Genomic DNA, 72,089 nt, shown 5'->3' with positions numbered 1-72,089 from the left:
TGCTGGAGGATCTGATGCCCTCTTCTGTCTTTGCATACATGTTGTACACAGAAAAAAAAAACACCTATAAACACAGAATAAGAATAAATAAAAAATTCAAAGTAAAAAAAATAATAATCATACAAGTTTTCATGTGTGGTTTAGTGAATTTTTTCAAATGTTTGTTAACAGTTGACTTTTATACCTTTTCTGTCTCCAGGCTTTTACTCATCACACACATAGATATGACTCATATACATGCACATATATTTATCTATATTTCAGTGATTAGAATTATTTGTTTTGATATGTCATATTTTTAAGCAAATCAGTTCCATGACCATATTCTTTCTAAGCATGGATGTAACTCAGAGTGTACTTCAGGTCCTTGTAATTACATTTTATGTTTTAGACATTTCCAGGGTCTGCTTACATCCTACCTCTGTAAGAGGTAGATTCAGGTCAAGAAAAGAATGGGCCTTTTATTTTTAATAGTCCAAGTTACCTTTATGATATTTTAATCTACCTTTGCTTCTATAAGACATGAAGAGAGTATAATTCTGCTCACAAGGGAGAATGGTGTATCTTTTGCCCTTGGTAACCAGACTATTCAAAGGCACGGAGGCTACTGGCCTAGATAGACAAATGTAGCTGGTTACCTCCTTGACTGTACTTCGTAGTGTTATTACTGGAACAGTGCACTATTATATAATCTCCAAATGACCTCTTCAGAAATTCTCTCCTTCATACTTAAGAATATCAGAGGTCATTGTGGTGAGGTTTACAGAACAACTATTCCTTACAGGTTCACTACAAAGACCCAGATATAAGACATAAGCAAGTGATGTGAATAAAGCAAGAATCTGTGGGGAAAATAAAAAGTTTTATTACGCACCAAAAAAGAACTAAGGAGATTCTAGCACTGTTGTTTTTTATTAGAATTTGTAACCATTTCCAAAACAAGTCGTCCTAGACAGTTAGCATATGACAAAGACTAACCTTGCAGAAGGCCTTTTGTAGAATACCTATTTCTTCTTTACCCTTGTTTATATTAATCAATGCTGCACAATACTTCTTTTTCAGCTTGGCTAAACAGTTCATGATGAAAAGGCTTTGCAATGGAAGTCTGGTGGTATCAGTTTAATCCCTGGAAGCCAAGTCAAGGTGGAAGGAGAGAGTTGACTCCAGAAAGTTATCCTCTGACCTCCACACATATTCTCTCCCACCCACATATACACAAGTATATAGACATTAAAATAAAAAATAATTTCTTTTCTCTTTATTTGTATGTGCTAATAGCAGCAGGATAGAGAGACCTCTGGAGAAATCTATTTCATTGCTTCTCTCAATAACTGAGTTAAGTTTAGATGAAATTAAACTATAATTAAAAGTATGTAATTAATTGATGGGGATATGTGTATTAGTTTAGTTAACAAATATTGAGCAATAAGTCTGCAGGATGGCATCTGTATTGTGTGTGAAAACATATTAGAGTTCTACTTTTTCTTAAGATATAGAATGTCTGGTGGCTGATTATGGAATGGATCCCCTGGTGGGGCAGTCTCCGGATGGTCCATCCCTTCATCTCAGCTCCACCAAACGCAGACACTATTGCATATGCCAGCAAGATTTTGCTGAAAGGACCCTGATATAGCTGTCTCTGGTGAGGCTATGCCAGTGTCTGACAAATAGAAAGGTGGATGCTCACAGTCAGCTATTGGATAGAACACAGGGCCCCAATGGAGGAGATGAGAAAGTACCCAAGGAGCTGAAGGGGTCTGCGACCCTATAGGTGGAACTACAATATGAACTAACCAGTACCCCTCAGAGCTAGTGTCTCTAGGTGCATATGTAGCAGAAGATGGACTAGTCGGGCATCATTGGGAAGAGAGGCCCCTTGGTCTTGCAAACTTTATATGCCTCAGAACAGGGGAACACCAGGGCCAAGAAGTGGGATTGGGTGGGTAGGGGAACAGGGTGTGGGGAGGGTATAGGGGACTTTTGGGATAGCATTTGAAATGTAAATGAAGATAATACCTAATTAAAAATGGAAAAAGAGAGAGAGAGACTTGTGGTTAATTTTTAAATGATGAAGCATGGAGATTTCCAGATCTACTCCTGTTTGTCTTGACTGATTTTGCAATCTCTTAAAACTGAAGACAGAAAAGAGAAACTGAATTGCACAGCTTCCTCCATTGGGTGGTGAGGGTCAGACAATTGAATCAAGTCTTCCTCCCAGTTAGTGAGTCTGGAAGACATGCCATCACTAGTAGAAGAGAAAACAAATAATTTTATAATTTCTTTCAAGAGACAGGTGCATAAGACTTCCCTGAGTCTATAGAACTGCAAAATGACCTCCAGTACGCCAAATCTCCATCAGAAGCTGTTGAGATAGATTTAAACTTCACTCCAGCAAGGTGAACACTATCCCTTTTAGCATAAGAATGCAGAAAATCCCTGTAATTCAGAAGGTGTCCCATCTGATGGCATCTTGCTGTATATGGAAATCGGGAAGTTTGCCCAGTGTATTAGTTAGTGAGGGTTCTCTAGAGTCACAGAACTTATGGAATGTCTCTCAATATTGAGAAAATTTATTGTGATGACTTACAGTTTGTATGGTCTGTAGTCCAACTAGCCCAACAATGGTCAGCTGTGAATGTGAAGTCTAAGAATCCAGTAGTTGCTCAGTCCCACGAGGCTAGTTGTTTCAAATGATCTTTTGTAGATGTAGGTTCTAACAAATGTGCTGACAAGTAAATGAAATCTTCCTTTTTCTAATAACCTTATGTAGGTCTCTAGCAGAAGGTGTGGCCCAGATTAAAGGTGTGTAACATCACACCTAGATCTGGTACTTGCTTTGCCCCAGGCTGACATTGGACTCAAAGATCTCTTTGCCTCAGTCTCCTGAGATTAGAGGCCTGCGCTACCTTTTCTGGGCCTAAACTTTTCATGTCCACTATGCCTCATGACTTCCATGCAAAGATCCAGGTCAGAAACTTGTGTCTTCCAGCCTCAAGATCTGTACAGTTGAGCTCTCCAATTCTGGATTGTAGTTCATTCCAGATATAGTCAAGTTGACAACCAGGAATAGCCATTACACCTTTTGACATGGGTATTCACTGAATGCAGCACTTTAGACCTGGTTTCTATGACCAGTCCCTTATTTTCCAGTTTTCACCAAAAAGAATCAATGTATTTTCTGACCATTTATTATTGACTTACTGGTATCAAACAATATTAAGCTTTTCAAATTCCTCACAGCATACAATCTCATTAAGAAAACATAACACAAATACTGATAAATGTCAAAGATTAGGAGTTTTGAACAGGAAATCTCACAAGGATGGAAGTGAGATTTAGTGCACTGAAGATGTAAAGGATCTGTTCCCAACTTTGCTCTTCTGCTCAAAATTAACAGCAGGTCTATCTGTTGCTTCCCCTAGCTAAGTTTTTCATTGTGAGCCACCCTGGACAGCAAGCAGGTCTAACTTATTTTGTAGAGAGAAACTCCAAACCCAAATCTTCTTCCTCCCAAGTACCTTGAACATCTCCATGTATTCTAGGGCCCATCGTCATCCCACTACCACCAGCTGCAGCCCATTTTATGGACGAAATAGCACATTTACTTTGCTGGCTTCTGTCTCTGCATACCCACCTTAACCATGTTATCCATACTGGAAATGTTTCGTAAAGGATTAAAACCATGTTATTGCCCCTATTTGTTTCTAAATGCCTCACATCCCATCGTTGTTGAGGATGCCCATTTGAAATATCTGTGTTGGTCTTTGAAAGCATGAGCACAGAGCTTTGTTGGACAGCTGTATAAGATTGGCCGCTTCAGTATTCCCTCATGGTTAGAGAAGAGGTACATGAGACTCTGCTCTTTCCTGAGGATCTGCTGACTGTTAATGGTTGCTGTGGAAGGGGATAAAATTGTTTTCAATGATATAATACTGAAAAACCAGTTGTGAAAAAGGAATTCAGAGGGGAAGGAAGAGGGATAAGAGAGAGTACATGGGTGAATTTAATTATAATACATTACATACATGAATGGAAATATCAAATACAATCTGTGATCCTGGTTCATGTTTCCAAGTTTTGCTAGATTGCATATATGGGACTGATATTTCTGCCTGTTCATTCTGTAGTCCTAGATTTTTCCTCAAGCTTAGATTATTGCATCATAACTTATGATCTCACCAGCTTATGATCTCCATTCTCCAAGTTAAAGAATAAAGGGGAAGTAGGAAACAGTATGATCAAGATTGAATTATTGTGATGAGGTGATAGAAGGGTCTGAATTAATTTATAGAGACTGTTTAATATGTATTTTTCAGGGAGAACATAACAATATAAATAATTCTAATTTCTTAAAAGTATCTTAGGTGTGCATGGATATGATGTGTATGTATATGGTATACTATCTCTGTGTGTTCCTGTGTGTTCATGTGTGTGTTCATGTGTGTTCATGTGTGTGTTCATGTGTGTGTGAGTGTTCTTATGTAAATGTTATAGTGCCTCTGTAAAGGTCAGAGGACAGTATAGAGTTTAAATTCTCACATTCTACCTCGTTTGAAGCAGGGTTTCTGTTTACCCTGCTAGATGGTCTGTGAACTTGATGGAATTGCACTGTCTTCCCTTCTCATCTCACAGTGGGTTTGCTGGATTAGAGACATGCACTGCCACATCAGGTTTCACCTCAGTTCTGGGATCTGAACTCCAGTCCTCATTTGCAGAGCATGTGTTTACCCTGTGACTCAGTGCCTAGACCAGTGATTTTTCTTTAAAGCACAGGGAAATCCATAATTCTAGGCATATTTGTAGACATCCATAGCCATTTCTGTTATAATAGGCCAATTGTGAGTAAGAGATTACTTCAGGGCTGGAGAAATGTCTCAGCAGCTAAGTCTGTTTTCTGCTTTTTCAGAGGACCAGTGTTTATTTCTCAGCCTCCCTTTTGGGCAGCTTATGACTGTTTGTACCTTCAGTACCAGAGAATCTAACGTCCTCTTCTGATCTTCATGGGTGCCCAACATACTCAGCACATATACACACATATACATAAACAAAACTTTATTTAAAAAGAAATTGTTTGAAGAAAATTATAAACGTCTAGATCTAAGATGGCATGAGTAATTTTCTAAGTCACAGCAGTTTTGGTATTATGATAATCTGATAATTATTTGTTATTAGATACACTTAAAGGAAAAAAACTACAAACTCAAGACCTACACGGTATCTCAGAAAATCTACACTGAACATCATGTGTTACAAGGAAAAGAAACTGAGCATCAGCTTTGGTCAGGAGCTGGGATCTTATGTACCATTTTTTTTTTTCTGAATACCCCAAGCTGTGTTCTTAGTCTCACCTTGGTTTTCATATCTATAAATTTTGGTTTAAAAGTCTGTCCTATGGAGCGATGACTCAATGGTTAAGATCATGGGATAATCTTGCAGAGGATCCTATTTCAGTTCCTAACACCCATGTCAGGTGTCTCATAGCTTCCTGTTCCCTGCATGAGATCTGATACCTTCTTCTGGTCCTGTGCGCACCCACACTTATATGCCTATACCCACATGTAGAAACACACACACACATACACAGACACACACATAATAAAAAAACCTTACACAAACTGTCGAAAAGGTAGCCTTGAGGAAAATGTAAATAAAATACCATTCGTCAAAAACTGACTATTTCAGCTCAGAGTTGGTGGTATCCACTTTTAACCTCAGCACTTGGAAGGCAGAAGCAGGAAGATCTTTGAGTTAAAGGCCAACCTGATCTATAAAGCAGATTCCAGGAGAGCCAAGGCTGTACAGAGAATCTCTGTCTCAAGAAAAAGTAATTATTTTTTCTATTTTTATGGTCACTGGAAAGGCATAATCTGACTGGAGTCAGGTTAGTATAATGTATTATTTTTGACATGTAAATGGTTGTTAAGTGTTTAGTTAATTTGTCTTTAACTAAAGAGGAGATTTAAAGATCACTTTTAATGCTAGAGTTCTGGACTTTGGCCAAGGTAATTCAGCTGCCAGCCTCAAAGTACCACAGCTAAGTGCCAGATACACTACAAATGAATGAATAGATTGTCTCTGCCAAACCAAGTCTTAAGGGTTTTATCATTCTTTCCCATATGTCCCCATCAAAGGTCATTTTTCATAAACCAGTTTTAATGGACGCTGTCAAAATTACAAGTATCAACTGTTTTCTGAGCCTGGGAGCTTGACCCAGAGAAAAGGAATTTACAGATGCAGAATATTTTCAAGGAATCCAGTAATCCATGCCTTGAAATCATAGGCAATAAAATGATATAAGTACAGGCAGAAATTTCCTTTTAAAGTTGGTAAGGCCAGGACTGCTGGTGTGTAGGAAGCAGCCTCACAGACAGCTAAAACCAGTAACACAGCCTCACAGCCAACATAAAACTAGTAACATCCCTTCTAGTATGATCTTTGAAATATTTGACCACCAACTATACCACAATGGATCAGAAAATGCCAACTGCATTCTTAACTCTCTTCACCCTGTGACCAAGCTGGAGAGAGAAAGAATGGGTTTGTTAGAAGAATACCACAGCATCTTCACATTGAGAGCATCTGGAATCTCATATGATCTAGGAAAATTCAAGCTAAGAGTTGCCAAGAAAGGACATGAGTTCGTATTCTCATTCTCTCTCCCTCTCCCTCTTCCTTCCTTCCTTCCTTCCTTCCTTCCTTCCTTCCTTTCTCTCTCTCACTCTCTCTCTCTCTCTTACACACACACACATGCAAACACACATGTAAGTTTTGTATGTTCCTAAGCGTGTTGTGGGTGTGGGTATACATGCATATTTGAATATGTGGTAGATGTGGAAGACAAACATCAACTTCATGTGGTGTTCTTCTGGTTGCCATCAACCCTGGATTTTTCATTTGTTTTGACTCAGGGTCTCAAAACTTGATGAAATTGTATTTTCAGAAGTTCCTGTTCAACACAAAATATTCATAGCATATTAAAAAAATGGTGAAGAATTTTAAATAGAAATCTGCTGTTCTCACTGCTGTTGAATTGAAAAAAGGCAAGGTTACCAGGTGAGAGGGACACTGCAGGCCACATCAGTAACACAGTTTACAGATTGGGATGACTAAAGATGGACATGTAGAGAGAAAACTCTAACAGATGTTAGAAATTTACAAGTATTAATAAGACATGGTTAATTGAATATATAAAAAAAGAATACCTGCATCTGTTTCTTTAAACTTGTAAAAATGAGCCTATGTAATGAATGGAAAGCTATGTTATGATAGCATTTTCATTACTGGTGTACTATGTTATGATATTATTTTCATTACTGGTGTATCTTTGCACTTTGTCCAGTACACTCCCCATTATCTCCTCTTGTCTCCTTTGCCTTCTATTGGTCCCTCTCTTTTTTCCAAATTGTCCATCCTCCACTTTCACATTCTCTGTGTGTGTGTGTATGTGTGTGTCTCTCTGTCTCTGTGTGAGTGTCTGTGTGTGTGAGCGAGTCTCTTTGTGTGCATGTGTGTGTTTGTAAGCATGCGTCTCTCTCTCTCTCTCTCTCTCTCTCTCTCTCTCTCTCTCTCTCTCTCTCTCTGTGTGTGTGTATGTGTGTGTCGCTCTGTCTCTGTGTGAGTGTCTGTGTGTGTGAGCGAGTCTCTTTGTGTGCGTGTGTGTGTGTTTGTATGCATGTGTCTCTCTCTCTCTCTGTCTCTTTATGTGTTTTTCTCTGTTCCTCTGTGGGTGTGTGAGAGAGTTCTCTTTGTGTGTATGTGTGTTTGTGTGTGTCTGGAATTCTATATGAATTCATGTGATATTCATCTCTTATTCTTCTCATAGATCCTTTTTCCTCACTCACTTCAGTCTTTATTCCCTGAACCAGTGGATCTCAATCTTCCTGATGATGCAGCCCTATAATACAGCTAGCTCCTCATCTTGTGGTGACCCCAAGCCATAAAGTTATTGTGTTATTTTTTTCATAGCTATAATTTTGCTACTGCTATGAATTATGATGTAAATATTTTTAAAGACAAAGTTTGTCACAAGTGTAACAACCCACAGGCTAAGAACCGCTGCTCTATTTGAGGGGTTTCCTTCCTGCCTTTACTTTGTGTTTCTGTTTTTGATTTCAAGAACTGTTGCATGATGATGCTGTTACACTAAAGAGATGGAGTACCAGTGTGTTCCTATTTTCATAGTTTATATGTGCTAATGGAATAATTTTAATTTTAATTTTCTAATCTTTTTATGTATATGCGTGTTTTGCCTGTATGCATGTCAGTGTACCACATGTGTGTCAGTGCCCTAGGAAGCCAGAAGAAAGAATCAGTTACCCTAGAATTGGAATTATAGATGGTTTGTTAGCCACCAAATGTGTGATGGGAATTGAATCTGGGTCCTCTGGAAGAGCAACCAGTGTTCTTAATCAATAAGTCATCTCTTCAACTCCTGCTAAGGAGATCTTTATCTCTTCAAGATGAAGAGTATGCCATCTGGTTTATAGTTACAGAAGGCATCCTTTTCTGGCACACTAGCATTTCTTATTTCTTGGATGTCTATTTGAGTAACTTGCTTCTGATGAAAAGATAAGAAAAAGTTGAGCTATAGTTATATAATCTGTAATATATATTTACACTCTATAATCAAGTCACAAAGACTATGAAACTTGTCTTGTTAAGTAGATGATTGCTGTGTTTTTAACAGCTCATATACATCAATAATCCTGGCTTCCTTGGGCAGAGAGGCTCACGAAGCAAGGTGTGAAAGGTGGCCTCCTGTCCCATAGCAAAGGCTAAAGCCATGGCTGTTGCCAAAAATTCTCCTAAGCCAGGTGTGGTAGTGCCTTGGCTACATAGTGATATCCTGTCTCAAAAATCAATCAATCAATCAATCAATCAATCAATCAGTTAACCAACTAATGAAAGGTTCCTAGATGCTTATGTGCTGAGGGCTTGATGCACCTGTTTTCAGAACTGGGACTTTAGAAAGTTAATTTACTCTTGATAGCAGTGACTTTATGAAGATTAATCTCTTAATGCCTTCATAATTTTATGGAATCTTGAGAAGTGACAAAAACTTAGGAACTGAGGCTCAGTTGAAGAAGATGAAGAGGGTTCTTGTTTACATGCATGTGAGAACTACACCTTCCTTGCTGCTATCCCTGCTTCTAACTCACCATTAGGTAAGCAACTTTACTCACCACATTCTCCCTGGTATAATAATTCTACCTCATCAAGGCCCACAAATAACAAGTCCATTTGGACCGAAACCAAATGTCAAAACTAATCTGTCCTTGTTTGAGCTGACTTTCTTTTGTATTTTGTTCCAGCCACAGAAAGCTGACACATCAGGAAGGAACTTGTTCAACCCCATTACTTACAAACTACTGGATCGGCACTGAGCTAGCCTTTCCTAGTTGACCCTGCAAGTGAGACTGCAAACCAGAAGTTCACACTCTTGCAGCTTTGTGATAGGCAGAAAGCCAAGAATCCCTTGAAAACTATGCCATAATTCCTAACCCACAGATGTGACAAGAAAACAAATGGGTCCTGACTTAAACCATTAATTTGTTAAGAGATGTATTATGCCACCACAGATAATTTCAAATGCTTTCGGGATAGAGGCCAGATTCAGGACTTAAAAGCACATAAATGATATCTATTAAGTATGTATGGGCTCCCTGAGGGACAGCGATATGAGAAGGAAAGGGGAAATCATATAGAAACTAAATAAACAGCTAAATTTTGAGGATTAGGTGGAGGGCCAGGAGAGTGGGATGCAATGCAGGGCTGACTGTAAGGCTAGAGAATGTTAAATGCTAAAGTAAAACCCAAAATCCTGTTCCCAGCAACAAAGTGGGTTTTGCTTACTTTACTATGAACAGTTTTAAAGCAATGACCTGGAGGCAGGCAGATCTCAATAGTCTGAGGAGTAAAATCAAAGCGAGACAGTGAAGGACCTTCTTTGAAGAGGGCTAGCCTTTGACAGAGGAAAAGATTAAGGTGATATTTGCAGAAGATGGGGACTCTGTATAGAAATGAAAACTTGCACATTATTGTGTCAAAGGCCTTGGTCATGAAAATTTAGATTACATTTTCTGTTATTTATAATGAAGCCATTTAAAGCACAAAACCATAAGAGAACATAGCCATTCATGATCTTCCTGCCCCTTTGAAGGCATAAATAAATCCATTTGCATCTTACATAACAAAACACAGCACCGTGTTCCCATATATATAATGTGAACTGTTCTTAATGTCATATGGGTGGCATAGTTATTTTCAATATTAAGTATTGTTTCCTTTCATACTTGTTGGAAACCTAGGCTGTTCCAATACTTTTATAACTGCAAATAGTACTAGGTTCATTGTACAACCTTTCTTTAAACAAAACTAGAGATGCTTCCCATGAGAGAAACTTTCTGGATGTCATTGAAAGCCAGCGCTCTGCACTAAAAGTTTCTAAAGTGAATTAGACAAAAAATGCTTGCAAAAAACTTCTAGGGCTCCTTTGTATTCATTATTTTATTACCCCAAACAGCAGGTGGGTGGTTCAAATAAACAGGGGAATTATGACTTGCCCAGCCTACCTTTAAGTGTTCTGATCCCCATGTTTTGTAGAGACTGCTCTTGGCTGCTGTTTCCCTAGCAACACCCTGAGGAGTATAAAATACAACAGAGAGACCGTCCACATATTTTTTTCTGCATAGTCGTTGTATAAGAAGAAATGCTGCCTTTCATACTTCCCCTGCTGTTGCATGGTGAATCATATAATCCCCTAGGAGAGCTAAGTACACAGCGCGCGCGCACACAGCACACACACACACACACACACACACACACACACACACGCACAATCTTCTATTCACGTTCATAGCAGTTGGCGCACATCTGCTCAGCCTCAAATCTGCCAAATCACCCTCACATTTCTGGTAAATGTTTGTTGAAAGGAAATGACTTTTTCTGCTTTTGCAGTGGTCGGCTAGAATATCCTATATTTACTAAAAAATTATGCATCTCTTTCTCACCAGCTCTCCTCTGACTTACAGTCTCTCCCTTGGCCATCTGCCATGAGTTGGATCTGGTTTGTCTCACCCAAAACTCATGTTGATGCCCCACCTTTGAGAGATGGGGTTGAGGAGGTGGATATTACATCATAGCAGAACACTCATTCATGAATATCTAGATGGGACGGGATCAGTTTCCAAAGGAATGGATGATTTTTAAAGGAAACTTACCTCTCTTTTGCTCACGCTGGTGCACTTGCTTCTGGGACAATTTCTATCCAGAGAATTATCATGTGTCTTGCCAAATTTAAGATTCACAAAATATGTAGTCTCATAACTTTTTCTTTGTCATAAATTACCTAGTCTCAGATATTCTGTTAATAGTGCCAGAAAACTGCCGATTTTTTCAATAGTTTCTAAAAATTATTTTTTACAATAATTTTTAATTTGGTACATAATTTGTAGGTCTTATTTGTAAATACTTCCTGATTTACAATGATAAAAGTATCTTCTCTCATGGTTTATAGAAGTGTAAAAGTTGTGGACAAAAAGTTAATGCAGAATAAGTGGAACCAAGGCCTGAAAAACTCAGCACACTGTGGGTGAGGCACAGATAGAAATTTTAGAGTACAATTTCATGTAAATGTATGAGCTCAGATATCTCAGGCAAGTTACTTAGTTGGTCCTATTCATTATTTGTAGAAGAGAAACTTCATGCAGAATGACATGGTATGCAAAGGACTTATCTATATCATTGGTACAAGTTAGATTTTTGTGAATGGGAGCTGTCAATATTAGCTATAAAGACAGAACTAATGACTTGAAAGAATATAATTTATCATTTGGACATATTCACTGTGTGAAGTTGCTTTAAGACTGTCAGAATAAGCAACAGCACAGTTTGTGGGGAGACTTTGGTAGCAGTGAGGTTTCCGTGGCTAGCCACAGTAGATGTGATGGGTAGTCCAGGCCCAGCACAGAATGACTAAGTCCAAGGCAGGGGTAGGATGAGAATAGCTCAACTCGTATTATGTGCATTATGTTGTAGAGCTTTCCCGAATGGCTTCAGCTCTAGAGATGAAAATAGCAGAAGGTCACCCCAACCTCAGAGAAAAAAGCTGGAGACTTGGAGATCCACTAAAACTCAAGAAATGAATGAGCAGCCCAGGCTCCAAACAGTTACTACAGCTACTCAGTTCCTGAGTTAAGTGGTTGTGATGTCCAGTGGCATTTCCCTTTAAAGATGAATTCTCTTACTACAACTTCCTGCTTGTCACTGGCCAAGTCACCCCACTGATTCCTTCCTGCCAATAACAGTGAAGGTCTCTGACCTTTGAGATGGCTACTGGCTAGAGAAAAATTTCCTGAACACACAGAAATTTGCTGCACTCAGGTTCATGTTTCCATGAGGATTCTGGAGGTGTGTTCAAAATGGAATAGAAATGTACACATTTTTCTAGGGAAAGTTTTGCATAGCCTAAAAAGTGTTCCTTAGTTTTTACTTTTAGTTTGTGTGTGTGAATGCTTTGCTTGTATGAATGATTGTGCAACACATGCATGCTTGGTGACCATAAAAGCCTGAAGGTGTTGGATAGCCTGAAACTAGAGTTGCAGACAGTTTTGAACCACCATGTAGGTGCTGGGAATTTGACCTTATTATGCTGCAAGAACAATGTTCATAATCTCTGAGCCATCTTTCTAGCGCCTTCAAATGCTCTTTTTAAGTAAAAAACTACTGCAGTTTTTCTGCTTCTGCCTCTTCTACTACTTCCTCCTCCTCCTCCACTTCCTCCTTCTTCTTCTTTCCTCTCCCTCTCCCCCCATGCCTATATGCCTGTGTTTCACCCACCCATGTGCCTCTAAGTTTCTGTATGTGTTCATGTGTTTAAGGGTGTACCTGTGTGTATAGAGGCCAGAAGTCAACTTCAGTGTTTCTGGTAAAGATCCATTCATCTTTTATTTTTGCAGCAAGAGCTCTCGTTGGGACATAAAACTCACTATGTAGGCTTGGCTGGTTGGTCAGTGAGCCCCAGAGCTGTGCATAGCTATCTTGGTCTCCATAGCTCTGGGATTAGAAGTAAGTTCCACATTCTCTGGACTTTTAATTGTGCAGGCAAGGAACTCAAGTTCTCAAGCTTGTGGAACAAGAACTTTCTTGACTGAGCTATCTCCCCAGCCCTAATCCTCCCCCTTATCCTTATATCAGTCAAATATTTGATGAGATGAATCATGTGTTCATTTCCTATAGCACGATTTTTCACCCACACATGTGCCTCTAGACTTCTTTATCCCTTCCTGCAACTGCTACTTCCTCCTCCTCCTCTTCTCTGTCTCTCTGTCTCCCTCTGTCTTTGTCTCTCTCTCTCTGTCTCTCTCTCTCTGTCTCTGTCTCTGTCTCTCTCTCTCTCTCTCTCTCTCTCTCTCTCTCTCTCTCACACACACACACACTCACATACACACACACACACAGTTAATTGTCACTTCTGGCTCAAGAATGACTCTCATTCTTATATATTATAGTTGTATATTTAATAAAAGTAAGTATCAGTTCCCTCCTGCCAGCTAAAGCCTCCTTTGGAATGAGAGCTCAGTTTATACCCTAGAATCTGAAAGAACATCATTACTACTTTTCTTATTGCTTGTACTTTCACTTACTCCTTGTCACTGTCTGCATTTCGCTACTCCTTTTAGGCTTCAAGCTTAGCTTCAGTTTCTTACTCTCAATGGAAGTTTCTGCTACAACTTTTTTTTTTAATTTTAAAATGTATTTTATTATTATATACAGATGGTGTTTCACCTACATGTATGTCTATAAACCACAAGCACGCCTGATACCCACAGAAGCCAGACAACGATTCTGATCTCCTGAAAATGAAGTTATAGATGGCTTGCTGTGGACCAACTGTGGGCGCAGAGACTTGAACCCTCGTCCTCTGAAGAACAGACAATATACTTACTGCTAAGCCATTTCCAGCTATTTCTACTATACCTTTAAGCCTCCCATTCCAAAGTTCATAACAATTATTTGGTGCTGAGAAAGAGTGAAAGGAAGTTAGCAGGTTGTGTACATAACTTTTCAGTACTGCACTGTTGATTTTTCTTTAGACAATTCTTTGTGTGAAAGAATGGCCTCTCATTGTCCCATGTTCATGTACCTCACCTCTAACAACTGACTGAGAGCAGCATGTATGCTCCCCACTTCCAACTGTGACAACCTTCAGTGTCTGCATATTGAGAAAGAGTGAATTCTAGATATAATGGATGAGTCTCTGAAACTGAATTTCTGAGTTAAGTCATAGTTTCCTATCCTTATCTTCTCTTTGATTTAGTTATTCTAACATATATGTACATTTACACATATAAATTATCACTCACTTGTATACCCTTCTTTAACCCTTGAAAGTAGATATTATTAGTTTCACATTTAATAGTCAAAGGCACTGACACCTGGACTTTTTTCTTCAAAGACTGAACAAAGGAGAACTCAAAAACATCAGAGGACCCAAAACTCAGAACCAGTATGGCCCGGTTCCCAAGACCATGACAGTTCTGTGGCTCAATGCTACTTTTGCTCCCTTTCTTTCTGTTGACTTATCCTCTTTCCTGAAGTCAATAGCAAACCAAAGAACTAGAACTGTGTCTGCATTCTCTTGGGAACAGTGTCAGCTTCTCCTGAAGGCTCAGCAATCAATCTCAAGGGAAATCACAGCTTTTATTTTAGCTCTCTGTCCCTCATACCCTGTCAAATAGAATGGGGGTATAAAAATCTGATAGTAAAACATCCATTTGTATCCTTCAGCTGAAGCTACCACAAGACTATTCAATGTTTTTGACAGTTCAGGAAATACATTACAGAAAAAAAAATCTCTATGATAGCTTTTAAGGCACAGCCTGAGCTTCTCAGCCTTCCCTTCATTACCCCTGGGCAGGCAATTTCTCCAACTTATTTCCTTACAATTGATTGCCAGAATTTCAACCTATTTAGATTTTTTTTTTTTTTTTTTTTTTTTTTGCATTAGAGGAAGGAACAGGCTTGCAATTCTTCCCTCAATTTATTGAGTTTAAAGTTTCTGTTTTTCTGCCATTTAACTACGTATGAAATAGAATTTCTACAAACAAGTAGTCTTTTAGGAAACAAAGTTCAAAAATTTAAAAAGTGCATGAGCTTGGCAAGCTCAGAGTTGGAGAGAGAGGGAGAGGTTAGATAAATTCGTTCTTCAATTTATTTTAAATGTCATTGGGCAGAAGGGATCTTGATAAATATGTTCATGAAGGGGTGGGGGGAGCCACAGACGAAAGCATATGTTGCATTTCTGTCCTAGGACTAGAATATCTTTTGTGTTTCTTGATGCTGTCACCAAGCATAAAATGTGGCTTTACTGACAAGAAGGTTGGCTGAGGTTCAATTATGGTATAGTCTAGGCAATTCATGCAAATGTGTACTCTGCTTCAGAATTATGATTCTAAGGGGTCATCCTATTCCAGCTAATATTTCATTAGGTACAATGGCTGCTCAGGAACCACATGTAATTTCAATGTCATATAAACTTGAAACATACATATTGAAAGATATAAATATATATTCAATTTTAGTTTACATCATCTATCTATATACTTCATCTATTATTTGTGTATGTGCAGGAATTAATGTATAATGGCAAATATGTGGAAGTCGGACGATCGCTTTCAGACATCTATTCTTATCAGAGGCAGGGTCTTTCTTGTTTCTGCGGCTGTGCTGGGTAGTACTCCAGCATATCTGGCAGAGAGACCATCCACCTAATTCTTTCTGTCTCCCATGTCTCTACAGAAACACTGAGATTGTAGATGAATTTCATCACATCAGGTTTTTATGTTGATTCCAGAGATTCAAATCTAGTTTTCGCCTGTGTAGCAAGCAATTTACACCCTGTCCCATTTCCTTTTCCCCAAGCCCTGTATGCTGGGTACCAGACTCAGTTGAGGTCAGGGTCTGGAGAAGGGTGGATGCAAGAGCGGCAATGTAAAGGAAGGATCAGACATGGAACGTCATTCTCTTCATGAGAGAAGGGACAGAGAGGAAGCACATTTCAGTATGGCTTTTCCTACTCTGACAACTCTTGTCTCTTTCAGGTTTTATTTATACACAAAATCATTTCCTCAGAAATTTTATGCACTGATTACACAGCTTTTCAAAATACGTATTCTTCCTGATTACATAAGGATATTAAAAGACAAAGCAAGCAAACTGCAATTTTATAGGAACTAAGGATTAACATTTGATAAAATCAATTTTCTTTAAACTCAATATCTTCTTCCTTAAGATTGGTGTTATAAAGCCTTGCGGTTACAGACATGCTAGATAGAGTGACTCTATTTAAATTCGATTCTGTTTCAGTTTGACATAAGACCAATAGATCAAAAGTGATTTCCTACTACCTACTATATCATATTTAACTTTTCACAGAAGTTCAACCTTTACTCAATTATTCCTTTCCTTCCTCTATATTTCTTTTATATTTGACATAAGACTACCGTCCCCTTTCTTTGATTCTTAAAATATTGTTCAGCCCCTTTGCTGAAGCAAGGCCAGTCTATCAGTGAAGTTCTGGTCTGACAGGTTTGTTCAGGAAGGCAGGCAGTATTGAGCCAAGATGCCTTCCTCTGTGTCTCTGTTTTGAACCCTTGTTTCTATTAATATGATTCCGAACTTTATTACAGTTCTGTAAAGAACAGAAGAACACCAGGGTCCCTAAAACTGCTTACTTTTGTCATTAAGAAGGTACCAAGGCTTGTCATAAACTTGCATGATCAAAGTCTCTTCCTATACTACAAGTTCCTTGTTTCTAAAATTAAACATTAAGAAACCTAGCAATTCAATTACAGCTTGTCACTTTCTAAAATTTCCTTAAAGTTTTCTTCTTAAATAACTCTTCTCAAATCCTCTTCCTCATACTAACAACACTCATTAGGATCTGAATATTCATTAAAATAATAAGTTTTTAGGAAAGACTCAGTTTTCAGTATAACTGGTTTTTCCAGGGAACTTTTGTTGATTTCATTCTCATATTCACTAGCTTTTTGTTATACAGGTCTAGCCTTTGGAGAGAGGCCTCTAACAGCAAGAAGCATAAGTATAGGAAAGGGTGTGCAGCCAGTATTGATCAAGAGTAGTGAAGGATCAGTCCAGACTGTCCAAGCACTGGAACTTTGTCAAATAGTGCTTTCAAGATGCACCAAAAGAACTTTGTCACACAGTGCCTTCAGCACGCTTGGCATCGCCACCTGTAATTTTGCTCAGGAAGTTTCTTCTTGACAATGTTAAAAATATAAACATTAACATCAGCATATTTAGAGGAAACCCATTCAATTAAGCTTTTTAAACTGTCATCTATGGGTTGAATATACTTGAAGCACTTTGCCTCAAACAAAATTTAAATTGTGAGAGCTAGAAAGAATTTTAGAAATGTGTTTACAGATAAGGACTATAAAAAACATTTGAAAATTCTAAACACATTGAGGTCTAATTGCCTTTCTATCAGGAACCTCCTTAGGCCTGTTATTTCGCCTCCCATAAACAACCTCCCTCTTTAATGAATTAATTTTATCTATTCATTTTACATCCAGATTCTTCTCCTACTGGTCAGCCCCTCACACAATCCTTCACCTACTTCCCTTCTCTTCTGAGAGGGTGGAGCTCCCAATGCCCCCACCCTCCTGTGTATCCACCCTCCTTGGCACATCAAGTCTCTGCAAGGCTAAGTGTATCCTCTCCCACGAAACCAAGACATTTTTAAAGACAGAGGTGAGCTAGAAAATGCTTCAGTGCTGTAATGTGTTCATCTTTAGAGTATTTTTAGAATCTACTTAATGTTGGAACCTAAGAAGGAAAGTTATGAAAATCTTAGATTAACCTTAGCTTGCTCTGATTCAGTGTTGCTCTGCAACACTTTCACCGGTTTCCAAAGCCCCTTTACTGCCACACTTACTGTTTCCCTGGGTAGGAGCAAGAACCATAAGGGTGAAAAATGTAAAAACCTTAAAACAACAATGAAAATTAACCCAAACCAATTCAAATCAATAGCATCTCCTTCCCTAAGTTAAAGGTTAAAAGTCTTTTGAAGGTTTCTCTGTGGCTTCTTTCATTACTTTTTTTGTGGATTCTTAAATAAGATTTAAAATTCCCATGAATTCTCCCATAACATTCTTTTGTTTATAGAATATATCTTAGCTCTTTTCCATAGCAAATTATTTAAAAGTTCAATTTGTAGGAAGATAGCTTGAAAGGTAACTAATATTTATACAGTCCTTACTACATGCCCAGGGCTTTTCTGGATACTTTGTATATACTGAAGAGAGTATGTCAGTCTCAGAGATCTGTTTGAAGCAGGTAACTGTTTCTCTTGCTATCAAATTCTATTCAGTTCCTGAGTTAAGTGGTTAGGCATAAGATAGAGTTCCACAGGCAACTGCTTATGTAAAGAAACTGAGTTACTTAAATCTATTTTAGCTCCCTTACTTGAATAAAATGGTTTTAGGTGAAAGGCCACGATTTTAAGTAGCAAAGTAGAAAGTTTAATTTTAATTTGTGTATTCGTTTATTTGTTTTTTAACACAGGGCCTCACTGTGTAACCTTGGCTAGCCTGGAACTCACTGTGAGGACCTGACCTCAGACTCAACAGAATCTGCCTGCCATTGCCTTAGGAGTGCTGGGATTAAAGGTGTGCTCCACCACACAAGTGCAATTGAAAAGACAAATGAAAACTCTTTCATGACCTAGGATAAGACCTTAGAAGTAGAGAATTCACAGGATCATCACACATCCTGCATCTGTGTCAGGGAAATTGCACAGTAGACAACGGGGTGGGAAGACTGAAGAGCCAGACTGCCAATGACTTCTGTCATTGAAATGCTTGCAGAAACAAGACTAAACAATGGCAATATCAACAGACGTGCTAATGAGTAAGGAGAGATATCTAACTCAAGGGCTCCCATCTCTAGACAAAGAATTACAGACAGCTAATGACTGCTGGGAGAAGGGGAATTGACCTGTCTCAGGGATCACACTCCAAAGCAGTTATCTAACACAAACAGACCATGTATACTGACAACAACAACAAAAAAACTCAGCAGGTTGTATTTATATACTTATACATAAAAATGTATATATGCAACAATAACGACCAAAGAGAGTGAAGTTATCAATTTGAAAGTTGGGAAGTGTGGTAAGAGTTGGAGGTAGAGGATGGAAGCAGCTGGAGGGAGGAAAAGGGGAAAATGATGTTTTCCATTTTAACTAAAAGTGTATTAAGATTAAAAAGTAAGATAAAAAGTTATATATTTCACAGACATGGAAAATCAGACAGGATAAAGAAGCTTTGTAAGATTTAACAAATAATCAACAAGAACCAGCAGATTCTAGACATAATGGCTCTGGGCTGTGCCAGACTTAAAATGTCCACTTTAATTTCCCCCTTTGTCACATGGACAAATCCTGGAGACGTTCTGAGGCTTTGTTTAGAGAGGTTTACCGACTAGCTCACTCTAGTTTTTTGAGGGCTCAGTGTCAGCAGACTGATATTATGGTTTATTGGTGCTACTATAAACAATCTACAGACAACAGACCTTTGCTGCATGCTTTAGACTGGAAAGATGGTCCATCATTTTCAAGTTGTCTTTGCTAAACTCCTTTAACTGCAGTGGAGTGAGACAATTTCTGCCTTGTACAGAAAACTACCTCCCAGTATAGACTAATCTTCATTTTGAGCACAGAATACTTTCGCTCTTGTTCTTGGCTATTCCTCTTGTTGCCTGAAAAGTTAGAATGTCTTCAAACTATTGTTCTCAACTCCGCATGATTGTAAGAAGTGGTGCCCAGAGCCAGCTATGTTCAGTCTATATTATACCTTTGAAAAATTGTTAAAATATTTCATGAAAGTCAGAGATTATACTTTATACTTCAGAGAGACTTTCACAGAGGCAAAGCATTATATAAGAATAAATATTAGCAACAGTCACAAAAACTTTATGTTTTGCTGGATGACTACAAAGTAATGACCTTAGCTGTCTATGGCAGAATATCTGTTTCCTTATCAACACAAGACTGTCAAAGACCTTTGGCAAGCCATTAGACATTCAAGATTGTGTGTAGTCTAAACACAGTATGCCTGGATTTGGGAAAGCATATCTACAATCCTAGCACACAGGAGACAAAGCCAAGAGGATTATAAATCAAAGGCTAGATTTGGCCACATGGTAAGGCCCTACCTCAAAACACTAAAACTTAAACAAACAAGCAAGCAAAAACCTAACAAAAATAAAAGATGAAGCCACAGTGCACATTTCTAGAGTGTTACTTTCCTTCACAGCAGAGAAAATGGTATTTTAGTCAACTACAATTTTTTAAAACAATATAGTTAGGAGGCAGAGACAGGTAGATCATTATGAGCTTGAGAGTAACCTGGTCTACATAGCAAGTTCCATGGCAGCCAGGTCTACAAACAGAGACCCCATATCAAAACAAATACAATTATATAGGTTTGACATACCAACTCTTAAGACTCAGAATGCCAAGATACATTGAGCACACAGCTAACATCTCTGGTGATTAGCTAACATTCTCAGTGCTCTAAGGTACTCTGGGAAAAAAAGGAGTTAACATAGCTGGGTCTCAGACATGACTATATCAATTCTCATCTATGAGACTTAGGATACAGTCCTTCGCCTTTTGTATAAATTCATGTTTTTACCTGTGTAAGGAGCTTAGGTGATATGATGCTCAGGTTTTCTTGAGCCTCAGAATACTTCTGGTTTGTCACATTGTTGTGTAGCTCCAATGTTATTGCCTAATTTGCCTGTCACATTAATTTTAATAGATAGATATCAGCTGTCTACTCAGAAGAACCATTTCATGTCATTGTGAAATATCCACTGAAGTCCCAAAGAGCTACTCAAATCTCCACAGTTAATATTTCACTCATTATGCAACTATTATTCACATTTCCACATGCCAAAGACACACAACAAGAAATAGTTTCAACACACTGACATTGTAAAAACTCCTCTTTATTTCCTGTCTGAATTTTAGGGTTCACTAGGTATTGTCAGAAGATCCTCTTTGACAAGGTTAAATGTTCTTGTTTTATTTAGTTATTTAGGTGTGCGCTCATGTGTGTATGGAAGCCCAAGCATATACAGAAGTCAGGGATCAGAGGTCAACCATGGCTATCGCTTCTTAGGAACATATAACTTGATTTTGACACAGCTCACTCATTGACAGATACTTGTTCACTGAACTATGTTGGTTAACCAGTAGGCTCTAGGGTTCCACCTGTCTCTGTCTCTCTAGCACTAGAATTACAAGTGTGTCAGCATATCTGTCTTGTTTTTCTGACACAGATCCTGAAGTCTGGCCTCAGGTCCTCTTGCTTGCACAGCAAGCAATTGGCAGGTGATGAATCTTCACACTCCCTCGACTGATTTATACATGAAATATTTTCATTGATTTTTTTTTTCTCCATAAAGAAGTACGTCCATGGAGCATAAATGCTTCTAAGGGAAGAAGTAGGTGACAAAAATTCTTGTAAACACACATAGAAAGACTATGGTACTGATTACATAAACATTTATTTAAAACTCTTTGTAAAAAATTTAACTAATTTTTTTGCCATGTTTTCATGTGACTTACATAATTTAAAAACGAGCTTGTACTTTTACATAGATTTTTAGAACTGAAACATCTGGTTGCATTGTAGATGACCTGCAAAAAATATTGGACAACTGAACCACTGCTCATAAAAGTATTACTTAACCAAGTACTTTAAAAAGAAAAGTAGTTCAGTAGTTGATGGGGAAGATATTAAAAGAAAAAAATCAAGGATGGTTTTAAGTTCAAAGACAAAATTCTTTAAAGATGCTTAGTGGTAAGCTTCTGATATTGCTCTGAAAAAGTCTTCAGCATGTGACTAAATCACTCTGTGAGTGATAAAGACCCGTATGTAACACTGGGAGCTATGTCCTATAATTTAGGAATCGGTATGGCCGCCACGGCTATACTCTCAATTGCACATTCATCAGTTCCTCTGCGGATACGGAAGTAGCCACTCTCCCCCCAGTTAGAGCCCCAGCTGTTCTTTATAATCCAGTATTCTATCCCAGTAACTGGATCTCTTCCATAGCCCACAAGCAAAACAGCATGATTTGTCAGCTCGAAGGGGTTGAAAGGGTCACTCAGCCCAGTGTGGTGATAGATTCCACTGTGGTAGTGTAGGAAGTCATCGTGGACTTCAAAGGCAACTGCCATGGGTCCATGTTTGACCAGCTCAAGCTTCATCAGGGCTTCATTGCAGCCACCATAGAAACCACCCACATAGTAGTAGTCAGAAGAATAGTAACGGAGGCAATTCTCCCTTGGTTTGCATGGAGAATCTTTGGCTGTGTAGGGAAAGCAGCTTTCTTCCACCACCCCAAAATCTTGGGCATACTTCCCTGCAATGAGGTATGGGAATCCACCATCACAACCTAAGAATGAAAACACACATCATTATTATACTTCTGGTGGAAGAAGGCAGGCACAACTTCTATACTCTGCTTTTTATTTTCTGTTCCCTGGAAGTTGTTCTATGTTTAAATATCATGTTATTCTTCCTTCCTTAGAAATTCATCTAACAGTTGCCGGCCCTATTTCTTTAACAGGAATTTATTTAATACTTAATAGTGAATATAGCTTCTCTAGCACTATGATTGAGTGATGAAGGCCCTGAGACCAAAATAGGTTCAAATCCAAAAGTGTGTGCACCATTTAACATCTCTGTGCCACTACTTACTTATATGTCAACTGTAGATGGTGACAACACCATCCTTGAGGTTTAAAATAGTTACTTCACATAAAAACAATCATTTTAGTGAACACTGTTACTGCCAAATACACACATACACACACACTTCCCAACTCCTCAAGCAAATCTACCTTGAGACCCTCCTACCAATAGACACCTCCCATCTCCCTCTTCACCTTGGACCTATGACACATACCACACCACCCATAGCCTCTTATTATTGTAATTATTTAACTTCTGTTTCTGTTTCCCAATTTTGATATCTTACAGCCTCCAAATGCCTACACGTGACAATACAGTATTTAATATTTCAGACAGTATTTAATATTTCAGAAAGAATGAAAATCTCACTCTGACAGTCTTTCACCAGAAATTTCACTGGAGATCTGGAAACATCCTAGTGGCTATATCTAGACTGGCATCAGAAAACTTTAAAATGGTAGTATTTTAAAATAGTATTTCCTCTAAATCCTATTTGAGCCTTCAGTATAGCCTGTTCTGAAGTGTACAAAGGCTAAGTACAAAGTGTTAAATTCTCTTAAAAGAATAAATATTACTATTAATTTTAGTAGGAACTGGGTTGTGAAAAGAGATGTTTGGAACCTGAAGCTATAATACTTTAAAGCTGTATCATTTTCCTAAGATAAATTTGCTTATATTTATTTTCTGCTTTTGAATAAGGTCTATGTCTGCTTTGTTTGTACAGTTTTGTACACTCTTAGTTGACACTGTAAGAGAGGCAGTATTCCCATGATGTGCTGACATCTTGCTGTGAGATGCAGTAGATTTCCTGAGAAACTGTCCACTGATCACTGATGGGGACAGACTACAGACATAGCTCTTCTCTGCTATGCTACACCTTTACTTTTGCTAGTGATATTTGCTGATATACAACCAAATAAAGAGTTCATAATACAGCTCTGAAATAAAATACTTACCTTGGGCATAGGGGCTGCAAGATACAACCTCCTGAGGACTCAGGATTGGTGTCTGAGAATTGTTGGTTAATATACGAATTCTTGCTTCTAGCATACCCATAGAGGCAAATGAGTAGCAGCTTCCACAAGATTCTGTAGATAAAGAAAAAAATATGCATAGTATTTATTTAAAATTTCACAAACAGATGAAAATCTGAGTGAGACACCTTAATACAGGATTTATAATTAACATTTGTCATAAAACTCAGTACAGTATAGAAGACTTACTTAATAAGCACTGACCCCTAGGTTCTCCATGACAAGGAAGAATGCATTTATGTCTGTGATACTTTCAGACGTCAGGGTGAGAGAAATGTGGTGGGACCCTTGTGAGTTAAATTTAAAAAAAAAAAAAAAGTAATCTCTAATACAGTAGACTGCTTGAGCTCACCCAAAAGTCATGTTGAAATTCCAAGCTCTAGTGCTAAGAGGTGGGAGGAGTGTCCTATAAAAGATACTCCTGGACCTATTGGCAAGGGCCAAAGGAATTCATTGAAAGCATATTCTTGGAAGCCAGGTGCCATTACAAGAAAAAGGAAATGCCATATTATGAAATAATGCATATGAGCAATGTTATTCTAAGTTTGTTCAGATTGCATGGGTAAAAATAAATAAGCATATAAAATAAAGCTTTGTAAAGCTGGCCTTTGCTATAATTTTTAAACAAATGAATATAGCTTTATCCTTCTACTTTCTCACAACCTCTCCGATCTCGGCAACAAGTATAAAGATCACATATGCCTATACCACCTCTAAAATAAAGCCACTTCTACACACGATGCCTATCATCAAATTATTATATTAGTTTTACAATGCTATTAAAGTGATAAGCATTTCATTGTGAATGTAAAGATTTATGAAGTCAATTTAGCTAATTTTTGAAATAGAGGTATCTTTAATAAATCTGATTATCAATAATTTGGTAGCCACCTTATATTTTTTTAAAAAGCACTATGGAAATGTTTATGCTTTTACATGTTATCAGGGTTACTGTTTTCCCTTCTCTGGGTAATGATTTTTGAAGCACCTGGAAACAAAGAAAAGTCAGGATGTTGTTCACAATCTACTGCTGTAAACCCTATTTGAAATACTTGGATTGTTTTTCCTCACACTAAGCCCGGCAATTCCTCAAGTGCTCTGTCTTGCCATGGGACACAGTGAAGGAGCTCAGTGCATGTTTGTGGAAAGAATGAGTCAAGCCATGATGAATAAGCACATATTTACAACCCAGAAATGATGGAAACTCAAGGAAACTGTCAGCCAACAACTTGTTTCTGAGCTCTAGAGGAAACAGAACGTTGGATGCTGATGCGAACCTCCTTTTACAGGGCTCAGTGCCACAAGACCCTGAACCCAATCTGCCAAGAACCTTTCTAATTAACTACTGTCACGTCTGATCTTTTTCCAAAATCTCCCTTCTAAAACTCTCATATTTGTTCTTGTTATACACTGCTGTAGTTGATGAATGATCATCTAAACTTTAAAGATGAGAAGATAAACACCTGTAATGCTGACTTAGAAGTCATTACTTTATAATCTAGTCACTTGATATCTGAGGCCTAGAAACTGAGGCAATGACCTGTCTGTCAGCTACTGACAGCAGATGTTAGTATCCTATTGTTTCTCTTCGTGCTGGGTTCATGGCCTTTGCATGTTTTTAAAAATAACTGTAAGTTTAAATTACAACTTTGCTTATTTGGGAATAGAGGATAAAGCTCTGTAAGGGGAGAGACTGTCTATTCTTCTCCTTAGCCACAGAGCCAAACAAACAAACAAAAATAAAAACAAAAACGTACGTGTTTTCTTTTCATATTTGGCTTTTGTTTTTTTGTGAAGTCTATTTCAGGTCTTGCATCCTTGAAAGATAGACAACACACAGAAGATGAGTAACTGATTTGTTGGTTTCTAAAGCATTTAGAGAACACTTCCTCTGGACTATTCTTTAAAATACGATAAGGTCAAAGCATAGATGTGTGACCAATTAACCAAAGATACTATTGCTCGAAAGAGACACCTAAACCCTATCTATAAACAGTGCATCTTCTTCAGCTTTTAACAGCTGCAGAGAAAAAACAAAACAAAACCTGTAAGTATTAATCATTAAACCCACGTTATCAGACCATCAGCAACAATGGGAGCGACAGGTCATAAGTACAGCCCATGGGTCAGAAAGTGCTTTGTTTTGAACTCACGGGAATGGAAGAATTTGCTTTCAGTATCTGACTTTCTGGGAAGATTGTCAACTGTTAATCAATGACTGCTTCCTTTCAAAAACATAACCTGGTTTAGATTCCTCAAAATCCATAGTGTTTAAGATGACTATAATACAATAAGTGAGAAAGGGCCTCACTAACAGAAATCTCAGCAAATGATTCCATCTCCAAAGAGGTAGAACATGGTTTCCACATGGTACACATCCCCCAGTAATAGGAATCCCACTGCAGCAGCACAGGAGAGCCACAGTCCTTGCCTCTCTTCTTTGCCCCTCATTAGCCATGTGAGCCAGGGCAAATCATTTAGCCTGTGGCATTTCTCTTCATTCTTGTGCAAGTATAGATTAGGTAGTGTGAACAACCTAAGGGCCTTGTCTAATGAGCAACATTTATAACCAAGACTTAAATAGAGTGGACTCTAAATATCAGGAAAATTCGCCACCATGCTTAATATGACCCCAGAGAGCCACTCTCATTCTCCCAGGACTAATAAGACCTGGAAGAAAAGAAAGGAAATCTATCTCCCTTAACTTTCTATCGTCAATCTTCACTTATACCTCAATGTAAATCTAGCTATAAGGCATTTTTACAGCTATTTTAAAGTGGAAACATAAAACTCCATTTGTCTTTCCAGTATTTCCTTTGACTTTAATCTTAATCTGTTCACCGCATAAAGGAAAGCTGTGAATTCCCTTAACTGTGCCTAATTTGGAATTCTGTGTTTCCAAGTACTTCAGTTAACAAGAAGAGACAAGAAGTATCTTTCCCATTCTGAAGTCTAAGAAAAGTATCAAGAAGTGAGAAGAGGAATGTCTAATTACATTATTTCCTTAAGCACCTGACATGACAGTGAAGGTGACAGATCAGTTGCAAAGCAATCAGTTCACAGATGACTTCTGTTTTGAAATTTCCATTGTTCTGCAGAAATTATATTTAGAACACACAAAGAATGGGGAGATTTGGGGTCTATCAAAGCTTTTATCAATTGTCCAGGAAAGCAACACCAACGAATTTCCTTCAAAATGTCTCATTCCCTTCCACTGGATTACTCTCATAGCACATGTTATTCTTCCATGTAGAGATAAACTCCATCCCTCCCCACTGAACTTCACAACCCCATTTCTGATGTTTTATGTGATGTTTTAAAGTTTTGCTTGTATATCCTTCTAAACACTAAGTCTTCGGAAGCTACTATTGTTGTCAATAATGAAACCAACAGAGGATATTCCTTACTTCCCTAATCTTCTTGAGTAGGTCTTGACAGAGATTCTTTTTTAGTTAGAGTTTCTATTTTTCTGGTATAACACCATGGCCCAAGCAATTTGTGGAAGAAAGGGTTTATTTCATCTTACACTTCCACGTAATGGCCTATTTTGAAGGGAAATCAGAGCAAGACCTCAATGCAGGAACTAATGTAGAAGCCATTAAAGAGGTTTGCTTATTGGCTTTTATTCTTCATGGCTTTTCTCATAGTGCCCAGGTCCACCAAGCTCATGGCTGGTACCTCCCACAGTGATATGGACCCTTTCACATTAATCATCAAAGAAAAGAAAAATGCCCTAAAGGCAAACTCATAAGCTGGTGGAGGCATTTTCTCAACAAGTTTCCTCTTCCCAAAAGACTCTAGTTTGTGTCAAGATGACAGAAAGTTAGCTGGTACCAGATCTATTTGACAATTAGGTAAGTTTTAATCCTCTGCAGGCTGGGTGAGTGATTAGAACATTTACAATTCTAAGAAACTGTTTGAGAACCCAGGTTCTCTTGGGCTATCTTTAGTGGTCTCACCAATTATTTACATACCACAACTGTATCTGAACTGATATCTTTTAATTATAAGTTAACTACTTTGGAATGTATTAATTATGTTAATAGTAAACCGCTAGTTTCCATCAACCCCAAATCCAAGAATCTCAGTAGATAGCACCTGAGACTTGCAATCTTTGCTGTAACCCACCTACTTTATGCTTCCACCAACAGATTTAGCAAAGTGAATTCATTTTTAACTTTTTCTTGTTCTGTGGCTACATAACATATGTCTATGATGTAATAATAGATCCCTACCATAGAATGTGTCATTCAGAGAAACCATGTCCCAGGCCATGGACACATGTTTAGTTCCCAATGACCTATTCTCCTTTTATTTTGAGGACAGGACCTTTTTACGTATCAAAAATTTGGTTTATCAATTACTTGCCATTTACTTTCACTTCCCTCTCTAGAAAATGGCAAAGTAATGCATTTCAGGATTTACATCTCCTCTAGAGGAAGTGAGTCCCTGAGCCAAAGGGATAACATCATTGGCATCAAATGAAGGGCAGGAGTGTTTGTTTGTTTGTTTGTTTGTTTGTTTGTTTGTTTTTATTGTGTAAAGCCAGACCAGAGCAAAGCTTTGTACACGTGAAACCCCTTCAATGAGGATTGAACTGAAAGTACATGGGCTTAATGGTAAAAAGTGGAAGAAATTTAATACAAATATACTTGTAGAAAAGAGGAAGAATTTTCCTCTCAAAATCATACATTTCTAATAATAATCCTCATTTGATAAGAACCACAGATAATTTATTTGATAAGCTGAAAACATTAGGAAACTTGACTATTTCCTCAAATTTATGAGGGTGTACGCAAAATTATTAACTGTCCTTTACCTAACGTGTAATATCTACAAATAAAACCATTTTGTTATTGTTGATGTTTTATATTTCATAGTACCTAACAAGACATAAATTTTTAAAATGAATGTGTGCATATTTTTACCAGTCGAGTGTATTTAATTTAAAAAAAGTCTTCACTCTAACATGCTAACAAACTTTGTAACTTACTTTAATATCACACAATTTTTCAGAAAGTTTCAGATTTGGAGCATTTCAGATCAGGTACATAAGCTGTACTGATGAGTCTCCATATAATTTTTAAGTAAAACTAAGGAAAGTAAGATCATCCATTCTCAAGTACAGTTAAAGGAAGTTTTGTAATTGAAAACTTAAATCAACTCCTGACTTAGGAAACTAAATGAACTGATTTCATAAAGAAGACATATTCTGATAGAAAGTTAATTAAAAGATCCATATGCAGCTTAAGAGATCTGAGCTTGTGTAGTAACTAAAGATGACATAATGGCAGAAATGGAGGGTAAGAAGCAGAAGGGATCCAACTAACCAGTTCAACTTCTTTTGGAAAGTAGACCAGTTTTAATTGTTTACAATTATTTCTTTCCACAAAGTGTCTCCTAGCACTCAGGTAAATGAGTCCTACTGACCACTCTCTTGAAATCGCTGAGGAACGTTGAGCTCAGCTAAATAGACCATGTTTAACAAATTTGGTTCTTGCATAAAAGAATGGAGGAAGAATTCAAGGGCCACATTTTTTGTAATGCAGGACCATACTACATAGTGTAGGCTATCTACCAATGCTGACTTCAGCCTATACATTGTGTACTACCATACTTGGCCTCTATCTCTTTGCTAAAGTAGAAAGACCATGACCATTCCTTTCTTGTATCCCTACATCCATCCTAGAGCCCAACACACAATAAGTATTCAATTAACAACAGCTGTGGTAACTTAATGAAAGCTTAGACATTTGTTAGTTTTACCTTGGTTTCGAACAGGGCTAACATAATTGACGCCTTGGACGTTTCTCCAGTCCCAAGATTCTGGCAAATTTAAAATTTGTTGCTGTATTTCATCAGTCATCGGGGCAGGTTTGGGCCTAGAATAGAAATGGATATATAACACCAATATAAAGTCTTTTCTTAAAAGATGGTCTCCTCACCTCTGATTCTAAGGGGTTGAGAACCAAAGAACACTCGTCCCTTGAGTGGTATGGTGTGGCCATTACACAATGTTTTCGTTGCATAATGCTCCTGCATAAGTAGCCTTCAGTCATTGTAGATTTTCAGGACATAGTCACTTTCCATGTACAGTGAAAGTTACTTTTAGAATGCTTGAATATTTACCTTCTGTTACTTGTCAGATGTTAGTCAGGAAACAAGATACACATTAAGGATGCTTATTAGGGACTCTACAGAAAACATGGGACTAACTGGTGTTTGACTCAAGAGGTAGTGATGGTTTCACAATATGTGACTTTCTGCAAAGAACTTCATGTCACAAACTACAGTTTATGCTTATGAAAATAGGTATGCTTATATATATTTCAAAGAGTTTTGACAAAAATTCAATGTAATGATAACAATAATAATTATAATAACAACTCAATAATGAAGACATATCTGTAAATGGCATCTATGATACTATACTATCACCATTACTATAGATGTCACTAAAAGTACTAAATAAGATACTGGCAATTTAACATACTTTTCTGTCACCAACTAGGCATTGAAATGGTAACTTCCATCTTCCTTCTATCCTATATAGCAGAGTGTTTAGCTACAACACACACATGTACACTAAAGAAAATGAAAGTGGGGAAACCAGGTTATAAGAGCACAAACAAAAGGAGGAAGGAGTTTATGAGTACTATAATGAGAATTAGAAACACTTTTCATATATTAGCTGTTATCTGGCCTTAATGCCTTGGGCCTCAGTATTTTAGAAATCCAGTCTGCATCAGAGAGCTGCTGACAAGTGATGTTCGCTCATGATTTTAGCAGTTCCCTGGTTGCCAGCAGTTCTTAAGGCCCAGCGTAAGGATATTTGAGACTTGACACTACACAACCAAATATTTACAGCAGAATCAGTAGGATACAAAAATTCTACTGGAAATCAAGCAGCCAGACTTCCAAATTGGCTTTAATACTTCCTTCTCCATATGACTCCCATCTTATCTTAAACCCTCTATGGAGCACTAGTGGTAATAAATAATAGCTTTCTATAAAGCAGAGACTGGTGTGTGGATAGAGTCTAAGAGAAAAAGAGTCCCCTAAAACAAAGCATGTAACATATGACAAAACTGTAGTGTGAAGCACAGAATCTCAGACAGAGTAAGCTCTTATCTCCAGTGCTTCTGATTTCTGTGAAACAAGTGTCAATTTTCTGTCACAGACACATTAAAACCCTACTTCGTGGATCTAGGAAGGGAATATTGTGATGTATTCCTTGTCCCAGTTTAGACAAACCAGAATAGCTTATGCACTAGAATCCCCTAGAACAGGCTTTAAGAGATATTATAGAATATTATTTTAGGAAAAAAAAAGAATGTTATTAGTCAGAATAGAATAAGGCCATGATGTCTCATAATTAAATATTTCTATCAAATTGCATTCATTTGTACACTGAGAAAAAAAATAGAGCTATATCTCAGCTAGCTTAAAGAGCTACGTTATTACGTGGCTTATTTCAATCATAAAAAAATGTACAATATTCTATAGATAGCCAGGAATTAACCTTTGAATGCTCTGAAAATTGGAGAATATTTTAATCTGTTAGAGAAAAATAATCATCCTAAATAATTTATCAATACCTATTGATCTCTAGTTCCCTTTGGCTTTTCCTCAAGAAAGGTTTGGCACCACAGGAATAGCTTTGGATGCTTAACAAATGCTAAGGACCCACAAATCCACTCCTAGATCCAGCCACAGTTCTAGAAAGATAATTCAGAATACTCAAATTCTTACTCAGAGAAATACAAAATGGTATATATAATTTCCCAAAGCAGGAAAATGCCATGAGGTTACAAACAAAAGATGGCAAATTCTTTCAAAGCTGTGACTAGGAGGCGATAAAGTGAGAGATGAGTGAGATATAAGGAATTATTTTTTCCTGAACCTTAAAACATCCAGATTTTCAGATTTTTTTCTCCCAGTGGCAAATTTAAGTTACTACAAGCAAGCTGAGAGATACCTAAAGGAGCAGAAGTGGTGACACAAAATAGGAGTAAAATGAAGATAAAGTTTTTAAGAATGTTTATCATAGTTTTTGAAAACTAGTCAAGTAGAAAACACAGCTATGGACTGATTTATATTACCTGGAATAGCAAGGATAAGTCTAGTCATTAAATTGTTGTCAGTAACAGCCAAAGCTTGGGATAGGAAAGTGAACTTGCAACATTTCAAAGAATGGCTAAAAATGACGTTAAAGAGACAAGACAAAACATAGGAATGAAAAGAGGATGAACAGGCTGTGAACCAAGAGCATAGGAAAGACCCCAAAATATGACTTGGACAGTATGCACAAATATGAAGGAAGGTGAAAGAAAAAGACAACAGCAACAACACCCATTAAATTGGGATGACTGATTAAACCGTTGGGACATCCAGGTTGGGCCAGTTTTGAGGGAGGGTGACCTTCAGTACTGAAGTTGTTACTTGTGACAAGGAGAGGCATTGGGTTACCTTGGGATCCTTTGGCTGTGGCCACTTCTCCTTATCAGATCTCGCAGGCTCATTTTCTCATATTCCTTATATGCAGTTGCAGTCCAAGACTTCTGAACGGTATTGATGGCCTTCACAAAGTTGTGGTTGTGAGTGTAGAGTCTTTCAGAATATCTGCCAACAGCAAAGGAACATAGTTTCAGAGGAAGTCTTTTCAGGTAAAGCCTTCAATAAAACTGATACGCACCCTTTGTGTCAAAGTTGGGAGTGGTATAGTCACTCAAGAACACAATTTGCAACAGAGGAAAGCTGGAAAATGTTATGGTATGTCTTTACATGTAATTTCTTCTTAAAGCCATGTTAATTTTGTAGTTGGCATGAGATTATTATCTTTTCTGCATGCCCATTTTATTTATTTTGTTTTATATATATATATGTTTTGTTTTTTTTTAAGACAGGGTTTCTCTGTATAGCCCTGGCTGTCCTGGAACTCACTCTGTAGACCAGGCTGGCCTCAAATTCAGAAATCCACCTGCCTCTGCCTCCCAAGTGCTGGGACTAAAGGTGTGCACCACCACCACCTGGCTATTTTATATTTTTGATACAGGATCTGGTCTCAAAATCATTATGTATACAGAGAGGGCTTTGTACTTCTACTAAGTCTCTCCTTCCTAACTGATAGGATTATAGGCATGCATCGCCACATGGTTTATGCAGCATTAAGTACAGAATTAAGGACCCCATGTTTGCTAGGCTACCTGTCAAGCTATGATCTTGACCGCTTTGTGGCCCTTTCAAAGTGCACTTTTATAATCTGTTATATGAACAAAGTGAGTATATGCATACATGTTCTCTAACTAAGCAATTCCTAAGTACTATTCTACATAGGGAGTTTTATGCCTTATAGAAATAACACAGAAAGCACATGCTTACAAAAAGACAAACGTTAATTATTCACTGAATTCCAACATTTGTCAAACCTGCATGTCAGTGCACAGCAATTATATAAGCAGTGCTTGAAAAGTTTCAATCAGGTTCACTAGTTCAAAGCACACCAGATAAAAATGCAAGGTGAACTGCTTTTAAGACCCATACCGCCGGGCGGTGGTGGCACACGCCTTTAATCCCAGCACTTGGGAGGCAGAGGCAGGCAGATTTCTGAGTTCGAGGCCAGCCTGGTCTACAGAGTGAGTTCCAGGACAGCCTGGGCTATACAGAGAAACCCTGTCTCGAAAAACCAAAAAATAAAAAATAAAAAAAGAACCATACCACCTAAATCTACATAAAGACTGAACTCAAAAGGGAGGGCTGGATCAGTTTCCATTCTGGTTAGCACTTTAAGAAACAAGCAAACTTTCCAGTCACATCTACCATGAGTTCTCTGCTACAGGCATTCCTTGCTAGGGTCACTTAGTTTGAATGTTTAGTTCATGTGTACTTTTAGTGGCTTTTCCAACTAAATAAAATGGAAAAGAAAATAATACTTATTGATCTCCCTCTTGCAAAACTAATAATGTCTGAGAATTATTGTTTGTTTGGTTCTGTATAGCAGATACCTGAATAAAAATAGTAACTGCACATTATTGGCTGAATTTTATCCCTTGGAAAGAGAAGGGAGAAATATCATAATTATATTATAATATCAAAAAGAAAATATTAAAAAGCCATAGTTACAATTCTTACCTCCAAATCTTAACCAGAGACTGTATTTAAAAACAGGTCTTTAAAGAGCTAATAAAGGCTAAAGAAGGTCGTTACTGTGAGCTCTGGTCTAATTTTACTAGAGTCCTGAGATGAATAGATTAGGATACTTCAGGGAAGTCCAAGTGAGGACACGGTGAGGAGAAGGAGCCAGCATCAAGTCAGGAAGAAACCAGGTTCTAGCCTTCAAAATCCAGAGTAAAAACTGCCCTTTAGGCCTCCCAGTCTGCAAGGCTTCTATGTGTCAGCCCAAGCAAATAAAAAACTGCAGAAATACCAAGGACTTTCATTGCTTTTTATGCTTGCAGTTTGATGAGTTTGTAACTGGACACTAGTTGAAACATTATCATATGCATGTATTATACAAGTCACCACTATACCACAACCAATAAAATCATTTTTTCTTTACTAGTAATTTGCTATTTGGTGGTTCCTTTGATCATGTTCCTGTTTATAAGTTTTCCCTGATTCTTTGGTTTTGAAATGAGTTTAAATATTACTTTTTTGTCAATTCAGTCAGTCCACATCATTTCCAGTACAGTTTTATATAACACAGCTACATTCAATTTACATAACACAGCAAAATTACAATTTCTAAAAGTAAACACACACTCATTAAGCACAACACGAAGCAAAGCTAAATGGATACAACCCTTGTCACAACTCACCTTTCCTGGAGACCTCCAAGATGTGCTGCATTCATATTAACCTTCTCAATGTGACTTTCCACCTTCTTGCCAACAAAGCAAGCCCAGTTCCGGCCCAGCACATCATGGACCCACCCAGTCATGGTCTCATGGCAGTAACTGATAGCTGTGTGGCCTCTGACTTCATACTGCAACCAAGAAAATAAATAAAAAACCAATTACAACTGTGCTCGGCTCGCTCTCAAGTCTGTTTCCTCGGCTCCTATTTACCCTAAAGATGCATTGTGGCCCTCTGCCAACAAAAATAAAAACTTCGTTTAGCTGATGATGTTTTGATAATTATTCTGGAGATCAAAGAAACCATTTTTTCAAAGATTAGCATTGTCAGCCACCAAACAAAAAGTATTTCTAGGAATGAAAGAATGGCTGTGGGGAAAAGCTCACAGTTTTAAAACAATTGCCACACCCAAGGCATATTGCATTTAATTCTCCATCAGTCTATGAAGAAATAGCCATCCTATACTTCTGATTTTTCAGCTCCAGGGTATCCTCCTGAAGCTCACAGGGCTGTCAAGTGGCAGAAACAGAATTTTCCTCCTCTGCATGTTTGTCAGAAGAGGCTCCCATGAGTAGACTATAAAAACAGACAAATATTTCTGTATAGCCAAACAAAATCCTTTTTTGCTACTAATCTCCTGGTGCATTAGCATATGCCTATTATGAGGAAACTTAATTATTCCACTACATTTTATTTCAGTAATGTGGCTCTTTGCATGTTTCTGTTAACCCTGAAGGAATCCTGCTGTGATGGACCCAGCTTTGAATTCAGACACATTTGGCTCTAGAGCCCCATGACTTTCATCCAGTGACAGCTTGTTGAGGAGGAGCACATGACCAGAATGAGCAGGAGGGGGGAAGGCAGAAAGAAGAAAGGCATTGGCACAAGTTAGATTTGAAGACACCATAGTTATTTGTAAAACAAGGACATCAGGAATAAAAGAGATTACACACAGAAGTGTAACACTGGGACTTCATTGATCCAATGCAAGTTGATAAGCTTGTCCCCAGTGGCCAAACACAAGTACTTTAGACTTTGCAGTGTCAGCACTTACTGTGTCTGTTGGGTTCTTTGGCTCACTTAGGCAGGTTAAATGTCATAAATGCATTTTTGACACAATTATTTCCAACTCACAGTGTACGTATCAAGATCTGAGCCAAGCTGAGATAAAGACATATTAAAGAGTATGGAAACTCCATCATCAGTAGGCTAAATGTTGGTGATTTTATCCAATCTGCTAAAATAATCCAGGTAGGCCTTGGAGAACCATTGACTCTTTCAGGACAGCTGGCTAGAAAGCAGCCTTAATATTTTTTAAGAGAGCTGAGAATTTTCTTACAGCAGAATGTCTTTCTGTCTCTCCATAGCTATCTGTAGCAATGTCAGTAAATATTTATGGCAGCAAAATAGAAAAAGAAAGGGTAAAAAGGAAAAGTTTCAAATATGGAAATTGAGAAGAATTTTATTAACTCCTCATGTTTTGCATAATTAATGAGTTCTCTAAGAAAGGATGAGGCAATCAAGTTTAGAAAAATTGGGAAGTGTGCCTCACAGTGCACAACTGTTTTCTTGAACCCTGGGAAGAATAGACACCCATTAATATTGCGATATTGTATCCAACTGCTTTTGTATCACAAAGACAGAAACTCCCTTATTTTATAGTCACCATACAGAATACTTATTGATACGAGGGGCTCAAGATAACACAGAAATAATATACTCTCAGAGGGCAGAAATAAAAGACCTAGGAGGTTTGTTAAGCTAGAGTTTAATACCAAGCACTCCTAGAACCAAACACTGACCTCTATACCGTGCAGTGTTTCTTCATATACAACTCCTTCAGAAATAGCTGGAGTGGAGAATGACACAGAGTAGAGAAGCCCAGAAACTACAGAGCAAAGGCTAACTTCCTACTGATGCTTCTATCTGTATTCTCTCGACCTCACAATAGCCTCAAGCGCTAAGGAGAATAGTTCTCTAATGTAGTGCTGGTGAGTGAGAATGGGCAGGGTTTCACAGCTGACACTTGTTGGTTGTTGTTTATTTTTAATCCAATGGATGCTCTAAAAATACTGCAGTTAAGTTGACTCCAGAGAGCTTTACACTGTGGCCCATGACTATTTCTAACTCTGCCATTCTTTGCCAAGGGCTTATTACTGCAGAACAGAGGTAAAGATACCTAAGACCTTTGAGGCTTGGAATATCCAGCTAGAAGCCAGTTCTGCTGCTTTGTGCTTGTATGATCCTTGGTCAGTGTCTTCCATGTGTACATTCCTTGATAAAATGGGGTTGATTGCAGTACATTCCATTCCATAGATTGCTTATGTGTCCTCCTTCAGGTAACCTCTATGATTATTCTTCCCATAAAGACATAAGCATTGTGAAAATAAGATTTTCATTTATTTACTATTTGAGAGCTTTCTGGCAGCAGGAAGCAGTTGATTATTGAATGAGTGAATAAGAAAAGAATAAATAAAGAACAAGTCTTACTAAGAATGATTTCAACGTTGACTTACAAAGAATTCAGCAAAGGTACAGAATTAAAAATTAATAGCAGCACAGCAATAGCAAGTCATCCAAGTGCCAGGAAGTACACAGTATGCATGCATGCGTGTGTGTGTGTGTGTGTGTGTGTGTGTGTGTGTGTGCACGCACACATGTACATGTGTCTTCTGAAATGACCATTCTCCTCTCCAAGCCTGTTTATGATGTAAACTCAGATTCACCTAGAAGTCCCAAATACCCACATAGAACTTCCAACCTGTACAATCTTACATCTGTGCTTCTATATACAATTAGCAAAGTCTGATAAATAATTGTTATTGCAGACACATTAATTTATGTACCTTGGAGTATTTTAAAAATCTGCAAGTTGGTTCTTGTACCTCACATCCTTTAAGTATAGTAAAACCAGCATTTGCGATTACTTCTGATGCGTTAAACTCATGGAATCATTTTCTCCTTTAAAACTATATTTTGTATTATCCTGTAGCTAGAGAAATCTGAGTTTTCTTTTGTTCACCCGAAGTCACCCCATGAGAAGCAGGACAGGGTGATGTAGGTGGAGCAGACATGTACAATGAGGTCCAAAGAGGTCGAAGTGTGGCATTGATTAGGTTAGGTCGAAGGTCAAGAGCTAGAGACCTTAAGCTGAATGACCTCCTCAGGGTGAATTCATTACTTCCTTTACTGGAAAGTTCTCAGGGACTCTTCCAGCTATAGTGAACTCACACGTTTTTGTGAGGATTAAAAGACAGAAATCCTGGCCACATTATCCAGCAATAAATGTAGTCAATTTTTTTTTCTCCCAAAGAATTTTTTCATGTATATAAACAGTGGTCTCTGAAAACTGGCTTGCACAGATGAGACACTTAAAGTTTCCATTCACTTTTGCCAATTCCTACTGCAAAGAAAAGTAGAGACAGCTACAATTGGAAGACCCCACAACATGTAGCTCTTAAGTTCAGAGAACTGCTGTCCCAGGCACTCTTCTGCTTCTTCAAAATTCACATTAAATTGTCACGTATTCTCCAATGTCCTTAACCTCATTCCAACCACCACCATCACTACCATGGTTTCATCAACTCTCCTATAACTGCCTAGTAATATTGACCAGCTGGGTATATGCTACAACTTAAGCTATTTATCCTATAACATTTTACTGTGTTTTGATACTGTAGCGTGTAGTTTTATGCTCTATCCACCTTTACCACAGGAGGCAACCATGCTACCAGGCTCCACCCAGCTTCCCTTGAATCCCTGGAAAGGCTCACCCTTAATAATATTTTTTAGGCAAAAAACTCCTCCTTTCCTTCCTTGCATCTGCCTTTTTTCCCTGGGCCCCAGAAGTTCAACCTGTACCTTCTGCCCAGCAATTGCCCCCCCCCCCCCCCGCCAGCTTTCTTTAGTGATAGATCAAGAACCAATCTAGGAGAATAAGGATCTAGAACCTGTTCAAGGAGAACAGGACCTTAGCATCAGACCTGCCCCCTACATGATACTTTAAAGATTTTTTTTAAATTAATATCCTTCCATTGCTTCTCTGTTTATACTGTACAGCAAATATGTGAATGCTTATTTCATCGAGTACACTAGTCAGGAGACACCAATTCGCTTTTTAAATTCAAATTCTGTTGCTTATCACTCATGAAGCTTTGAATAAGCTACAGCTAGACAGCCTGCGTTTTTAACTGAAATGGGCAAGATATTTATGACTGATCATACTTTCCTTGATTGATAATAGTGAAGTTTAAAGAGTTTTAAAAGTTTAAAAGTGCACCCCAAAAGTAACAACATAACCACGTACAAACATTTGTAAAGGCAAGAGAAAAGTAGCAGGGACATCACCTGTTGTCCTGAAGGCATTTATGTAACAAGGGTTGTTTAACACTTTTTTTATGCTTTCAGACAACTGACTCTTGGTTTCAAATTATTAATTGAGCTGTTTCTTTATTTCACAGACTGGTAGCGGTGCACACCCAAGTCACAGACCTCTAGAGGCAAATGTAGGCAATAAGACATCAACAGTACTTTTAGAAACAAGGTTATGATGACATTTTTCATTATTAATTGTATCTTCTGGAAATGACTTATCACAATATACACTGTTCATTTAATCACTGAATGTCTCATATGTGCTATAGTATTACTATAGTGCTGCATCCATGTAGTTTCAAAAGCTGTCTACATAAATCATAAAACAAATAAAGATCTGGACATCTAAGTCTCCTTCCCGGAATAGTACTTCAGAGAGGTTTGAGGTCTGAATGATAAACACATGGACATTTATGGAATCTGAGTAACACTCAAATCTAGGAAAGGGTCACTGAACTTTTTGCCTCCCCACAACCCTTCAGTCTCAATAGCAACATCAATGCAAATTAAAGCACTATATCTGCTGCTATGCTTTTAGTGTCAGGAAAGTGTTAAGAAACAACCAAGCTAATCTGACCAAATCCACATTTGGCTAAATACTGCCAGACTACCATACCTTTCTCAGAAAGAAGCCAACTTCCTTAATCCTGCTCCAAGAATAAGCATTGGCTTTCTGCGTATTAACAAGACTAAACAGTTTATTTAAAAGTTGAATTCTAATCAAATGCAAAGCTGCCAGACGTTGAAACCAAATGATGATACATTTTAAATAGAAAATATTGACACTTAGATTCAAATACAAGAACGGAAGATATAAAATTTGATTATTATCTATGCTTGAAGACACTTGATTTAAGCTAAAACATACATTCCAAAAATAGCTAAAAACCAAACTACTACCACTCAGCAAAGTGGTCAGCATTCTTGGGCTCATTCTCAAGTCCTGGTTCACAAAGTCTCAACTGTGAAGTTGGAAGAAAACCTGAAAATCCACTCAACTGTTAATTAGCTCCAATTAATTCTTATGCTTAGCGGCTGTGGAACATAAACTATTCTCTTCAGGCTACTAAAAACACACACACACAAAACCAACAACAACAACAACAACAACAAAACCCAAAACCAAACAAACAACAACAACAAAAAAACCAACAGACCCAGGAAACATTACAGACATAAAATTCTCTATTTTCCTCAGGTACTAATAACCCCCAAAGCTAGAACTTTACTACTGTACTACTGAAAGTTTAGGCTTTTTTTTTTTTATTGGCTCTATAAGTGAAAAAGTTTAAGGCATAATGAACACATACACACACAAAATGAGTCTGCTCTCTTTTGCATTAAGTCATTTAACAAATGTTCCAAGGGCCTGCCATAGCTTCTAAGGGCACAAAGGTAAGAACATTCCAGTAACATTAATAAAAACAATGCCACAGTGAGGTATTTTTCAAACTTCTTTCTTACAGAATTATTTATTAACCCTCCTTTTTCACACTATTTGACACATATTGCACAAAACACAGTATTTTGTAATACAGAGTCAATAATTCCTCTTCTTACAAAGCAGACTGGAATACAAACAGGCAATTACGACAAACGACCCTAAGCACCAGTGTACTGGAAGTCCTCCTGGCACACAGCTACTATTTTGCACCCACTAATTTGCCCTCATAAACATTTACACACCAAATTATACAGAGGAAAGCAATTAAGGTTAAAATATTTTCTGTAGCAAGCCTCTCTCTCTTTCTCTCTCTCTCTCTCTCTCTCTCTCTCTCTCTCTCTCTCTCTCTGTGTGTGTGTGTGTGTGTGTCATGTCCAACAGCAGTTTTAGACCTTGAAAAGCAGCTTTAAAATATATAACTCTTTAAGGGCTCTGCAGGCAAGAAACTTTTGATAATATTTCTTAGAACAGAGAACAAAAGAGATATACCGCCATCTCTGGCCAGTGTTTCTAAAGCCCAAGAAAAGTGATGCATTGTATATTGGTTTGAATGAGAGTGCTTCCCCTCCCCAGTAGGTTCCTAAAATTGAATACCATTGTCTCCACTTGGTGGAACTCTTAGGGAAGGATTAGGAAGTCTGTCCTTGGAGGAGGCATTAGAAGAGGTGTGTTCTTACAAGTGGGCTTTGAGGTTTCAGAAGCTACGTGATTCCCAGTTAGCTCTCTCTGCCTAGTGGTTGCGGATGAAGATATGAACTGTAAGCCATCCTTTCACCCCTCCATTACGAACTTTAACCCTCTGAAACTGTAAGCCAAATCACATACTTTCTTTGATAAATCTCCTTAGTCGTGGTGTTTTATAACAAGACAAGAAAAGTAGCTCAAACTTTGTAGGCTAGTATTACTTGTAAAAAGTCTGCAGAAAGAGAAGTGTACTTTCCCCTCCGAGACCTATAAAGTACTATTTGCATTAGTTATTAAAGAGAAGGAGAGAAAAGCAGATGTCTATCCCAGAAGATAAAGACACCAGACCGTTACAAGTACAAACTAGATGTAACTACAGAGGACAAGGGGAATTATTAATGGACTCTCTCACCAGTGAAGTGACAAATGCATCCTAGATGTTGAAGACTATCAGAACCAGAGACAGGATAGAAAAGTAAAAGAAGATCACCAAATAAGTAAATCTGACAAGGCATAAAACAGTGATTATGTCTCAGATACACAATCTTCTGAGCTAACTGAACCACAGGAGAAAAGCAAATTGGATGACATGGACTAGGTACAAATGCCTTTTATGTCTCCCAAGTCAGCTGGAAACCAAGTGAGAAGGAAATGACTCTGCTGCTTATCAGGAAAAAACTAGAAGATAGCAATCAGGCTGAACAATAGTGCAATTAAACAAAATCCTTTTCACAGGGGATTTCTTTGGGGTTGATACAGAAGTTTTACTCCTTGATCCCCAGTGTGTGAGACTGCTAAGGGGATAGCCAAGTTAATGTTATCGGCTGAGTGCAAGAACTCTGGCTAAAAGCAAGAATGTGAGTGGACTCAGTGGTAAGGAAACATACATTGGAAAGGGCCTTTCCTAAGACTTCAGTAACAATCAATGCAATATACATTCTACCACTCCACTGAATGAATATTCACGATGCCTCTGGGCTGGAATGTACCAAAAAAACTACCCAAATGTGGTTCTAGAAACCGTTTACTTCGTTGCTCTGACTTTTCTTTTACTTCTTAGCCCCAGTGAAGTCCTTAGGTTTGAAAGATTAAGATGATCATTTTATAGTCAGAAACTGTAGGAGCTTCAGCATCATGGGAGACTAACCATGTAGCCAACTGTAAAATGTGACTAGTTTCACCAGCTTTATAGGGTTTTCAGATTCATAGTATGTCAAAGCTAGCACCTAATTTAAAAACCAAAATGGAGAAACAGAAGAGGAAAAGAGAACAGAAAAGAGAACAAAGAATAGAAAACAAAAAGTATTAACCAGACCGTTTTTTTTCTGTCTGGGAGCACTGCAGATTCACTGTCTGCAAGGTAACATCTTTTACTGTATGGCTAAGAAAGCATCTTCCTTCTCTGTGGCCTCCACAGCACCATCTTCCTTCTAGTAATTAATATGTCTCCAGCTCATGCCAGCTCAAAGCCTTCTACCTTTGGGGGTATCTCAAAGTAATTTTAAAAAGTGAAGGCACGCAGGAAGAAACAAATTAACTGTGAGTAAAATTTTCAATGTGACAAAACACAGAAAAAAAGAATAGGTCACAAAATCAAAAATCCAAATTCTGTCCAGTTTGGAGAAACTATTTCAGCACAACAGTATTCAAATAGGAAAAGGAAAAACAAAAACAAAACAAAAGGAAAAACAAACAGAAAAAACAAAAAAACCATGCGATGTGTTATAAATTGTCCCCTTATGAAAACACTGAATGCTGAAGCCCCCCTGAGGCTTCATCTCTTCCACAATGTTTTTCCTTTATTCTTTGCAGTTTCTGGTGGTTCACATTCCACAGTGGTGATTACTGTTTTCCAAGAAATCCTTCAGGAGGGCAGTTGCCTTGAAGGTAGGTCACCAGGACTCCTCTGCATTTTACATGCAAACAGATTCCAGAAGGGATTGTAGCTGCCATGGCCTCTGCTAGCTGCTAGAGGTAGATCCAACTGTTTGTCTCTTAAGCCAAAGTCTGTTCTTGGCTGTGGTTTTAAAAGAGCCTCTCAACAGACGATCTATTTAATAACTACAAAACAAAAACTAGGGTTACAAGAAACAAAGATCATACCACCTTTTAACACTTTATCATAGTAGCCTTTGTTAATTTAAAAAAAGAAAAAAAGCAATACCAGCACTAATAAATTAGGTGTTGGTAGTTTTAAATTACTAAAGACATTCGCATAAAATTGCTATTGAGTTCAATGCTTTAAAAAGAGAATTACGCATGCAGGCAACATGCTTGCAAAGCACATGCATCCGAAAGTGACTGCCTCTCTATAAAACTATTGTGATTTTAAAGTATCCTGAAGCAACAAGCTAAATTCTAGCATCTTAGACCCCTACTACGTGTCTCATACACATTTAAATGTGGTCCTCATGAAGCTTGGCTGTTTGCCTAAGTACTAGGATATATACCCCAGATATGAAACAGACTAAGGTTAACTTTTCTACTGGTAGATGTCTCTCTAAAAAAGTAGAAGACAGGTTGAAAGATTTAGGGCAGAATTCCATAAATTGTATTGAGAAACTAATGATCCACTTTGGGGAGGTTTCCCATTCAATCTTCCTCCTAAAGTAGCACCCATGCAACAAATTAAAACTTCTGTGCAGTTCTGAACTACAGGAAGAAAACATATTCTCTACTTATTCAGTTCCCGAAGAACAGAGACACAGCTCATTTCTGTCAATTATGCTCACTCACACTGAGCTGGTTTTAGAGGCTTCCTGACTCTCTAAATTTTAAGATCCAGTGATTGAGCAGCCCCGGAACAGCTCCTTTCTGTTCTAAATGGATGCTGCAGACCTACTACAATGTCCGGTACAAAGCCTGAAATGTGGCTACAGAGTGATGGTGGTGCTTTCAAGACCTGTTCTCACTTCTCGTTTGTATCAGACTTTCAGGGATTAGTAACCAAGGAAAAGAAGGGCAAGGAGAACCAATATTATTTTAAAACCTGATGAAGTTTAAGACATCCCATAGATTCTATTTGCTCATCATCTGTTATTCCCATCAAATTTTATGTGAGTAGTAATTTCCATATTTATTCTGAAAATATGAAATGAATGAGCCAAAGGGATCATTCTTTTCCCAGTCAACATTCTATGCTCTTAGAAGAAGCCATGATAAAGAAGATGAATGACAATTTGGTGATAAGTGACTAGCATGCCAATTCACTTTGAAAGAGCCACCTTCTCTCTAAAAGATATGTTAGAAAAAACTGTGAGCTCAGTCTTGCACCTTAGACCCGTAGGTGTGTCTGCTGTCCATGTTAATGTGGTAGTAATGTTGCTTGGATGTATGCGTAGGTACTAGGATATATACTATACATGGTTCTCTCTTGAAATCTTTGGGGAAAAGAGTAAGCAAGCTAGGACAGCTTAGTAATTTTACAACTGTGAATTGTATGTTAGCCAACCTTTGCCAGGTCGGTCTTCTCCTTTTTGAGTTCATCTCTTCTACGGTTATATTTATGACACTTGGGATTTGATGGTATAAACACATGAGAATGGAACCTTACATAAAACGGCAGAGAAGTTAAAGGAAGCGGAAATGCAAGCTCAAGCAAGATGCATAGAAATTAACAATATGCATTCTCCCTTTCTCTGAAGAATAAATAGGCACTGATTTGCGTATGACGACAGGGCAGGAGAAAGCTGGCTTAACAATGAAGATAAAAGATATTTCACTTGTGCTCACCCAGTTTGTTCCTCAGATGTGGCAAATCATACATTCCCACAGTTCCCAGCTGCATGAACAACTGACTGATAAAATCAGTGACATCCTATAAGAGTTTACAGTGGTAAACTGAGTCATAACAAAATTTATCAATAAGATCAATAAGAAAACATAAATGAGGCGTAAATCAAGGTGCTTTTGATACCAAAAGTCTTAAAAAGAAACTTCAAGTTTTAAAACATAAATCTTATGCCTAATATACAGAGTATATATATTTTTAAAAGCACATCTACAGCAAAAACAATTGTTCTAAAATTGTGTTATTTTAAAAATAATCTCAGAAGGAATAGTGAAAAAATGAGTGCACAGCTCTTACACCCTTTATTGTGGAAACACAATTGGCATTTCTGGTTGAGGTGAATAGTTTGAAACTTGCAAATTGCTGGCACACAAGTTATGGAATTAAAAATCAGACATTGTTGGCCAAGTTCTAAATAATAGCTTGTTTTATAAACCCTATGGTGGTGGTCTCTATTATTGTTGTTAGTCTATAATTCAATGAAGACTGAAGAGCCCAAAAAAGATGCTCAATAATCATAAAATTCAGCTTGACTCTCACCAAATGAAATGCAAAGCCATAACAAGGGTTGTGAGACAGCTGAAAGCAAGGGTGAATACTGCCAAGTCTGATGACCTGAGTTTAATCCCCAGAACCCACACTGTGGAGGGAATAAACCATGGCTCCCCTCTATAGGCTGCCTTCTGGGTACACTGAAGCTGTGGCTCACAAATAACTCCCCAACCCCCACCACTATCCACATCTCCCACAAATAAAGAATTATAATACAAACATTTAACTGGAATTAGTCTATTTTCCTCTCTATTTTTTTTCACCCTTTGAAAAACTGTCTTTAAGACAAGATGGGGTTTTTTTCCTACCCTTCTCTTCTTCACTGCCTCAGAGGAGATAAATTAAGAAAAAGTCAGGGATTCATAAGTTGTTCTCACTGAAGACACTGTTTGAGGCTTACTTTGTTTATATGACTTCCTCTGGACCGTTTGGCTGAGGTGGAACTTCATATAGCTTTTCATAAAAGTTAATGAAGGCACATAAAGGCACAGGAAAAAGAAAGTGGTCACTTACCACTGATCACATAAAGTCAGACATCTCTCAGCTCTTTATATTCTACCTGGTTTTGTTGCTTTTTTTTTTTTTTTAATAAGTAGCCAGCTGCTCTTTAATATGCAGATGCTTCAAAGAGGTGTAAATGTGCCACAGGGACAAGGAGATCCAAATGATCCCTGCCATTATAATCTAACAGTGTAGGACATGCCTGCAGCGAGTACCTTTATTTATTCTCCACGGCCCTATGGTTTCAAAGAATATTTCCAAGAAGTTTCCATTTTGTCACAAGTCTAATTACTCTCTTCTCTTTTATAGGAGGTTGTAAAGGCTTAGTTCTCTGCCTGGATGGCAATACAGGTCAGAGATTGCTTTAATGAATTAACAAAAAGAGAACCTTTAAAAATAGTCAGTGGGTTTCTGTTCAACAGGAACTATGCAAGCTTGAAGGCATACGCAAATCCACAGACTAGCCCTATTTCAACCTATCATATTTTAAGTAATTAAAAGCCAAGTTTTTGTCTTCATTGTGTTTTGTTTTGAATGTTTAGGAATCTTAGTGTCATAAAACACATTAATCTTTCAGCTAATGCCTGAATAAGATGTAAATAAAGCAAGATGTCAGCAAAGAGACTGACATTAGTCACCCCCAAGTCAAGCCTGGATGCAGAGAATCAAGGGAAGGCCATGTCTGCTGTTGTGCTATAGGATACAAAAGGAACACATGATGCGCATTCGACATAATCACCACCTACTCCAGAGACTCGGGCAGGATGACTACTAGGCATCCGAGAAAAATACATTTCACAAATCGAATGGGAAGCACATGGTCTTAGGTGTGTTACTGAAAGGAGCTGGAAATCCAACTGTTTTCTAAAATAATAAAGGACAGAACTAAAATGGTGGGTGTACACAGTAAAACTTGATTAGATATTTATGCAATAGTTGGGGTCAGTAAATTAGTTTACATATGACCTTTAATATTGATGCTATTTATCTATTTTAAACCAGGTCTGTTGGCTACACATATAACCCCAGTACTTAAAAGACTGAAACAGGATTTCAAGTTCAAGGTTAGCCTGGATCACATGTCAAGACCCTGTCTTAAAAATACAAAAGAAATGAGGGCCTAAGTTTTAAATGTCAGTTGAAAAGATACATTCTATGCCATTAGAAAAAAGTTAATGTGCTTTATTCAATGAAAAGGTTTATTTTCTCTTGAGTCATATATTTTTTGAAATATGGTTTCCCAGAACTGTAGGAAATACCCTAATGCTTGTGGTAAAATCCAACTAGATTTGGGTTAACAAAGTCACCCAAAAATCTTGATTCTCCTTTTATGTAAAGTCATTTCACTTTACATTTTCCATAAAAATTTAAACACTTTCCCCTATTAATGCTTCTGTATTTGCTATTCAAATACATTATTTATTTGTTTTTGTTTGCTTATTTATTTGTTGTTGTATAAGAAAAGAGGAATGTATGTGTGTAATGCTACATGTGTCAAGGTCAGGACAACTTTGTAGATCTCCATGGCTTTTAGGATCTAACTCAGGTCACTAGGTCTGCAGACAGTTTTGCAAACTGCTCATCTGGGACTACCTGATTACATTAAAACATGTTTCAGAAACAAAAAATCTTTTACATACATTGTCTGTTGTGTTATCTTTATCACCAGCCAAATAAAACACATTGCTTGGTTTTTCGGGAGTAAGACAAAGCATGGTTTTCTAGAACCAAATCATTCCGGAAAATGGCTGTGTGTGTGTGTGTGTGTTGAGTAAAAACCCTCTTCCTACTTAGTGGTAGAATAATCATTTGTCTAGCAGCATCCAGAAAGGTATACAAGACATCTGCCTAATCATTTAGTAGTCATTTACATATACTTTGTCTTTCCTGTAAGCTTGAAAACACATTTACCTGTTTTTGACTTTAAAATCAGTTCTTTTGACCTAATATGATTAATAGCCTCCTGCTCTGCCAAAAAATACTCAACTGATTTGAAAAGAAAAGTACTGTGTGCTCCAGTCCCTCATTCCACTGTCAGATACTCCCTTGATCCCTGATGATAAATACCGTGCGAAATTGCCATAGCCTTATTTCTGATTGTTATGCCTGATAATTAATAGTTAATTTACTTGTTTTCTGGCCAGTATTTTACAGTCCAGATAAATGGGAAGTTTTGATTTTTTAAGACATGTATATAAATTAATAATTCATCTATTTTTATCCCATTCCCAACTTCTTAATGATTTGTTCAACTTATTTCCAAACTGAGTTCAAGTTCATCCATTCCATTCATTCTTTTTTTAAAAATTTTTATATTTTTATTGTTTTTTTTTTTTTAGGAAATGCCAACTAAGTATTTCTTAGTGTGTCAATAAAAGATAGTGGAAAAAGAAAACCAAACAATTAATTATGGCCCATCTCAGGGTTCATAATATAAACTAAGTATCTTTTTTTTTTGCCCATGATTGTCAAGTTTACAAATTTGATCTGAAGGCAAAAAAAGGAACATGGCTGTACAAGAGGTCTAAAAACCCTCACCCAGAACATGAGCTGAACACAGACAACAACAATGAATGTCTTGGAGTGGTCTAGGGAAAGGCTCTGAGGCTTCAACTCTATACAAATAATTGCAAGCAACTAAGGAATTCTGAGACAGGGAGAAAGTCTTCCTCAGTGAAGAGCACACCAATTGGTTATCCAAAACCAAATGGTCAGGCCTCAAACCATACACATACAGACTGAGGAAATTATACACATACTTATGAACATGTGTGTGTGTGCGTATATATTAAGAAATAAAAATTAGAGGCCATGACTTTGAAAAGGAGAATGGAAGGGTATATAGGCAGGTTTGAGGGGAGAAAAGAGAAAGGGGGAAATTGTGTATCTCTAAAACATACAAACAAACAAAAAACAACCTAGGCCCATTCAAATACACACTGAGAACTAAATTCAGATTGAATACACCTACCACATCCATCATGTAACTGAAACTTGAGATTCAGATACTGTTGGGATGGATTTAGTACAGGGCTTAGAGTTAATAGTAAAAATAATTAACAGCTGGGCAGTGGTGGCGCACGCCTTTAATCCCAGCACTTGGGAGGCAGAGGCAGGCGGATTTCTGAGTTCAAGGCCAGCTTGGTCTACAGAGTGAGTTCAAGGACAGCCGGGGCTATAGAGAGAAACCCTATCTCAACACCCCCCCAATTAAATAAATAAATAAATAAATAAATAAATAAATAAATAAAATTAGCAACTAGTCACACTTGTCCTTGAACTAATCAAGTGGGCTCCTAACTAACAATACATAGACTGATTCTTACTAGCTAGCCGGCTACTAGGTAGGAATTGTGCCACCCTCTCAATCCCTTGTTTTATTTATTTATTTATTTATTTATTTATTCATTTATTTATTTTGTCTTAAAGAGAGGTCTGTATTAAAATATCTCTGGAAAGTTATTCTAAGAAATATGTTTGGCTCAGAATCCTACATCCTGGTGGTGATAAATCAAGTCTTGAGAAATCACACTTAGAGGTCAGGCTGTCTGTTAACATTTTTAACAGATATATCACCTAGTTTCCCAGAAGTGTCTATAATCGGGTCTATTCTTACCCGATGCACCAGACTATGAAAAACTCGCTCTCTCTATTCTAGGTATAATGAGAAACAGCTGCTTCAGATTCCATTTACTTAAACCATTTAATAATAAACCTATAGGAAACAGTTCAGCTCCTCCATAAGAATGAATACTTGGGAGACACAGAATCTAGGCAGTCCCACCCATTTTAACCCAGAGAGTTGCTTATAGCTTGGAGCACTGTGCTTGAATACAGGGACAGGCAATGGTTCTTTACTCGTCAGAGAAGTAAACTTCCAGCTGTGTAGGCCAGTGGGCCATTGGCTTTAAAAAGCTCCAGGAGCATAATGACTTTTATGAATTCTATTTCCCTCTCTACTTTAGCCAAATAAATTATTCACATTAAAATACGTAATACATGTTAATACAGCAATGAGTCCTTAAGGCCAGCACAACATGGTTAGAATAGAATGAACTCTAGACGATGAAGTCTATCATCTCCTTATCCTTCCTATAGCTTCTCTACAATGCCAATGATTAAGGGAACATCTAAAATATAAATACAGAATTATGCATTTTTAAATGAACGAACTTACTCAAAAGTTTAATTTTTCAATGTCAAATTTACAATTGTTGACTAGTCTTAGAAAAGTGAGTGTCTATTCAGGTTATGTTCTTGGTGTAAAAGGAGCACTCCCGAGGTTCCTAATCAGGAGAAATTTTAGATTAGAAATAACAGGTAACAGAAACTAACCTTGAAAAACGCAAACCATTTGTAGTCATTCAACACAATCTCGAAGCCTTGGTTGTAAATGAGGGTAAAATGCCCGGAATTGCCCAGCTCGTCGTAGGCAGTATCCAACTTCTTAAGGTGTACCACTACCTTTTCTTCTGTTGCTTCTAAAGAAAACAAAATGTATAACAAATCAATGTTAACCCAACACCCAGTACCCACCTCCTCAATATTCTATTGTAAGGTACTTTCAACCTTGCAACCTAACTGGGATTCAAGATTTGTGTCATGAAAAAAATCAGTCTCTCCTGGACCTAACAGGACAAGTATTAGATTATAAACTCAGCACTGGGGATCTGGAGACAGGCAGATTGTTAAGGGACTAGCCTGGACTACATAATAAATTCTAGGTTCTCTAGGGATACATAGTGAGACTTTGCCAGAAAAGACTTGTTTTTTTTTCAATTTTTTTTTAATTGGTTATTTTATTTATTTACATTTCAAATGTTATCCTCCTTCCGAGTTTCCACTCTGGAAACCCACTATCCTCTCCTCCATCCCCTTACCTCTATGAGAGTGCTCCCCCACCCACCCACCCACACTCCTCAAGTCTCAATTTTGTTCCCTCTGTATGGTGATGAAGAAGGGCTCCTGGCAAGTCTGTGAAGAACATTGTGGTGTCAGCTAGCACATTGGCAGAGAGATCAACCAAACACTTAAAATATCTTCCCATCTGGGTGTGTTAATCCAGAGTCAGAAGTAGGTGAGTTTAAATCCAGCCTGGTCTACACACTGTTACATCCAAACCAGGGCTATATAGCAAGGCACTGTCTCCGAGAGAGAAGAGGGACCTGGGAGAGGGAGGCAGGGAGAGAAAATATTTTCTTCTTGTAAAAAATGGGGAGGGGACTGTTCAAAATTAGAGAAATGGGGGCAAGCTAAAAAGAAAAAGAAAAAAAAAACTGATCAAAAAAAAAAAAAAAAAAAAAAAGACTACATAAAAACACTGACTTAAGCCGGGTGTGGTAACGCACACTTTTAATCCCAGCACTTGGGAGGCAGAGGCAGGCGGATTTCTGAGTTCGAGGCCAGCCTGGTCTACAAAGTGAGTTCCAGGACAGCCAGGGCTACACAGAGAAACCCTGTCTTGAAAAAACGGGGGGTGGGGGTGGGGGGGGAACACTGACGTAAATGTTACCTCTCTCCTCAAAGATATAAAAATAATTTGAGTTGATAGGTACTAATGTTTAACTTGCATAATAACAGGGTCTTTTTGGGTTGGGTTTGGTTTGGTTTGATTTTTTGAGACAGAGTTTCTCTGTATAGCACTGGCTGTCCCTGAACTCTCGCTGTAGACCATGGTGGACTCGAACTCAAAAATCCACCTGCCTCTGCCTCCTAAGTACTGGGATTAAAAGCGTGTGCCACCACTGCTCTGCTTCTGTGTGTCTTTAACTGTTGGATTAGAGTCAAAAGTAGATTTATAGGTAGAGGCTATTCAGCTGTTCAGCTGTGTCCATCTTAGAGTTTTACACATTAGTCTCTCTCTCTCTCTCTCTCTCTGTCTGTCTCTGTCTTTCTTTCAGATTAACAAGCTAGATGGAGACTGTTGGATTTCAGCAAGCCCCCCCCACCCCCACCCCAGGGGCTTAAGTGCATATTTTACACATCAAGGCAGGCCTGACCTTCAGGTTCTTCCAGTATCCCTATGTCCCTACCTGGTGTACCAAACCTTGAACTTTCCAGCCTAAGGGTTGGGCTGCCCTTCCACCAGAGGCTCTTCCCTATATAATCCAGTCATTTTGGTCTCTTGTCCTTCCTTTTTTTTTGGTTTTTCGAGACAGGGTTCTCTGAGTAGCCCTGGCTGTCCTGGAACTCACTCTGTAGACGAGGCTGGCTTTGAACTCAGAAATCCGCCTGCCTCTGCCTCCCAAGTGCTGGGATTAAAGGTGTGTGCCACCACTGCCCGGCCTCTTGTCCTTTCTATCTTCAGACCTTCTCTCCATGGGAACTTTCAATCTCTTCCCCTTCTCCTCTGTCTCCCTTCCCAAGGCTGTTTCCCTGATCTGTGATCTTGCCTCCCCTGCCAAAAGCAGTTTCCAAATAAACCTGAGATATAGATAGATAGATAGATAGATAGATAGATAGACAGACAGATAGGTAGATAGGTCCCTGATCTGGCTTGAATTAGCTCATTTTACCGTGAAGGAATAACTTATCAGAGACTTCATATGATAAGGCGATGCAAACCTTTTCTCTCCCTTCTGCCTCATCTCCATGCTCAAATTTAGAAAAGAAACAATTGTAGACACCACCCAGGATTAAGCTAAACCCAGTCACCTGGAATTTAGTAAATGACTCCTTGTTGGAGGCAGGGGAGGTGGGATATATGACAGCATTTATTCTACTCACAAGAAAACTACAGTTCAGAGTTGAGTTTCTCTGTGCAACTCTGACTGGGGAGACCATAAGTGTCACTCTTCTTATCTGTACTACTGTTTTCCTATATCCGAGGCACGTGGAATGCCCCAGTCTTCATTTACTACATACTCACTGAGAGCCAAGTGTTAGGCATTGCGTTTGCTTCCGTCATATCCAAACACTACTGTAAAATGTGACAAAAGAGACAGGAAAAAGCTTTTGTATATCTCTCGAAATTCCTTAAACAAGGCGTCCAGAAATGTCAAGGAAAGTAGCAGATAAAACAGGCCCAGTTTGAAGTGGTCTCTTCCCACTACCTCACAGGGAAAGAAGGAGCGCCCCCATTAGAAAGAAAAAGAAAAAAAAAAGAAAAAAAAAAAAAAAGAAAAAAAAAAAAAGGCTAACTCCTAGAGTCTGAGCTCAGCAGTCAAGACTCTGAATTTTAAAAACAAGAACCTGTCAGACCTGAGTGAAGGGTCAAGAAAGCAGTTCTCCACTCGCTTCTAAGAAATCAAAGCAAATAAAACAAGTAAAAAACCAGGGGCGCGTTTCCTTGAACATGAGTTGTGAGATAATCAGGAAAATAAGTGTAAAGTTAGAAGTTCTCAGCAGCTCAAATTCAACTTAGCGGCCCTGGCTCTGATCCCCCAAGGGGCCGTTCGTCAGCTCTTAACTCTCCAGTCACCCAGAAACGCCGGCCCCAAGGCAAGGACTCAGGGACAGAAAAGGACAACTCGGGACCCTGGGAAGCCGCTTACCCATCACCGAGCAGTTAATGTCGCTTCGGGAACTTCTAGGGCCCACCTGGAACACCCAGGTGCCCAGCAGATCAGGGTAGGTGCAGTTGGCAGGAGTGTCGGAGCGCACGGTGCAGACTCCCAAAAGCACCAGCAGCAGGACGGCGCGCAAGGAGTGGGTCCAGGGACCCATGCTGACGGCGCCCGCGGAGCAGATGGCAGAGAAAGCAAGTTCAACTGGAACACCACTCGATGGCAGTCAGGCGACCCTAGTGGCTCCCGCCTTAAAATACCCAAGAGCCCGGAAACCCAGGGTCCGCGGGGCGGGGTTACAGGGTGGTGAGAACAGAATGAGGTGGGGGAGGAGCGGCGAGGCTGTGAGGACGGGGGCGTGGAGTGACTGAGATGTAGGGAGGGACAGGGTGTGACTAGGTGAGGCAGCACGAGGTGGCCTGAGGAAGTTAGTTAGTGACAGTGTAGGGTGGGGACAGGCACCACTAGGAGGAAGAAGGAAAGTGGCCTTTGGGGACCTCTGCCTTTCAAGGAACGCCAAAGCTGAGAACTCTGTAGCGGTGTTTTGTAATGCCAGTGTGATTAAAATAGAATCTACCCTGTGCAATACAGGGTTGACAAGAGTCTTAAAGTCTACTGAGGCTAATTCTCTTTCTCTTGTTTTTGGTGCACTTTCCTGCATTTCTGACTCCGTGGAAAAACTTTACTAGCTAACCTAAGATAGTCTTGAGAATTTCTGTTCCATTTACCAAATCTAGCTTTTTATCTTCAGGGTTTTCTTTGGTTTCCGGTCTGCCTGTTTACCCGAAGATTTCAATTGTAGTGAACCTTTACAGGTTGGGTGAATCTGTTTTGTTTTCCCTCCCTGGAACTTTATTAGGATTAAGTTGAATGGGGTGGGGGTTGCGGGTGACTGGGGTGATCACATTGTGATCACATTGCTCAAGCCCTTCTGTTTTCAGAATGAAAGCAAGAATTAGAGAAAGAGGAAGTAGCTTGCTCAGGATGAAGTGGTCTTCTGAGCTCCTGTGTCAGGCTTTCCCAAGGGCGAGCTGAAGGGAGCATAGTTGAACCTTGCCTCCTCTGTCAGTCTTCTTGCCTGCAATTGTTAAGTAGTAATCTTTAGCGAAGCATCCTGCTCTTGTGAGAGCTGTTTTGAGTTGCCTGGCTGTTGTTGGCTGGGATCATGATCATTCTGAGCTAATCTGAGAATACAGAGATGAACCAGGCAGACTTGATGAGCCTCTTTGACCTAGTAGGCTTGTGCACTTTGTTTCTTTTTAAACCCCATCCCACAGATCACAGATATTTATGTGCAGACTTTTTTTTTTTTTTTTCCACTGAGTACATGCAGTCCGAGGAAGCAATGTGGTTGAAGAACAAACCACTTCTGTCTCTGAATTCTGCTTTAAAAACACTCAGGCTTCTAAGCCTGAAGGCACACTTTGATAGGGGTCCTTCTTGATAACTAAGGGGCTAGAGTGTTCTTTCATATGAAACTAGGCTACAAGAGCTAAATGGGGAGGAGCTGACACCTTCTAGATCTCAAAAGCCTTTATAGGATTAAGAATTGACATTGTATAATTAAGCTAGCATTTTCTTTTAAAGGCCCCATTACAGATAGCATCACTTTCCTAAATTTCTACAGTTTGTCGTTGTTGAAACATTTTACTAAATGATCCATATCTTAGAGCTAAACGTGGGATCTGGGAATTCCTTTGATGGACATAATCAAAGTAGAACACTTACTTGTTAAAAAGAAATTAAAGCAGCCTTTCTAAAGTCAATGGCAAAGATTGTGGGTCACTTTGGATTAATGAATGCATCCTGATATTAGGAAATGGAGATTTAGAGAGTTGAATCACTTGTCAAATGTCATTGCCAGTTAGGGAGAATCAGCAAGAAACATGTGCAAGTTGCACGCCCCAAAGTTTAGTATATGTTGAGTGATATAAGATAATATGAGTTTCTAAGCAATACACACTTGTCCTTGGGCCTCCGAGATGGTACTGTATAGTGTGGCTCAGGAAGTGTAATTCCAGTGCCAGTTTATAAACTAAGTTATGCAAGTTTCTGAGTTTTACCTTATACCTCTGCCAAACCAGAGAATGTTGAAGTAAATTCCAGCATTTCTTTTCAGCAGTGTATTTTTTAACAGTCTTTTAGATGATACAAAATCAATTTGAAGTTTAGGGAGCATCTTCAGGAACTTTCTCAGACTTGAAGTCTGGCTGTGGCACAATCTGTAGATCTGTTACTGTCTTTTGCCTTTCTTCTTCTTCTTCTTCTTCTTCTTCTTCTTCTTCTTCTTCTTCTTCTTCTTCTTCTTCTTCTTCTTCTTCTTCTTCTCCTTCTCCTTCTCCTTCTCCTTCTCCTTCTCCTTCTCCTTCTTCTCCTCCTCCTTCTTCTTCTTCTCTTCCTCCTCCTTCTTCTCCTTCTTCTCCTTCTCCTCCTCCCCCTCCTTCTTCTTCTTCTTTTATTTCTCCTCTTCTTCTTCCTCTTCTTTCTCCTCCTTCCCCCTTTTTCTTTAATTTATAAGGTGTATGTAATTATATCTCAGCTGGTTTTACAGTGACTAAGTGAGTCAATAACAGATAACTTCAGGTATCACACACATTTGCCACTGTGTATATTTATGGTTTTAGAACCATTTTTCTTCTCTCTTAAGCTTTTTTTTCATTGCACTTATATATTGATTTTGTATATGTAGGAGATACACATAGTATGGAGTAAATTCCAGCCTTCTACCGAATGAGTCCCAGGTTCAAACTTACATATTTAGGCTTGGTGGCAAGGACTTTTACCCAGTGAGGTATCTACTAAGACTGTCACTATATACCTTAGTTAGGGTTTTACTGCTATGAACAGACACCATGACCAAGGCAACTTTTATAAGAACAACATTTAATTGGGGATGGCTTACAGGTTCAGAGGTTTAGTCCATTATCACCAAGGTGGGACCATGGCAGCATCCAGGCAAGTATGGGGCAGGAGAAGCTGAGAGTTCTACATCTTCATCCGAAGGCTGCTATCAGAATATTAACCCCCAGACAGCTAAGATGAGGGTCTAAAAGCCCACACACGGTAACACACCTACTCCAACAAGGCCACATCTTCTAATAGTGCCACTCCCTCGGTTGAGCATATACAAACCATCACACTGTATAAATATCTATTGGACATCTTTCCCCTGTCATTAGATCTCTAAACCCTAGTTTCCAAAATAATTCCTAACATACAACTAATTCGCCACATATTTGTTAAAAGAATGAATGATATAATGATATTTGGCATCATGATTCCACAGTCTGCCTTGTGAATAAATGTGAAAAGCACCATACTTGAATTCACATCAAAATAAAAGAACTTAGAGGCAGAGAGAACATGGGACATATCAACTCTGCATGTGGGATTTGTTGTTACAAATAGTTCTGGCATTGATGATAAGAATAATAATTGCTTTTTAGTCAGTGTATTAAATTTTATTAAGGCAATATACCATCCTATTTAATAAATAGCACCAAGGCAATAAACACAAGCCTTCCTATATAATAGGTATGGTATAATTCTACTCAGTAGCTATTTTGAAATTCGATCTTATTCTTAGTAAATCTGAGGCTTAAACAACTTTCTTGAGATTAATGTCTAGAAAAGTAAAAGTGAGAAGGGAATATGTATAGACAGAATCAAGACAAGGCAGCAAAGAAGGTACGGCTTAGAATTGGGGATGAGAGGTGCACATAAGGAGAAGTTGGAGGTAATCAGAGTCAGTCCAGCAAGGAATTTGGGTTCCAGGACAGCCCATACAGAAGTGCGACTTGGGCAGAAATGGTCAATTTCTGACGTGGGAGCTGTACTTTCAGTGACGGGCCTGAATAAGAATCTAAGATGGATTCTGGAGTCTTGAAGTGAGCACAACCACAGTAGGTACTTGTAAAAAGAAATGGACTGACTGTGTGTGGCCACTGTGCAGGTCATGCTGGGGAGACCGGTTCAAAATTATCCTCAACAAGATAAAAAGAGACAACAGTTTGTTAGAGTGTTATAATGCCCTGTCTGGGTTTGGTACTTTGTTTCTATCCTTATTGCTACACACCTCTTCAAAACTCCTCATCCTGCTGCATTTGTGTGTTTCCTTCTAATGATAATGATTGACTTTTCTTCCACACATCGTGCTTTTCCACCATAGGACTGTATTAATTTTGTAAGTCAAGATTTATCACAAAGTTCAGCCAATATCTTTCCATTCATTTCCTCCATGAAATGGATGAAAGAAAGGAAGGCAGAAGGAGAAAGTTATGAACCTGATCTGAACCTGCAGTTAGTGAAGGCTATCTTTGTAATGCTGCCTGGTCCATTAATTGTATTGTTGCATTATTTCCCAAACTCTTCTCATAGCTCAGGGTGCCTTTGCTTCCCCCAGCCCCTTCTTTCTTTTGATAAGATCTCACTATGTAGTCTTGGGTGGCCTCGAACTCATACTCACTATGTAAACCAGGATGACCTGCTACTCATAGACATCTGCCTGCCTCTGCTTCCCAAGATCTAGAATCAAAGGAGTGCTGCCATGTTCAGTTTCATGAAAACTCCAAGATAATGCTCATTCTACTATGATTGGCAATTGTTTTTGCTCTTGTTGCTGTTTTTAAGAAAATAACTATTTATTTAACAATAACGGCAATAACATGAAATAGAACTAGACAAACCCCAAGCATCAACTCTGAGAATGTCTTTGGTAGAGGCCAGAAGAGACTTCTGGTTTTTGTGTCTTCATCTTCACAGTGAGCACTTATGCCTAAAGGCTGCACTTAATTACATGACTACGTGACTGCTGACTGAAACTTACAAAAAGCCCCTGTACACCTGGTTGTGCCAATGGGCCTGACCAGTTAAACTCCCTTCTCATGTCTCACTTCTGTTTCTGTCATAAGCCCTTTAAGCCTCAGTAAACTAGCAGTTCCATGGTACTCTATGTCCTAGGAACCACACTTCTCCATCTCCGTTTTCTTCTCTCCTACCTATAAATCTCTAACAAACTTCTCTCTAAACCCCATCCCCTATGGTCCATGAAGTTTGTTCTTCAGATTATTGAAAGAAGAACCTGAAAAAACACTGGCTCAGGGCAGTATTGGAGTTTCCAGACACCTAGACACACCTGCCCCACCATTCCCTACAGCTAAGCCCCACCCAAGTGCTGAGAGAAGCTCTGTAGTTTTCAAATCTTTGCAGTATCCTCCTATCAATAACAGTAAAATGAAGGTGCTAGATGACATACTTTTTTCAAAGCCAGTAGTGTGTCTCTTCACAGTAGTGATGTATCCTGAGATGAGCGCCGTCGAGTTGTTGGCAAACATCATGGAGTATAATCATAAAAGCCTTGTTTACCTAGCCAGATATTTTCAATCTTCCTAGCACTTTGACTTTTTAAAATTCCTCATGTTGTGGTGACCCCCCAACCATAAAGTTATTTTTGCTATTGTTTTGCATTTTATTACTATTATGAATTATAATGCAGATATATGATATGCGGGATACATAATGTGTAGCCTTTATGAAAAGGTCATTGAACCCCAAAAGGTTCATGACCCACAGGCTAAAAACCTCTGATCTAGACCAATGACTCTGTATGGTATTTTGCTACAATGAAAAACCATGGTAGATTCAAATTTGACAAAGCTGTTACACTATTAACATGATTGATATACTATACTATGTTACAGTAATCCTCCCTTTTTAAAGAAGAACTGTCTTGGAATGCAGTGTGTTGACTATAGTATCCCAGAACTAGAATGCCATTACTTGAGAGGCTGAGACTAAAAGATCAAGAGATCATAGCTACTCTGAGTTACAACTCAGACTTCATCTTAAAAACCAAAAAAGAGAGTTGTTTACTATCACTGTTAAATAGCATCACCATGTGGTTCATAATCTTGTTTTTATATGACCAGCAGCAGTGTTGATTTCATGTAACTCCCATAAACACATGAATAACGTACTGTGAAAATAGCTTAGCTATAATAACTTTCTACCTGACATCCTGTGAAGGAAGCTATCTCAAAATTGTGTGTCCTTGCTCAGAAGACAGCAGAGATGCTGAAGCAGCAAGTGGTTATAAGACCACAGCATGTATCTAAGAATGGAAGATCACAGAAAGTACACTCCCTGTTAGTTCTGGATTGATAGCCTCATTTTTTACTATGAAGTATGGGAATACTCTAGTTTTATTCAAATAATGTACAAGAAATATATGATTATCCTTGAATTTGATGGAATCCTGAGCATAAGACATTTTAAAGAAATATTCTTGATATTTTAATAGATTTAGTTGTATATAATATAGCCACCTTTTAGGTCAATCTGAGGGTAATCTCTCAGAATTTACTGCTTCTGTTGATAGATAAGGAAACAGAAGCTTAGAAAAGTAAGTGTTTTTTTTTTTCGTGGGTTCACTGCTGGCAGCTATAAACCCAAATGAAGAAATGAGGTTTTACATTCGAATGTTAGAATGCAGCTAAGAAAGTGAGGCTTCTCTAATGATTAATTCAGTCAAATACAAAAGAAGAGAAACAGGTTTTGCAAGTGAGTTGTGCAGACTGGAAGCTGCTGAGTTGTGAATTGCTGAGCTAATCTGTATTATGATTTCACTCCCACTTCACTATCTACGTGTATTGCATCAGCCTGGGCTTTTGAAGCAACAGTTTAGAGAAGCATTCATTCCACCAAGAGTAAGATTTTCCCATGGGCCACAGAATGCCCTTAGCTGATCATGCTTCTTGTCCAATGTACCATCATCACTTCTTCCTGTTACTCACAGCAACTACCTCCTATTATCACAAAGTATTCTTTGAACTGATGCACAAGACAAGAACCTCAGTGTCTCGCCTCATATTTTCAGCTCCTGTCTCTCCCAGCCACTTTCTCATCTGATCACTAGTGTACCCCAGGAATCCTCACCACTGCACATTTTTCCTTTATCAAGTAACTCCCCTGTTTAAAACGCCTTACTGAGTTGTCTTTTTGTTTGTTTGTTTGTTTTTTATCATTTGGGGCAAACTCCTATGATCCCCGTGTGTCTGAACTTACTAACCCTTTATTCCTCTGGTTGCTCACTGTCTTAAAACATTTGACAACCAAGTTGTCCAGATCCCTTTTCTCCACAGTATCTTTATGTCTTTCTGTCCTCTCTGCCTGCAATACTTCAACACATTCTTAATGACAACTCATTTGCACTTCTTGGGAAATTCTTTATTGTGAATAATTTACAGCCTCAGCAGCTCCTCCCCAGAGCAGAATAAAAAGAGTGTTGCTAGTCAAATTTATTACTTTGCTTATTTGTAAATATTTCTTAAAGCCATGTGCAATTAATCTCTCTGCTCTCTTGGAACAGAGGCAACAAGCTATCTGAGGTTTGGTTGTCTCGTCAACAAGAGATCTCCTACAAGTATTATTAAATGTCAATTGAGAGTATACTACTTTGCTCTCCAGCTTTTAGAATCAGGTTTGCCAGGAGCAGATTTTTACAGGATTAATATTAACATTAACAAAGGATAAATTTGGTAGCTCTTACTCTATACTGTTCACTTTTAGACAAAGTCATCCAGCCTAAGAGAGAAGTTGTAAAAGTTGACCCCAAACTACTTAACAAATAAGACCGTGTGTGAAAAAAACTTAACAACATTGGGCAACAGGACAGCAAAGCTGTGTGTCATCGTTTTATTTTCAAAGCTTTGCAGTTTAGGTTGGCTTCCTTTTATTGTTATAAGCAATGCCAGGAGGAAAAGATAAATTCGACCAAGTGAATTCTGAAATGGCAGAACTACATCTTTACAAGAAGAGACCAGAGCAAAGCCAGCTGGCTTATAGTGGCAGAAATGAAGGTCAAGACAGTCATCTTTTACAAATGGAGAAAGGCTTTTCCTTTTCAGAATCAGATCCCTTCCTCAATTAATGCCATGGTGAATTTAAACATTGAATTTCCGTAGTAATTGAAAGGACAGAGGGATTTATGTGTTCCGCCTCCATATCCTTAAGGTGAATGCGTAGATAGATGATACAGGCTTGATAGATAGATAAGTAGATAGATAGATAGATAGATAGATAGATAGATAGATAGATAGATAGATAGATAGAACTTTAGAGCTCATGTTAAAATTAGGAAGCCCTACAAAAGGGCTGGAGAGGTGGCTTACTAAGTAAAGTGCTTGCCATGTAAGCATGAGATCCTGAATTGTACTCCACAGCCCCTCCCCCATGCAAAAAGCCAGGAGTAGTGATGCCTGCTGTTATTATAGCACTGGGCAGGTACGGAGAAGTACCTAGTGTACACTGGCAGTCAGCCTAGACAAATGGGAAAACTTTTGGTTGAATGAGAGACCCTGAGGTTTTAAATAAATTATTATGTGAAATATTTAGAAGGGATGTGCCATTTCCTTGCATGTTTCCATACAAGGAAAACAATAATTTCTTGATGATACACACACACTCGTGCACACATACATGCACACGGGACATGCACACATGCAAACACACACAGGTTATGCCCATTAAATGGTAACATGTTCAATACACTTCTCCTCATTCTTATTTTCATTCCTAATAAAATACTTTCATTCTTTCAATTATATTATGAAGATCTTCTCATTCAAGCAATTGAATTAACTTACAGAAAATAATTGTACAGTGCTAAAGATCAATAATAAATCTATTTAACAATTTCCTTATTATTGCACATTTGAGTTTATCTCTGGGTATTTCAGCATTATCATTCTTCACCACTATAAACAATGTCATAATAAAATTTTTGAACATGTATCTTCCCGAAAAATACATTCATTTCTCTTAAAAAGTAACAATTGAAAGCCTGTTGTCTTTTCTCTTAAAAAGTAACAATTGAAAGCCTGTTGTCTTTTCTCTTAAAAAGTAACAATTGAAAGCCTGTTGTCTTTTCTCTTAAAAAGTAACAATTGAAAGCCTGTTGTCTTTTCTCTTAAAAAGTAACAATTGAAAGCCTGTTGTCTTTTCTCTTAAAAAGTAACAATTGAAAGCCTGTTGTCTTTCTCTTAAAAAGTAACAATTGAAAGCCTGTTGTCTTTCTCTTAAAAAGTAACAATTGAAAGCCTGTTGTCTTTTCTCTTAAAAAGTAACAATTGAAAGCCTGTTGTCTTTCTCTTAAAAAGTAACAATTGAAAGCCTGTTGTCTTTCTCTTAAAAAGTAACAATTGAAAGCCTGTTGTCTTTCTCTTAAAAAGTAACAATTGAAAGCCTGTTGTCTTTTCTCTTAAAAAGTAACAATTGAAAGCCTGTTGTCTTTTCTCTTAAAAAGTAACAATTGAAAGCCTGTTGTCTTTTCTCTTAAAAAGTAACAATTGAAAGCCTGTTGTCTTTTCTCTTAAAAAGTAACAATTGAAAGCCTGTTGTCTTTTCTCTTAAAAAGTAACAATTGAAAGCCTGTTGTCTTTTCTCTTAAAAAGTAACAATTGAAAGCCTGTTGTCTTTCTCTTAAAAAGTAACAATTGAAAGCCTGTTGTCTTTTCTCTTAAAAAGTAACAATTGAAAGCCTGTTGTCTTTTCTCTTAAAAAGTAACAATTGAAAGCCTGTTGTCTTTCTCTTAAAAAGTAACAATTGAAAGCCTGTTGTCTTTCTCTTAAAAAGTAACAATTGAAAGCCTGTTGTCTTTCTCTTAAAAAGTAACAATTGAAAGCCTGTTGTCTTTTCTCTTAAAAAGTAACAATTGAAAGCCTGTTGTCTTTTCTCTTAAAAAGTAACAATTGAAAGCCTGTTGTCTTTTCTCTTAAAAAGTAACAATTGAAAGCCTGTTGTCTTTTCTCTTAAAAAGTAACAATTGAAAGCCTGTTGTCTTTTCTCTTAAAAAGTAACAATTGAAAGCCTGTTGTCTTTTCTCTTAAAAAGTAACAATTGAAAGCCTGTTGTCTTTCTCTTAAAAAGTAACAATTGAAAGCCTGTTGTCTTTTCTCTTAAAAAGTAACAATTGAAAGCCTGTTGTCTTTTCTCTTAAAAAGTAACAATTGAAAGCCTGTTGTCTTTCTCTTAAAAAGTAACAATTGAAAGCCTGTTGTCTTTTCTCTTAAAAAGTAACAATTGAAAGCCTGTTGTCTTTTCTCTTAAAAAGTAACAATTGAAAGCCTGTTGTCTTTCTCTTAAAAAGTAACAATTGAAAGCCTGTTGTCTTTCTCTTAAAAAGTAACAATTGAAAGCCTGTTGTCTTTTCTCTTAAAAAGTAACAATTGAAAGCCTGTTGTCTTTCTCTTAAAAAGTAACAATTGAAAGCCTGTTGTCTTTTCTCTTAAAAAGTAACAATTGAAAGCCTGTTGTCTTTCTCTTAAAAAGTAACAATTGAAAGCCTGTTGTCTTTCTCTTAAAAAGTAACAATTGAAAGCCTGTTGTCTTTCTCTTAAAAAGTAACAATTGAAAGCCTGTTGTCTTTCTCTTAAAAAGTAACAATTGAAAGCCTGTTGTCTTTTCTCTTAAAAAGTAACAATTGAAAGCCTGTTGTCTTTCTCTTAAAAAGTAACAATTGAAAGCCTGTTGTCTTTTCTCTTAAAAAGTAACAATTGAAAGCCTGTTGTCTTTTCTCTTAAAAAGTAACAATTGAAAGCCTGTTGTCTTTCTCTTAAAAAGTAACAATTGAAAGCCTGTTGTCTTTCTCTTAAAAAGTAACAATTGAAAGCCTGTTGTCTTTTCTCTTAAAAAGTAACAATTGAAAGCCTGTTGTCTTTCTCTTAAAAAGTAACAATTGAAAGCCTGTTGTCTTTCTCTTAAAAAGTAACAATTGAAAGCCTGTTGTCTTTCTCTTAAAAAGTAACAATTGAAAGCCTGTTGTCTTTCTCTTAAAAAGTAACAATTGAAAGCCTGTTGTCTTTTCTCTTAAAAAGTAACAATTGAAAGCCTGTTGTCTTTCTCTTAAAAAGTAACAATTGAAAGCCTGTTGTCTTTTCTCTTAAAAAGTAACAATTGAAAGCCTGTTGTCTTTTCTCTTAAAAAGTAACAATTGAAAGCCTGTTGTCTTTCTCTTAAAAAGTAACAATTGAAAGCCTGTTGTCTTTTCTCTTAAAAAGTAACAATTGAAAGCCTGTTGTCTTTTCTCTTAAAAAGTAACAATTGAAAGCCTGTTGTCTTTTCTCTTAAAAAGTAACAATTGAAAGCCTGTTGTCTTTTCTCTTAAAAAGTAACAATTGAAAGCCTGTTGTCTTTCTCTTAAAAAGTAACAATTGAAAGCCTGTTGTCTTTTCTCTTAAAAAGTAACAATTGAAAGCCTGTTGTCTTTTCTCTTAAAAAGTAACAATTGAAAGCCTGTTGTCTTTTCTCTTAAAAAGTAACAATTGAAAGCCTGTTGTCTTTTCTCTTAAAAAGTAACAATTGAAAGCCTGTTGTCTTTCTCTTAAAAAGTAACAATTGAAAGCCTGTTGTCTTTCTCTTAAAAAGTAACAATTGAAAGCCTGTTGTCTTTTCTCTTAAAAAGTAACAATTGAAAGCCTGTTGTCTTTTCTCTTAAAAAGTAACAATTGAAAGCCTGTTGTCTTTTCTCTTAAAAAGTAACAATTGAAAGCCTGTTGTCTTTCTCTTAAAAAGTAACAATTGAAAGCCTGTTGTCTTTCTCTTAAAAAGTAACAATTGAAAGCCTGTTGTCTTTCTCTTAAAAAGTAACAATTGAAAGCCTGTTGTCTTTTCTCTTAAAAAGTAACAATTGAAAGCCTGTTGTCTTTCTCTTAAAAAGTAACAATTGAAAGCCTGTTGTCTTTCTCTTAAAAAGTAACAATTGAAAGCCTGTTGTCTTTCTCTTAAAAAGTAACAATTGAAAGCCTGTTGTCTTTCTCTTAAAAAGTAACAATTGAAAGCCTGTTGTCTTTCTTGGCTTCAGAAGCTTCTACCATCCTCACCATTCTCCGTGCTCAAAAACTCCTTTTTCTGAGTTGTTTTAAGTATTTCAGATTTTTACAGTTTGGTTGAAATATTTCAGGTATTACTTATTTAGTTAGTTAGTTAGTTAGTTTTTTTGAGACAGGGTTTCTCTGTGTGACCCTGCCTGTCCTGGAACTCACTCTGTAGACTAGTCTGTCCTTGAACTAAAAAAATGTGCCTGCCTCTGCCTCCCAAGTGCTGGGATCAAAGGTGTGAGCCACCACTGCCCCGCTGATACTTAATTATTTTATTTGAACCTTGCATTTCTAATTTATTTGTATGAGCTTTTAGGAATAACAATATATTAGGCCCTCCAGTTTCTTTTAATAAAAACTACATCCCTTGGTGCTATTTTTTTTGTAATTTAAAAAAATATTGCTTATATTGGATTCACAACTTCCTCTCTATGTTATTTAAGAGAACCTGTTTCCTATGTTATGAAGTTATCTTTAGTGGAACATTTTGTTATTAAGCTCAGACTGTTCTGGAATGTGGTCTATAGAGTCTAATTTAAAATTTTGTTAATATTTTCTTTGTGGTTGAGTTAATTTATCAGTTTGTAAAATAAACTTATAAAAAACTTACACTCTTTTCTGTTCAAAATAATGCACTACAAATTGAATATGTTCTTTCTGTAACCTTTTTTTAGGGGCTGGAAGGTCAGGAGAGGGTTAGAATCTAATTGAAGTATTCCTTGTTAATTTCAAATCAACTTTGCAGTTTATCAAATTACTCTTAATATGTCTAGTTACTATGCTATTTGCTGTATTTATCTATTTTATGTTTAAATTCAACAGTGCTTTTAATGTGTTGGCCAAGAAAGATAGATTGCAACATTGTAGAAACTTAGAAGAGCAATTGATGGGCAGTTAGAATCAGCCTTGGGTATAATTTTCCCCCCTATTGGTACTCATATATATTACATATTTTTTGAAAACGTGGTATCCACTTATTCATAAATGTTCTAAAGTAGTTTTCTTCCCTGGAATTTCTACCTACGCTTACAGCTCTAATATTCCTTCCAAGTGCTTGATGGTTTGCCAGTCCCACACGTGAGTCTGAGAATAAGTTGAGGGAGTGTGCACAGACACAAACTTTTTTACCACTGGCTGCTTTAATTTTATAATTTCTAATTTTTTTTTCACTTTTAGATTTTAACAGAACTTAGTTACAGGGCAAGTCAGTGAGGAATTTCCTCTACCTTGTATTCTTGCTGAGTCCATCTCTAGTTTAACTAGAATCGGATCTTGCCATGGAAAACTACCCAACTCTGTTCTAGGAACCAAAGGTCAGGAAGTCCTAGCCAACTTAATCTTAGCCTTTGTTAAATCTGTTTGTTTGTGCGGAACCCCCTCCAGTGAACCGCTTATCTTATTTTCTACTAAAACTGCTTGCTTCGAGCTGTTTACTTCTGCAAAGACCCATGCAGCTGCTGAGTCAGAGGCCAAGACACAGTCTCTGCCAATACAAACCCAGTGTTCTGGAGACTGCACCCAGATCCCCAAACTCTCGAGTAGGGTCCCAGACTGCTAGATAAAATAAAGACTTTTAATTGGCTATATACTGTGTCTGAGTGGTCATCTCTGGTAAGTTCCCCTTAATATTTCTGAACCATTCAGGGAGCACAGTAGCCACAAGTGTGTTAACAGTGAGCTAAGAACCAAGAAAAGGAATTAAAGATGAGATCAGTAGGGTGGGAGAGATGACTCTGTGGTTAAGAGCAATTGCTAGACACACATAGACAGCTCACATCACCTTTAGCTCCAGTTCCAGGCTATCTGACACAGTCTTCTGGCTTCAGCAGGACATGTACACAGATGGTACAAATTTACACATACATGCAGTCTCTCCCTCTGTCTCTGTCTCTGTCTCTGTCTCTGTCTCTGTCTCTGTCTCTCTCTCTCTCTCTCTCTCTCTCTGTCTCTCTCTCTCTGTCTCTCTCTCTCACACACACACACACACACACACAAGAAATATAAAATATTTAATAAATGAGAGCAGAGAGTCAGAAAGTCCTAATAGTGATCACCAGTTATTGAGGGTATGAGATATTCAGACACTATGCATGTTCACAGTATGTAATCCTTAAGTTGCAAAAAAGAATTTATAAATGCTAAGGGCTGGGAGTTTTGCTCTGTGTAGAGGGCTTGGCAGAGGGCATGAGAGTAGAATTTAGGTATGAAATGTTCTAACAATCCACACCCCTGACAGTGTATTTGAACACTTGGTCTGCATTTGGTTGAGCTATTTTGGGACACCATGAAGCACTTATGAATTGGGGGTGAGGGTTGTCTCTCTGAAGAAAATGGGTTGCTTTGGATAGGTATTATGGGTTCTAACTCAGTCTGTGTTCTGGGTTGGGTTTCTTCTCTGATTTCTGACAGCTAAGGGGATAGATAAGACTAACCACTCCACACTTACAACCCTATAGCTGCAGGCTGTGAGCCACTCCTAGCACTATGTCTTTCCTACTGTGATAGTTCTATCTTCTCAAACTGTGATCCAAAGTCATTCCTCTCCTCCCTTAAGATGCTTCTACAAGATTTGACTACAGTAAAATAAAATAGAAGATTAGTGCCGAGAGTGGGGTCACTGCTACACTAAAACCACACTGTGGTTCATGTAGTTTATGTGGTTCATAGACCTTGGAACTTGCTTGTGGAAGGAATGTGAAAGAATGACTGCTGGGCATGTGAAAAACAGTACTCTGCTGATGAGGTGTCTGGGAGGACGTTTCTGAGGGGAACGTAGACTCCATTGGAACTAGCCTAGAATGGAACTAACCATTCATGTTATATCCTGACAAACCAGCTAGCTACATTCTACTCAAGCCCTCGAAATTTAAACCAGATTGGATTAAAAATTATGCCCTGCTTTGTTTGGCAGATAAAATTCAAGGGAGTATAGCATGCAGGCTGTGGCATGGCTATTGCTCACTACCTTTATCTGGGTTTGCAATGGGAGAACAGAAGCTGAATCAGAAAGATGTGGAACACATGTGGTTTGTTGAAGAAAAGAATATGAGTGATAGCTGTGAACAGGTCAGATAAAATTTGTGCAGACAGAATGGTTTACACAGTTCATGAGACGCTGTGAAGATCGCTATAGGAAAATAGGGTTGGCCCTTGACACTATACACTGAGGCCTCTAGAATTTAAAATGGGAAATTCATTTGAAAACATTCAGGTGAAAGAAGACTGCCTTAGCAACGGTAGTATTCTTGCCTCATGAATTTATTGCCTTCAGTATATTTTAGTGTATGCACCAGCACAGCTGCCAGAGGTGCACTTTTGGAAAACAACTGCCTATGGAAATGATTTAACCAGCTCAACTACACGGGCAATTGACTACTGCTGCTTTGGACCAAGAGGTTCCAACTACACCTCAAACTGACAGCAGCACTTCTTGGTGGTTTCCATGAAATGTAAGCTTTAAAGAGGGTTTTGAAAGAAAAACAAAAATCCCATTTTGGAATGAATTGCAGCAAAGAAAGAACGGTGTGATGTAAGTATGGAAGAGGAAATTTTGAGTCTAAAATTTGATGAATAAATGTGTGCTCCCACCAAACCCCAACTCCATTTGAGTTAAAAGACAACTTTTGACTTCTACCTCTAAAACCACTTCCAAAGCGGATACTATTGTCTTGGAATCAAAGCAGATTCCCAGTTTAGTGAACACAGATCTTCAGTTGACAGTTTCTAAACTAAGAGACCTAGAGGTTAGGTGTCACTGTAGTGTGGCCACCTTGATGGACATCACTGTGGGAACAGGCTCTTTTATTTGTTGGCTCTGTGGCATAGAAGGAGTAGAACTGATAAGGTCTATTAAACCGTTATACCACAGTGAAGCACACCAGGATGCTTTTCAACTCTATCTGATACGAGCTTGTCATTTGGCCATCCTTAGCAAATGATACAGAAATTAACTATCTCAACTTTCCGGTTCCTTAGAATTTGAGTAAAGATGGATAAGACAGACTTATTGTGGCACATTTGCTTTTTTTTTTTTGAACACTTACATGTTGTGGGCAACAGATGTGTTGCCTAATTATAAGGGCTAATGAAAAACTCATCTGCATCTGATTTCATTTATGGCAGCCGAAAGAAAAACATGACTTAATTTCTCTTGCAAAGTCAAAGCCCCTTTCCCATCAGGAGATGACGCTTTGTCCCTGCATTCACTTCTCACCACAGGGTTCTGAGGCAAATCAGGCAAATCAGTCACTGAATGTGACCTCTGAAACGGAACTAAAGCCAACCTTTTCTTCTGGTAATCTTATCAGTGTCCAATGTGTGTGACAGTAACAGAAAGGAGATCCAAACCTGAGAAACTCTCAGGTGAAGATGCCCGATCTTTTTTCTGGCTTTCTGGTAAACCTGCGTGTCACCCCTCTATAAATAAACATTAACCTTACTCCTGTGCAATGTTTCCAGGAAGCAGGAAGTACCTCTTATTTTTATTACCTTGTTTAGCAAATACATGTGTCTTTTGACCTGTGGAGACAATTATTAACTTCTTAGAGGCGTTCTCTCATGGTGTGAACAAATGAAGAGAGATGTTTCCTCAAAGGTTTTGTTTATTTGTTTTGGTTTAAATGACTTTTATCTAGTAAATACTAATATTACTCCAGCAATGATTATGATAGCAAGAATATAATTGAATCGAAGTTGAAATCTGGCTACAAAATGGTTCAGATTGCCTTCTCCCATCACATATAAATGTTAATAAATCTAGAGATGTTCCTACAATTAATTAGATGTAGTAACTTCCTCAGCCCTGAGTTTTTATTAAATGACATGGCAACTGTCTAAACTCTACCTTAAGTTACATGGTTAATTACTTCTTATGTAGGAGGGAAAAGGTTACACATATGTGACTAGAATAATCAAATTGTTTTATTCAAATTAGTTATATGACCATGATATTGATAGTCTATAAACAAGTATAAGCAAATGAAGTGATCTAGTGTATGTATATATATTGTGTGTGTGTGTGTGTGTGTGTGTGTGTGTGTGAGTAAGAAGGGCTTTATAACTAAGTTTGAAATACTTGGATTCTATTAATTACTTAAAATACTCTTGGAACAAAAACTGAGCTGTAGCCTTGGAAAAAATTATTAATACAATTTGGGAAATAATAATCAGAAACTTTAATATGTAAGAATAGTTGTGACAAAGACTTAAATGTGAGGAGGTCAAGTCAGTCTTTTAAAGTGACAGGTTTTATTAAAAAGAGGGAGGTGGAGTAGAGAGGGTAATAGAGAATGAGAGAGAGACAGAATGTGTGTGAGAGAGAGAGAGAGAGACAGAGACAGAGACAGAGAGACAGAGAGAAAGAGAGAGAGACAGAGAAAGAGAGACAGAGAGAAAGAGATAGAAAGAGAGAGAGAGAGGCATCTTTGGTAGGATGGAGGGTGGCACAATTAGTGAAGATGTGAAACATCTACTTTCTTTACTAAAGTTTCAATGTAGCAAAATGAGCTCTAGTGGGAGGCCTTAATACCAGGATTACCAGTAGCTTATCACTGATGTATCATTTCATTCTTAGGATGAATTCCTCTGAGGTATTGGGAATGTCCTCATTTTAGTAGAACACAGACACCCACATTTTCATATGCATGGGTACATCATCCAGTCCCACCTCCCACCCCTCTCTGAGTTGTGTGATTTATTTCACTTGTTTATTTACCTGTGTCCCTCCGTGGACTTCTAGGTGGTGGACATGCAACCAAAGAGTTGTAGTTTGTTGTATATAGGGTGGGGATAAGTTTTAATTGGTGTTTATAAATCAGGTTGCTTCCGGTTAATCTGCATACTTCTGACAGCTGTAACAAAATACACCTTCTTATCACCTTTCCATGAATAAAATGAAAGCCACTCTGATTTCATCAGCTATAATTTCCTTATGCAATCCCTTAGTGATTTGGTGAAAGCAGTACAGAGAACATGTTACAGAGGGAAAGCCCTCAGTGACGGAGCTGTCCTGCAACGGAGACAGGAGGAAAAGTTACTGGCTGCTTCGACTTTCCCAAAGACTATTTTTAGCGTCTTCCTTCTTTGTCTTCAAGAGATTGGCAGTATTTTAAGAAGAAAAGTATAATAGGAAAAAACCAGAAAATTAGGAAGACCTGGATGTCCAAGTCTTTCTAAAATATTGTATAAAAGTGTTTTAAGGAGTAGAAGAAACAAGATGTTCAGACAAGTGCAGACAGGGAAAGTGCCTTGTATTTAGATGATATTTCTTATGTATCTATTGATACTTTAACATTGTGAAATAGAAGAAGGTTAGAAGATAAAATAGAGTTGATTGTGTCAATCCTATCCTCATCCCTCCCAAATGAAATAAAACCAGGGGGCTATGAAGAATGGGCTCCTACGTTGAATACTTTATACTGTGATGTAAGACAGCCACCAAAGCCATCTTAACCACGTACAATGAGTACTTGTGTAAAGAAACGAGCCAGGGACTGTTCTTTCGGCCTTGGGTGCATTCCACTCTCATTTTTTTCATTCTTTATTAATTATGTTTATGTTCAGAGAAGAGCGTCTATGTGTTACAATGTGCATGAGGAAGTCACAGGCAAACTTGTGTGTGTGTCAGTTCTCTCCTTCTACCAGTGGCTTAAAGGGATCAGACTTGGTGGCAAACACCCTCCCTACTTACTG

At 38.0% G+C, this 72,089-nt stretch overlaps 1 protein-coding gene across 3 annotated transcripts; it reads right to left on the bottom strand.

Moving 5' to 3' along the window:
• Positions 1–16,026: 16,026 nt before the first annotated feature.
• Positions 16,027–53,864, bottom strand: Ctsc (cathepsin C). Of its 3 annotated transcripts, NM_009982.5 has the most exons (7): positions 53,514–53,803; positions 50,356–50,501; positions 34,639–34,805; positions 32,291–32,443; positions 29,588–29,703; positions 23,744–23,875; positions 16,027–22,488 (listed from the first exon to the last, which is right to left on the bottom strand). In NM_009982.5, exons 1-7 carry the CDS (start codon positions 53,683–53,685, stop codon positions 21,986–21,988), a joined length of 1,389 nt encoding a protein of 462 aa, NP_034112.3. In that variant the 5' UTR covers positions 53,686–53,803; the 3' UTR covers positions 16,027–21,985. The 3 variants fall into 3 exon arrangements, with proteins under 3 accessions (NP_034112.3, XP_006507383.1, NP_001298719.1); XM_006507320.4 differs by lacking the exons at positions 16,027–22,488; positions 23,744–23,875; positions 29,588–29,703; positions 32,291–32,443; positions 34,639–34,805 and adding exons at positions 37,013–37,032; positions 44,910–44,994 and having other exon boundaries at positions 53,514–53,864; NM_001311790.1 differs by lacking the exons at positions 16,027–22,488; positions 23,744–23,875; positions 29,588–29,703; positions 32,291–32,443; positions 34,639–34,805 and adding exons at positions 39,729–43,238; positions 44,910–44,994.
• Positions 53,865–72,089: the final 18,225 nt, after the last annotated feature.

The sequence above is a fragment of the Mus musculus genome, chromosome 7 (genome assembly GCF_000001635.26).
Source record: "Mus musculus strain C57BL/6J chromosome 7, GRCm38.p6 C57BL/6J".
NCBI lineage: Eukaryota > Metazoa > Chordata > Mammalia > Rodentia > Muridae > Mus > Mus musculus.
The sequence above is the reverse complement of the archived record's forward strand: the minus strand, read 5'-3'. Positions and strand labels throughout refer to the sequence as shown.

Excerpts from the sequence above, each read along its gene's own strand:
- Ctsc (NM_009982.5), bottom strand. The coding sequence starts at position 53,685 with ATGGGTCCCTGGACCCACTCCTTGCGCGCCGTCCTGCTGCTGGTGCTT. Across the intron at positions 34,806-50,355 it reads AATGGTTTGCGTTTTTCAAG|TATGAAGTCAGAGGCCACAC; the intron begins GTTAGTTTCTGT and ends TCTTGGTTGCAG. Across the intron at positions 22,489-23,743 it reads TTGCAGCCCCTATGCCCAAG|GTTGTGATGGTGGATTCCCA; the intron begins GTAAGTATTTTA and ends TTTCATTCTTAG.